The 70253-nt window shown below is 45.0% G+C and overlaps 4 protein-coding genes across 7 annotated transcripts in view; 3 read left to right on the forward strand and 1 right to left on the reverse strand.

Annotated features, from left to right (window-relative positions):
- Positions 1-2006, forward strand: part of ERF (ETS2 repressor factor) — a gene marked incomplete at its 5' end in the record, with an annotated part of 18476 nt that extends 16470 nt beyond the window's left edge. For both annotated transcript variants that reach the window (XM_083368961.1, XM_083368962.1), the window contains one exon: positions 613-2006. In XM_083368961.1, coding sequence (XP_083225087.1) covers positions 613-1823 — 1211 coding nt within the window. In that variant the 3' untranslated portion in view covers positions 1824-2006. The remainder of the gene's footprint in view (positions 1-612) is intronic.
- Positions 2007-15681: 13675 nt separating this feature from the next.
- GSK3A (glycogen synthase kinase 3 alpha) lies at positions 15682-34925 on the forward strand. 2 transcript variants are annotated; one of them, XR_014493287.1, is made up of 12 exons: positions 15682-15966; positions 17680-17867; positions 17956-18039; positions 21846-21956; positions 27137-27267; positions 29123-29229; positions 30223-30320; positions 30528-30623; positions 31024-31210; positions 32655-32756; positions 33384-33545; positions 34002-34925. XR_014493287.1 is itself a non-coding variant. In XM_083369234.1 (11 exons), the coding sequence occupies exons 1-11, from the start codon at positions 15762-15764 to the stop codon at positions 33458-33460; spliced, it is 1386 nt and encodes a 461-aa protein (XP_083225360.1). In that variant the 5' UTR covers positions 15682-15761; the 3' UTR covers positions 33461-33610. The 2 variants fall into 2 exon arrangements, 1 of the variants encoding a protein (XP_083225360.1); XM_083369234.1 differs by lacking the exon at positions 34002-34925 and having other exon boundaries at positions 33384-33610.
- Positions 34926-36723: 1798 nt separating this feature from the next.
- On the reverse strand, positions 36724-41150 carry LOC310644349 (zinc finger protein 574-like). The gene is made up of 2 exons (XM_083369233.1): positions 41063-41150; positions 36724-39726 (listed from the first exon to the last, which is right to left on the reverse strand). The coding sequence occupies exon 2, from the start codon at positions 39713-39715 to the stop codon at positions 37145-37147; it is 2571 nt and encodes an 856-aa protein (XP_083225359.1). The 5' UTR covers positions 39716-39726; positions 41063-41150; the 3' UTR covers positions 36724-37144.
- Positions 41151-41806: 656 nt separating this feature from the next.
- Positions 41807-52947, forward strand: DEDD2 (death effector domain containing 2). 2 transcript variants are annotated; one of them, XM_083369962.1, is made up of 6 exons: positions 41807-41952; positions 43102-43754; positions 44094-44204; positions 44641-44772; positions 50798-51193; positions 52128-52947. In XM_083369962.1, the coding sequence occupies exons 2-5, from the start codon at positions 43280-43282 to the stop codon at positions 51169-51171; spliced, it is 1092 nt and encodes a 363-aa protein (XP_083226088.1). In that variant the 5' UTR covers positions 41807-41952; positions 43102-43279; the 3' UTR covers positions 51172-51193; positions 52128-52947. The 2 variants fall into 2 exon arrangements, with proteins under 2 accessions (XP_083226088.1, XP_083226089.1); XM_083369963.1 differs by having other exon boundaries at positions 41900-42000.
- Positions 52948-70253: the final 17306 nt, after the last annotated feature.

Raw genomic sequence — 70253 nt, forward strand, 5'->3', positions numbered from 1 at the left:
GTGGACTTCAACTCCCAGAATTCCACAGCCAGCCATGGTTGTAGGTTGTAAAGACACCCTTGCCTTACCAGCCATGGTTGTAGGTTGTAAAGACACCCTTGCCTTAGATGGTCCTGAAGGTCTTAATGGTCTTTTAAAGTCTTGATGTTGCCTTGGTTGGACATCCCCGATCTACTATACTAGGAAAAGGGATGGCAGTATTTGGTGGGAGAGTGAAAAGGGCTATCGGCCTAGAATCCCTACATAGCTACACCCACACAAAGTCCAACCCCTTTTGAGTGGTGTTGACCCTTGTCTCACTCTAAGCAGGTGCCGAAAGTTAGCTGAGAAAATTTATGTGTGTAGGCAGGATTAGCAACTAAATCAGTTAGATTGGACTTTCACATGTGGACCTGAGCTTTGGTGCTTGAGAAGGGAGTCGGAAAAGGCCTTTGACAAATGGTGTAGATATTTAACAGGTCACTGGTCTTGCTTCCTTGAGCTGAATCTGTTTAACTGGACTTTGAGAAAGGAGTGGTTGGATGGAGAGCGCGGTTAGTTCTCCTCTTAGACATTTTCATCCTCGTTTCTTGTGACGGTTTTTTCCCTGGTTTGCTTTCCTCCTCCTCGTAGGCGGGGCCGTGCCCCAAAGTGCCCCACCTGTGCCCTCGGGTGGGTCACACTTCCGCTTTCCCCCTTCCACCCCATCCGATGTCTTGTCACCGGCCGAGGATCTGCGTTCGCCTGGGGTCTTCTCCGCCGTGGCTCGCCGCCTCGCTCGGGGCTCGGTCAGTGACTGCAGCGACGGCACCTCAGCCAATTCAGAAGTCGAGGAATCGTTGGCCGAAGAGCAGCGGCGTGGTGGTGGCGGAGAGGCAGGTGGATTCCGTGGTCCCCCCTTGCCCGGCCATCCACGTTTGACCCACGACACCCTCTTTAGGATCTATCCTCGCCCGCGGGTTCCTGAGCCTCTCAGCCCCTTCCCTGTGTCCCCCATGGCTGGGCCTGCCACTCTCCTGCCCCCCCAGATGTCCCCTGCCCTGCCCCTCACCCCCACACACATGAATTACACTCCCTCGCCCACCCTCAGCCCCATGTATCCCAGCGGCTCCCACTTCTCCTTCAACCCTGAGGACATGAAGCGCTACCTCCAAGCGCACACCCAGAGTGTGTACAACTACCATCTCAGCCCCAGGGCCTTCCTCCACTACCCCAACATTGTCATCCCGCAGCCCCAGCGCTTGGAGAAGCCCCCTCTTCCCCCTCCGCCCCCACACGCTGAGGAGACCCCCAGCCCTTTCAAATTCAAGCTGCAGCCGCCGCCGTTGGGGCGCCGCAACCGTGACAAACAGCCGCCGCCAGCTCCAGCTGTGCCCCCGGGAGACTCCAGCAGTGGTCTTGCTGCCTCCTCCTCTTCCTCCTCTTCCTCAGCTGCTCCGGAGCCCCTCGTCCCCCAGATCAAAGTGGAACCCATCTCGGAGGGAGAGTCCGAGGAAGACCTCACCGTGGAGGTCACCGATATCAGCGAGGATGACGAGGAGGTCTTTAAGGCCCCTTCGGTCCCCCTGGAGAAGGTCGAAAATGGGGAGACTTCAGCCTTGGCGCCCCCCGTTTCTCGGGCCGGGGAGAGCGGCAAATGCATTCCCCTCAAATTACGTTTCAAACGCCGCTGGAGCGAGGATCAGCGGCTGGAAGCCGGTGGGACAGGCGACGAAACGGACGACAAGAAAGTGAAGGGTGAGGAGGATGCTGCCGGTCATGGGGACGCAGTGGGAGGCCGGCGGATCAGTATGGAGCTGCAGCAGGCCACAGCAGAGCTGACCCTTGAGAATCGGGACTGCTAGACAGGGATGTACAGCCCTCCCTCCCTCCGGACAGATGGACTGATGACGGGGTGGGTGGGCTGACTTTGCTGCCTTAACTCAGAGATTTATCTTTCTACTTTCCTTTCTCTTTTCTTCCTTCCTTGGCCTGGAACTCTGTACATGCTCTTCTCCTCCTTTGGAAGCCAGAAAAAAAATGTAGGGGCGGGGAAGTTTTTACTTGTCTATATGCATTATATAAATCTAAATCTATAAACTTCCCCACCCCTACATTTTTTTAAATATATATATATATATATATATATGTAAAACCTCTTTGCAAGGGGGGGATTTCTAAAAATTAATATGCCAGGTTTGTTGTTAAGGGTTCTCTTCTCTCTTTCTCCTGCCCCATACACTATAAGCCTCAGGACGTTTTTAATTAAGATTGTCCCCCTCCCCTTCAAAAAAATATGGTGTAGTTTTAAAAAAAACATGGGAGCTTTGTAGGGGATAATAAGGGTAGTCTTATGGAAGCGACCACCCTGTTATTTGCCTCGTACACACACACACACACACACACACACACACACACACTTGCAATTAGCAATCTTAAGCACAATACACTTTTTAATCCCCCAGTGGATCAAAAAGAGAGTTAGCCATATGTGCTCTGTCCCTCTTAACCCCTTCCCGTGCGCCTTTGGCGTATAGCCCTGCTGGGCACATGACCACGGAAATTGTCTTCAGACAAACGCTTGGCTCCCTCAGCCAGGAAACGGAGAGTTGGACACGACTGGACTGGAAGACCTTTCCCTTTTATATCTTAACTATATTAAGTATTTTATATGATGCCCAAGACCATTCCTCTTCACTCAGTGCAGACCAGGCAAGCCAAAAGCTTGAACGTGCCCGCTGTAAATGGTGAGCGTGGCATCACTGAGGCATCCTTCCTGTTAAAACACATCGGTTGTGTTGCCGTGTCTTCTCACCTAGAAAAAGGGGATCGCGTACGTTTTCAGGGCTTGCTACCCCATGGATGGTTGACGGGTGTCTTTTCAAAATGTCATCCTCACCACCAGTGGCAAAAGACGATTTTTCTATCTCTCTTTGCCCACCCCACCAAAGACTTTCCCTTTATAACAATGCTTTAGGAAACTATTAAAAAACAACAACAGCAACCCAAGGATGGGCTTGGGCCTAGTTCAGGCTTGTCCAGCCTGCAGGCCTGGACAGCTAGCAATGCGGCCTCACAAGTCTGTAAACTTTTTAACATTATGTGATTTATACATATTAACTGTACTACAGGTAGTCCTCAATTTATGACCGCAACTGAGCCCCGAATTTCTGTCGCTAAGCAAGACCGTTGTTAAGTGAGTTTTGCTTAGGGACCAAATGATTCACTTGGTAATTGTAGCGATCGTTGTTTTGTTAAAAGGGTGGCAGTTTTACCCCAGTTTATAACCCTTCTTGCCCCGGCTGTTAAGCGAATCACTGCAGTTGTTAACTGAAATGTGCGGTTGTTAAGCAAATCGAATTGCTTGTTAGGAAGCCTGCTGGGAAGGTTACAAATATTGATCACACAACTGTCCTAAATACATGGCAGTTGCCAAGCGCCTGAATTTTGATCATGTGACCATTGTAACAAATGGTCATTAAGCAAATGGTTGTAAGTCGAGGACTACCTGTATGTATTTTATATGCCACCCAAGATAATTCCAGAACCAGTTTGGTCTAGTGCAGGGGTAGGCAACCTCGGCTCTTTTATGACTCGTGGACTTCAACTCCCAGAATTCCTGAGCCAGCTATACTGGCTCAGGAATTCTGGGAGTTGAAGTCCACGAGTCATAAAAGAGCCGAGGTTGCCGACCCCTGGTCTAGTGGTTAAGGAAACGGACTAGAAAGCAGTCCCTTTTTAGTCATGAAAGCCAGCTGGGTGACTTCGGGCCAGTCCTTGTCTCTCTCAGCCCAACCCACCTCACAGGGCTGTTGTGAGGAAGTAGGAGGAGGAAAGTGTGTTGAATATGTTCACCGCCTTGAGTTCTTTGTAAAAGTAATAAAGGCAGGATACAAATAAATAAAATTTAAAAAATCCTCTTCACTCAGTGCGGCCCAGGCAAGCCAAAAGGTTGGACCCCCATGGCCATTAAACCCCAATAGGTTTGGGAATTAAAGGGGTGGGTGGGATCTGAAGGGTTTTTTTAAAGTGCCTGTTGCTGTTTCCAAGGGAACCTAAGCAGGGAGGGGACATCCCTTTCCCCCCCAACCTCGGTCCACACAACTGTTGTCCCTTTCCTTGTGCCCGTTCCCGCCCAGCAACTTCAGAAATTAAGACGACTCTTTCCCCCATCTTGTTAAGTCATTCCACCTCCTTGCTTTTTGCAAGGGCAGGTTTCAGGATCCTCTGTGGAAGAGGATCAACAAAAGTGAAGCCTGCAGGATGACAGTGCCTTGGAGAAAACAAAAAATATTTGGGAATCTTGCAGCGCAGCCGTGTCTCCTCTCAGCTGTGCCCCAAATCTTCATGGATATATTTGCCTTGCTCTCCACTCTGTTAGGTTCCCCAAAGAGATAGATTTGCATGTAGACAACCTGCCCCCCCACCCCCAAAAAGCTGACATGGGATGCTGCCATGAACCCCAAAAGCGGGATTTGGAATTATAACCTCTTCCTTGTGAGGTCAATATAAAGCAGTAACGTGCTTGAGGGTTGTTTTATATATGTATATGTATGTATATATACATATATATATACACACACACATATACATACATATATATATATACATATATACACACACACACACGTGTGTGTGTGTATATACTTTTTCAGATTCTTGTACATATCAAAGAAAATGGGGTGTCGTTCATTTTAAGAATGTACAAAAAGAAAATGAAAACAATAAAGGGTTTTGAGATTTTATAACTTGGTGGTCCATTATGAATTTGGGAATATTGGTGCAATCAATATGTATATTTGGGGGAAGCAGAGGTATCTATCTTGGTGGATGGGGGAAGGAGGAGGAAGAGTATACAGGGGGTCCTCAACTTATGACCACTATTGAACACAAATTTTCCATTACTAAGCAAGATAATTGTTACCTGAGTTTTGCCTCAGTTTACGACCTTTCTTGCCACAGATGTTAAGTGAGTCATTTGGTTCCTAAGTGAATCTGGTTTCCTTCCATTGACTTTGCGTGTCAGAATCCAGCTGAGAAGGTCACAAAAGGGGATCACATGACCCTGGGACAGTGTAACCATCATAAATACAAATCAGTTGCTAAGCACCCAAATTTTGATCACATGACCCTGGGGATGCTGCAATGGTCGTAAGTGTGAGGACCGGTCATAGGTTCCTTTTTTCAGAGTAATTGTAACTTTGAACAGTCACTGAGTGGTTGTAAGTTGAGGACTACCTGTGTTTGGGTAATAGAGATAGTCCTCGACTTACGACCACATTTGAGCCCAACATTTCTGTTGCTAAGTGAAACAGTTGTTGAATGAATTCTGCCCCATTTTACGACCTTTCAAGCCACAGTTGTTAAGTGAATCCCTGCAGTTGTTACATGAGTATCCTGGGTTGTTAAGTGAAACTGGCTCCTCCATTGACTGCTTGTCAGAAGGTCGTGGAAGGGGACCCCGTGACCCCAGAACACAGCAAAGGTCTTAAATATGAAACAGTTGCCAAACATCTGGATTTTTGTCAAAAGTTTATAACAGAACTGGTCATAAGTCACTTTTGCCACTGCCATTCTAACTTTGAACGGTCACTAAACGAACAGTTGTAAGTCAAGGACTATCTGTTTGCTAAGGTAGGCATTGTGGGCTAAATTTACATTGTAGGTGAAGTCAAGTCAAGTAATGACCCTGAGCTGCTTCAGAAATTGGATGTTTGCCTATGTTCCTTCATCCTAGGCCGGCTCTCTTGTGCTTGGCAAAACCCAATTTGGCCCATGTGTGTTTGTGTGTGTGTGTGTGTGTGTGTGCCTATTTTAATCTAGCCCGCTTTTATTTATTTCCCTTCAATTTAAATCTAGAGGTGCCCTGTTTTTCCTTACTCTGATTTCTTAGCTTGCTTTAATTCTATATGGAAACGTATGTAAAGTTTCTGATTTGCCTGAGAAAACCCATGCGAGAATATAATCCTGATTCGGAAGCTTTGAAAAACACACACGCACCAGTAGGAACAAGTGTGTATGCTGTAAAGTTGTGGAACAGGGCATTGGCTGCAGAATTAGATTTTTGGAGAATCACTGGGGTTTTTTTTTTCTTTTAAAAAATACAAATCTTAAAGTTTATTAATAAATTTTATTAAACAAATTTTATTAATAAATTAAACAAATTTTAAATAAAAAAACAAGAACATTATCGCAAAGTACTGAAAAGTTTTTTTTTCTTTTAAAAAATACAAATCTAAACGTTTAGATTGGGCCAACGACTGCTTCCTGCAAGCTCGAAAACCACAAACTGTTGGGGGGGGAGAGAGAGAGGGCTGAAATAAAGAAGTACTTTCTTTTGCCACAAGTCATACACTATTAGAGTAAAACTGAAATTAAGCAAACTCAAAACACCCAGCTGTTAAAAAAAGTGGGTAGCTTGATGTGTGCACATTAAAAAATAAATGAACAAAAAGGGATGTGTTTGTTTAAAGGAAGTTCATGCTTTGGATTTTTTTTTAAAAAAAAGATTATTTTTTTCTTTTTAAAAGCCTGTATTAGGATACCGTGGAGTGACAACCAACGCCAGCCCTGCACACAATCACCCCTTAAAATTGTTGGTACCACAGTATTGTGTTGGCTTGCAGAAATATTGGTTTGTGCTGAAAGAACCTCTGCCCTGGAGAAAAATCCTGTCTCTTTTCCACAGGCTGCATTTCTTCTCTTTTTCCTCTCCTCTTCTCTTCATTTTTTTCCAGTGTGATTGTAACTTTGAATAGTCCCTAAATGAGCGATTGTAACCTACGGTATATACCGTAAGCTGCATCTGAAGTTTCTATAATTTCATGTAATTGAGCATTTGTTCTTACCCTGCTATGTTTTAAGAACGTAACCCCGCTTTGGGGCAAGGAACTGTTCATCTAGTTTCTTGGCAGAAGGCAGTTCTATGAAAAGTCCAATTTTGCGAAGCCCGTAATCCATGGCGATTGAAGAATTATTTCCGTGGCCAAAAGGCTGAGAATCTGGGCAGGGTATCTGGACACGACAGCTCGCTGTTCTACAATTATAGAAGTCTTTTAGAAATTCCCCAGGGACTTTTTCTGTTAGTCAGATGGTGGTGCCACAAGCTCTTCTCTTCCTTGTTCTTCTCTTTCCTACAAGATGATCTGCCAGCCCGGCTGAAATTCACGATTCCAGGAACTGCAGCCTTCTTACACGCATACTGGAAATGGGAGAAACGGCGTTTGCTTTAGAGCAGGAATTATTGTTTAGCTATCTGAAGCTTAAAAAAAACATCCCTAGAAAAGATCCCGGCCTCTTTTCGGAGAGATTGCAGGCTAGTTAATAGAGGATAACTCATCCCATCTCTGTTAGAAAAAAGCAAAATAGATACAGGCAGTCCTTGACTTATGACCGCAATTGAGCCCAACGTTTTAGTTGCTAAGCTAGACAGTTGCTAAGTGAGTTTGGCCCCTTTTTACGACCCTTCTTGTCACAGTTGTTAAGTAAATCACCACAGTTGACAAACGAATCTGCTCCCCCGCCCCCCCATCGGCTCTGCTTGGTCAGAAGGTCGCCAAAGGGTATCACATGACCCCGGGACACTGCGACCGTCATAAATACGAGTCAGTGGCCCAACGTCTGAATTTTGGTCATGTGACCATGGGGATGTGGCGACGGTCGTAAGGGTGAAAAGGGGTCATGAGTCTCTGTTTTTTTCCCCCGTGCCGTTGTAATTTTGAATGGTCACTAAATAAATGGCTGTAAGTCAAGGACAACCTGTAGGCTTCAAAACTCCCAACGCTACAGGGAGTCCTTGGCTTACGACCACAACAGGCAACGTCATTTCCATTGCTAAGCAAGGCGCTTGCTAAATGAATTCTGCCCAATTTTTAGAACTGCTTTTGCCAGGCTGGTTAGGCAAATCACTGCAGCTGTTAAATGAATCGTGCAGTCGCTAAGCAAATCCTGTTTCTCCCACCCCCACCCCATTGACTTGGCTTGACAGAGACTGGCTGGGAAGGCTGCGAATGGCGATCACGTGACACTGTCAATCATTGCAAATGGATTCTGGTTGCCAAGCGCCCAAAATTGTGTTCACATGACCATGGGGGACTGCTGTGACGGTTGCAAGTGGGAGGACCTATCACCAGTCCGTTTTTTCAGTGCCATTGTGACTTTGGACGCTAAACGAATGGCTGTAAATCAAGGACTTTGTCTACCTCCAAATGCCGGGAGGGTTTGGTTTGGTTTGGAATGTTGTTTTTGCTCCTCAAGTGCATGCTTGCAGCAATTAAAAAGCCAGAAATATTTTCCTGAGGGGGGGGGAGTGTGGGTTGAAGTTATGCTATGCGAGGCACAAGGATATCCTTGCCCTCTAACTGTGTTAAGCGGAACAATCCCCTTAGCCACAACATGCGGAATCAGCTGCACTTGTCCAGACAGGATGCTTGTGATATGATGCATTTCTTTCTCTTTTTAAAATATAGCAGTGTTCCAGTATTTGAGGGGTTGCCACAAAGAAGAGGGGGGGGGGTCACGTTATTCTCCAAAGCACCAGAGGGCAGGACGAGAAACAACGGTTGGAAATTGATCAAAGAGAGAAGCAACCTGGAATTAAGGAAAAACTTCCCGACTGAGGACAATTAACCAGTGGAACAGCTTGCCACCAGAAATCGTGGGCGCTCCATCACTGGAGGTTTTTAGGAAGAGGCTAGATAGTCACTTGTCTGAGATGGTATAGGTTCTCCTGCTTGAGCAGGGGGCTGGACTAGAAGACCTCCAAGGCCGTATTCTATTCTATTCTATTCTATTCTATTCTATTCTATTCTATTCTATTCTATTCTATTCTATTCTATTCTATTCTATTCTATTCTATTCTATTCTATTCTATTCTATTCGGCTCGACTCAACTCGACTTAATTTAAATAGTATATGCTATTCTAATACTATACTACAGCTAGTCCTCAGCTTACAACAGTTCATTTAGTCACTGTTCGAAGTTACAATGACATTGAAAAAAGTGACTTATGACGATTCTCACACAGTAGTGTTGCAGCATGTGATTTAAACTCGGATGCTTGACAGTTGACTCACATTTATGACGGTTGCAATTTCCTGGGGTCCTGTGATCCCCTTTTGTGACCTTCTGACAAGCAAAGTCAATGGGGAAACCAGATTCACTTAACAACGGTGTTATTAATTTAACAACTGCAGCAATTCACTTCACTACTGTGCCAAGAAAAGTCGTAAAATGGGGCAAAAGTCACTTAACAAATTTCTCACTTAGCGACATGAATTTTGAGCTCAATTCTGGTCGTAGGTCAAGGACTCCCTGTATGCTGTAACCATACCACACCATAAATTTCTGCAAAAGATAGAAAAAGGAATGAAAAAGGAAAAAATAAAATCACCAGCACCTTGGAGATATCTGAGCCGGACTTGTTCATTTTAAAGGAAGCAGGGATTGTTCAGGAAGGTTAATAAGATAGCCCAGGGTTTGTTTAATTTCCCCTAGAAAAAAATGTTTTTAAAAACACAAGGGGACTGAAAGCATTGAAGCAAGTACAGTGCAGGCCGCCTTAGTAGTATCAGAGCACATTTATGCTGTTTTGCTCTTCTAAACTCTTAATGTGACACAAACCCTCATCCCTCCCCAAGGCTGAATTGGTGCAACAGAGTAGCTGGGGTTAGAAAGAATCAGATTATAATAGTGGCAGATTTAAAAAAGTAAAGATGTCTTTGTTTTAAAGTTGCTGGCTGGGGAATTCTGGGAGTTGAAGTCCTGATGTCTTAAAGTGGCTGAAGTTGAGAAATTCTATTCCAGGAGATTGTCCACCAAGAGGGTAACTATATGCCAGAATTCAACTTTTTCCTGGTTTGATTGCCAGGTGCCTGACTAGCCTGCCTGGTTCATTTTTATGGGAAACATAGACTGGAGAACACCTGGAGGACTGGCTCCTAAATCCAGATGTGCTGGGAGAGGTTGTTCTTTCCTCATTCTTTGCACAGGGGGCTTATTTTGCACAGGCGCAGGAATATGCTGGGTTCCAAAATTCCAGAGATCAAAGACATTTTTTTAAAAAGTGGTTTTAGAGAGCCAAGCTCTGCTTCAGATACAGTCTTGTTCCAACGCAAAACTTGCTTGGGCAAGCACACAATTATTTTAGACTCCAGTAATTGAGGATCAGACACGTACACACCCAGTTTGCTAATTATACTAGATCCTAGTGCTCTATGCGGAGATCATCTCAGGAGGTTGATTAGCAAAGGAAATTTAAAGTCAGGAAATTGTGTTTTGCATAATGTCAGTACTGGTTTCATGGGGTGGTTTAAGGCATCAGGCTAGAAATTGGAAGGCTGTGAGTTCTAGTCCTGCCTTCACACACAAAGCCAGTGGGCGATCTTGGGCCGGTCACTTTCTCTCAGCCCTAGAAAGGACACAAAGGCAAGCCACTTTTGAAAACACCTTGCCAAGAAAACTGCAGGGATTTCTCCAGGCAGTTCTCTAAGAATTGGACATGATCAAACAGAAGAAATATATATCTATATATCTATATATATCTATATATCTATATATATCTATATATCTATATATATATCTATATCTATATCTATATCTATATATATATATATATATACACACACACACATACAGGTAGTCCTCAATTTACAACAGTTCGTTTAGTGACTGAGGTTACTAACAGCAGTGGAAAAAAAGTGACTTAGAGTCTGGTTTCACACTTATGACCGTTGGAGCATCCTTGTGGTCACGTGATCAAAACTCAGACGCTTGGCAACCGGCCTGTGTTTATGATGGTTGCAGCATCCCCTTTTGCCCCCTTCTGACAAGCAAAGCCAACGGGGAAGCCAGATTGACTGAACAACTGTGTTACCAACTTCACAACTGCAGTGGCTCATTTAACGACTGTGGCAAGAAAGACCATAAAATGAGGGCAAAGCTCACTTCACTGTCTTGCTTAGCAACAGGAAGGAAATTTTTGCTCAGTGTGGTCTGAGCCGTAAGTCAAGGACTATCTCTAGCATCAGAAAGCCTGACCAACCGTTCCTTATCCAGCACCCCAACGGGCTGGACTTGCAACTCTTAGCTGCAAGATCTGGAACTTTCCCCCGAAAAACCGATCTGTTGCATGCCAAATTAGGAAAAGGCTGACGTAGACGTATATACACCCAAAGGAGACCAAAATTTATTTATTTTATTTATTTTAATTCCATTTATATCCCGCCCTTCTCCGAAGACTCAGGGTGGCAAAATGCTACCTTTGTGTCCAAAAGTAATTAAGCTCTATAATTACTAGAACAAAGGCTAGAGGGGTGGAGGAATCAGCACTGTAGCTTAACTCATGAGCTTCTGATTGGCGGTAAGAACCGGGGTCACTAGGTCAGGGGTAGGCAACCTTGGCTCTTTTATGACTCGTGGACTTCAACTCCCAGAATTCTTGAGCCAGCATGGAAACCTCTCCCTTTCCCCTCAGCATGGCTGGCTCAGGAATTCTGGGAGTTGAAGTCCAGGAGTCATAAAAGAGCCAAGGTTGCCTACACCTGGGCTGGGGGTTAATGGTGTGTTCTTCACCAGTTTTCAAGAGCAGAAGTTAGAAGCCTCACACTCAACGTTAGACTTGATGGACTTTGGAGGGAATCAGAGAGTTCTTATGTGGCTTTGAGTCAAGTCTAGCACGAAATCCATCCTGCGGGGTCATTTTCAACACAGCACTAATCTTTGGCGGGGCTTATTCCAGTGATCCAGCTTTCAGCCCTTTGTGCTCAGGGGCAGGTTCTGCAAGTTGCCCAGAAGGTCCTTGATCTCGCCTTAAGAAAGAGCCTACATGCACACGTGTGTACTTGTATGTAGAAAGCATTGTTCTTGCAAGTGTTCCAAGTGCCCCCTAGTGGTATCCCACACGGGAGCATTGCCCCCCCCCTCCCCCGGGCTTTTGACCAATGTTTCTCAACCTCAGCCAGGTTAAAACGGGCGGACTTCAACTCCCAGAGTTCCCCAGATGTTCACATGGGAGTTGAAGTCCGCCCGTTTTAACCTGGCTGAGATTGGAAAAAACGCTGCTTTAAACAAACATGGATTTATGGTTAACTTGAGGGAGAGAAACTGATGTGCCGAGGTGGAAAGTTGGAAAAGATTGATTCTCCTTGTCCACCACAGTTGAGAGAGAGTTCATAGAGGTTGCCTTCAGCTCAACCTGCTAAGCCATGGTTTGCCAAATTAAAGTTAATAGCGAATTCGTGCACCGTGCTAAACCGCAAAGAGCTGAAACCACATTACAGCTTAGAAGATTGTGCAATGCCAGCTATTATTTTAAAAAAACAACAAACCACACCTCCACCATCACCTGGAATCTCACAATCCTTGGCTCTAAAAGAGGATTGATTCTTCCCGCCCCCCTGCCCCCCCCAAAAAAACCTGGGAAACTTTTAAAATGTATAGACTTCAACTCCTGTGGCTGAGGAATTCTAGGAGCTGAGGTCCATATATCTTAATGCTCTCATGTTTGAAAAACACAACTCCAAACCTTTGACTCTTCTGCCTCCAATAACGGTGGTCACATAAGGAATTTTCCTGACTCACACATATGTGTAGCTTTCCAGAGGTCAGAAGTGAGAAACTCATTCCCCACCCTTTAGATATTGCTAGTCAAGAACCAGCTCAAAGGTCAGTGCAACTAATTTCTCGAAATGCACCCTAGCAGAGTAGCCTAGTTTTGTTTTTTTTATTAGTCTCAGGAGGCAGTACACACAAGCGTTGACTGTACACCATGGGGTGGCTTTCGTAACATACCCAGCCTGGTTATTAATTGCCCCCCCTTTCTGAGTTTGCACAATACAGTTCCCTTGGTTTCTTAACTAACCATAGCCTCCCTTTCACCTCTGTGGCATGGCAACACAGGTGAGCTCTCCTTCCTTGAAAGAGCAGCTCAGGTACCTCTTTGTATGTCACTGTTTACCTGGAAAGGTGTGAACTGTGTTTCAGGAAAGGTTGTTTCAGGTAATCAAATATACTTTGCAAACAAATCTGGCAACCCAAACAAATCTAGTGAAATAGGAACCTAAGAAACCGGGAGCCTTTACAGTGTAGCATTTAGGATGCTGGGTTGTAAATCGGGAAAGGGTGCATTTTAGTCCTCCTTTGGGTGTGCCAGGGGACTTTTGGACTAGTAGTCCTTCTCTCAACCCAACCCACCTCACAGGTTTGTTGTACAGTAGTGCAGAAAAGATATGAGATTATAGCTAGAGATATACTTTGCTGGTTGGGGAATTCTGGGAATTGAAGTTCACTTATCTTGAAACTGAGATTGAGAAGCACCGAGTTAGGATGAAAACCAGGAACTGGAATATTCTTTATTGGCCAAGTGTGACTGGATACACAAGGAATTTGTCTCTGGTCCATAAGTTCTCAGTGTACATACAAACAACAGGAGAAATTTCCTGACAGTGAGAAAATGAATCAATCGAACAGACTGCCTTCAAATGTTGTCAGTGCTTCATCACTAGAGGCTTTCAAGAAGAGACTGGACTGCCATCTGTCAGAAATGGTGTAGGGACACCTGCTTGGGAAGGGGGTTGGACTAGATGACCTACAAGGTCCCTTCCAACTCTGTTATTCTATTCTATTCTATTCTATTCTATTCTATTCTATTCTATTCTATTCTATTCTATTCTATTCTATTCTATTCTATTCTATTCTATTCCAGACCATTATTCTATTCTATTCTAGTCCAGTCTATTATTCTATTCTACTCTGCTCTATTCTATTCTATTAACAAAGTGATACATTATTGATCATCTACTACTTCACTGGGTTCTTGCAAAATAAATCAAATAAAAACTACAGGTAGTCCTCAACTTACAACAGTTTGCTTAGTGATCGTTCAGTTATAACGGCACTGAAAAAAGTGACTTATGACCAATTTTCACACTTATGACCGTTGCAGCATTCCCATGGTCACATGATTTATCTTCACATGCTTGGCAACTGGTATGAATTTATGACAGTTGCAGTGTTCTGGAATCACGTGATCCTCTTTTGCGACCTTCTGACAAGCAAAGTCAGTGGGGAAACCAGATTCATTTAACAGCTGTGTTACTGATTTAACAACTGCAGTGATTCACTTGCCAAATGTGGCAAGAAAAGTTGTAAAATGGAGCAAAACTCACTTAACTGATTTCTCACTTAGCAACATAAATGTTGGGCTCAATTGTGGCCGTAAGTTGAGGACTACCTGTATACTGCTCCGCTTTCAGTTTGGCGGGACAAATATGTTAAAAATGTATATGCTTGCTATTGATCCTCTAATCTAAGCAAACAGTTTGGGGAGAAAATAGCAGCCCGTTTGTTTAGGAAACCTTGGTGCCTGAACAACCCAAGTTAATAAAAGAAGGCTGTGATTTCTGCCTCCAAAACTAAATCACCCAGGGGTAGGCAACCTTGGCTCTTTTATGACTTGTGGACTTCAACTCCCAGAATTCCTCAGCCAGCTACGCTGAGGGGGAAAGGGAGGGGTTTCCAAGCTGAGCCATGGTGGCTCAGGAATTCTGGGAGTTGAAGTCCACGACTCATAAAAGAGCCAAGGTTGCCTACCCCTGGCCTAAGCCGCTTTATGACTGGTGGACTTCAACTCCCAGAATTCCTGAGCCAGCCATGCTGAGGAGAAATGGAGAGGTTTCCATGCTGAGCCGTGCTGGCTCAGGAATTCTGGGAGTTGAAGTCCACGAGTCATAAAAGAGCCAAGGTTGCCTACCCCTGACCTACACGGTCCCTTCCAATTCTGTTATTCCGATTCTACAACTCCCAGAAGTCCACTCGAGGGCAGAGCGGTGCACGACGGGAAGCCTGTCGGGCCCGCACTGGTCGCCTGAAAGGCCGCCTGAGCTCCTCCGACTGCCCTCTGGGCCGGGGGTATCGGCCGCCTGGTTGGGTATCGCGCTTCTCGTCTGCCGTGGCAGCGGCGGGTTTCACGACTCCTCGGTGTTTCGGCGGCCCCCTCAACCTAACGACGCCTTTTCTGCTCGCAATGCACCCTGGGACCCGTAGTCCGCCCCTGGTAGCCCGAGCACAGGCCGAGTCACGGGGCCCGCGCAAAGCACTTCGGGAAAAGCAGTTGCCGAAGCCCCGCAAGTTTTCTCTCTCCGTGCGTCGCGCCACACAGCCTGTTAGCCCTGCAGGCGGATCCCTTTGAGCTTGGGGGGGATGGATAAGAAATCGCGATGGGCAAAAGGTTAAGTCTCTTGGCTTTTTTGTTCAGGCGGCCGAGCGCCCGCCTCGCGCCTCTATCGCGCCTCAGGATTCCTTTTCCTGCTCTGCTTGGGAGGAGCCAAACTCAAATCTTTCCCCCCCCCACACACACACCACCTCAAACGTCCCCTTGCCTCTTGTGCGATAGGCTGGCCGGGTTCAGCGCGAGGAATGCTGGGAAGCGGAGTGCCCTTGCGTCCAACCTGAATTACGCGCTGTGAAGATTAAGACTCCATTTCCCACCTTCCTTCGCTTCAGGTCTTTAGGCACGCCGGGGCTTGTAGTCCTGAGCCCGGCCGGCTGCCGAAGGCTGCGGAATGAGAGGACTTGATATCCCGTCACCCCTTTCGGCCGCCGCGCTTACGGCCGTCCCCTGCGCGGCGCCTTCTGGGAAATCGAGTCCTCTCATCCGTAACAGATAAGTAGGCGGGCCGCGCCCGAGACTCCATTTCCCGTCGGCTCTTGCAACAGGGCCGGGTAGGGCCGGCTCCCGAGCCGCCTCAGACGGAGCCAGCCAGCGCGGCCCCCCCCTCCCCTTTTCCCCGGTGTCGGCCTCACCATGAGCAGCGGCAGCGCCGGTTCTTCCCGGCCCCGAACCAGCTCCTTCGCAGACCCGTCCGGCGGGGCTCCCGCCACGGCCCCCACCGCGCCCGGCCCGACCTCGGGGGCAGCGCCGGGGGGCAAACCCGGGGGGGCTGCCGGGCCTGGGCCGGGGGGAGGCGGGACCAGCTCGACCGTCGCCTTCCCGGGGCTCAAGCTCGGGCGTAAGTCTGGGCCGGGCCGGGCGGGAATGAATGGGCAGGCGCGGCCGGGGGAGCCGCACAAAGGAGGAGCGCCCAGGGGGCCTGAAGGGAGGGGGGGCCGGGCACGAGGCGCCGGGAGGGGGCCGCTGCGCCAAGGGGAAAGCGGGCCGGGAGGGAAGAGCCCCGCCGGCCTCCTCGGGGGGCTCCGGAGGAGGAGGGGGGCAGGGGACGCCCCTGGAGGGGCCGGAAAGGCCGGCTGGGTTCGCCCAAGGCAGGGGTCGGCAACCTCGGCTCTTTTATGACTCGTGGACTTCAACTCCCAGAATTCCTGAGCCAGCTACGCTGGCTCAGGAATTCTGGGAGTTGAAGTCCACGAGTCATAAAAGAGCCGAGGTTGCCGACCCCTGGCCCAAGGTGAGCCCGCCCGGCTTCAGCTCCTGCCCTGGCAGCGGCGGGGCTCGGCAGGGAGAAGCTACCCCGAGGTCAGCAACCGGAGCGGGGCTCCAGGATTTCTCCGCTGACGTCAGGAGGCGATCGGGGCTGAGTGAGGCAGGGTGGGCCGGGGTGGGGGCTTCCGCGGGGCTGTCACCGGCTGCTGCCGCCTGCGGGCGCCCGTAGCCTTGGGATGGAGCGCCGGTTGGGCTCGGCTGCGGAGGAGGAGGAGGAGGGCTGCGGCGAAGGGGCCCCGTGCCTTGGGCTGCTAGCGGCTCTGCCCTCCGAGCCCCAGGGCTCCCGAGGGGAGACAGCAGCCTGGCCAGAGGTGGGCGCCGATGGGTGGGGCTGGGGGGGGGGGGTCAGGCGACGGGTGGAGGGCGTTGGAGTGGCCAGGCTGAATGCGAGAAACTCACCAGGGATGCAAGTTGTAGCAGGAAAAGCGGGTGAGGCGGGCGGGAGGATAAAGCCCATGGTAGCGAGTGGTTTGCCAGCTCCTCTGGGCAAAAACAAATGCCCGCCCCCAGCCTTTGGTGCTTCGGCTCTTCTCCCTGGTTATGGGCCCCAAATTTTGGCTTACCAGCTTACCCCGCTTTGGGAGCAGTGAGCCGGCCATCACACCTTCAAAGGTCAACCTTGCTACTACACGTAGCACGGAGTCATTGCCTTCCTGGCATTAAAGCACGTCAGGAGTTGGGATGTCATGGTGTGTTTTGTCTGGGTCCGTCTTAGGGTAGAATTTGAGTTTGGAAACCGTGGGGCCAAGGATGAACCAGCTTGGTTGTTGTTTATTATTATTATTATTATTATTATTATTATTATTATTATTATTATTATTATTATTATTATTATTACTATTACTATTACTATTGTTATTACTACCGATGTTCAGGCTGGGTTTGGTATTTTCGTCCACCTATCAAGTCCCTCCCAGGGACCTGGAATAGGCAGATGTGGATGTTTGAAGGTGTTGCAGATGTGTATCAGGATGTCAGCTGTTCCGAGTGAGGCCGCCTTTTGCAATTGACTGATGGGGATTTTCTCAATGCTGATGGTATTCAAGGAGTGTTAGGGTTGTTTCGGGGTTGCACCCAAGGCGCCTATTGCTATTAGTATTAACGTGGGTTTGGTGAAGATCATCTTTTTAATTGGAACGGGAGACGTTTTAAGGGTGTCGTTTGTGGAGATGGATTGGGAAAGACAGAGGAAGACATTTAAGGAGTTCAAATTAGGCCGCTGGGACTAAATCAGACTTTTGTCCCGTCTGAGCCATCTGGACTTCACCGTCATTCCTCTTTTCAGGAGATAATAGTAAAGTGACCACGGTGGTGGCTACACCCGGCCAGGGTCCCGACCGCCCTCAAGAAGTCTCATATTCCGATATCAAAGTGATCGGCAATGGGTCCTTCGGCGTTGTCTACCAAGCCCGATTAGCAGACTCTGGTGAACTGGTGGCTATCAAGAAGGTATTACAAGATAAACGTTTCAAGGTGAGACTGGAAGGGGATGGTCTGGTCTTTTGCTAATTTTACCACTGGATTCCCGTGTCTCATTTTGGTCTCTCTGTCCTTACTTCAGAACCGGGAGCTACAGATCATGCGGAAGCTGGATCACTGCAATATTGTCCGCCTGCGATATTTCTTCTACTCGAGTGGAGAAAAGGTGAGGGAAGAGAGAAAAGAGGGCACGCCATAGAAGAGTAACAGGGCTTATTCTTTCTTCGTCCTCCTGCTTTGGAGGGTCTGCCTCACATTTGTAATTTGCCCACTTTGTATTTTGGACTGGAACTCCCGTAATCCCCTTTCTTTGTCTATACTGTACTGTCTATGCTGTAAGGCAGGGGTCTCCAACCTTGGTAATCTTTTAAGATTCATGCTGGCTGAGGAATTCTGGGAATTGAAGTCCACAAGTCTTAAATTGGCCAAGGTTGGAGACCCCTGCTGTAAAGCATTGACGTGAATCCAAGACTGTGCAGAGACCATGTTTATGACCTGGCTTAAGAAATTCAGGTTAATACTTGATGCCCCTTCATGTTCACAATCAAAATGCATCCTTTGTTTTTCATATCCCATTCTTGAAACAGATGATAGATACAGATAGTCCTCGACTTATAACAGTTCATTTAGAATAGAATAGAGCTGGAAGGTACCTTGGAGGTCTTCTAGTCCAGCCCCCTGCTCAAGCAGGAGAACCTATACCATCTCAGACAGGTGATTGTCCAGTTTCTTCTTAAAAATCTCCAGTGAGCCCACGATTTCTGGAGGCAAGCTGTCCTCACTGTCAGGAGTGACCGTTCAGATTACAACAGCACTGCAAAAGAGCGTATCCCCATGGCCACACGATCAAAATTCCAAAGGCTTGGTAACTGACTCATATTTATAACGGTTGCAGTGTCCTGGGGTCATGTGATCACCTTTTGCGACTGTCTGACAAGCAAAGTCAATGGAGGAAGCCTGATTCGCCTAACAAATCATGTTACTAATTTAACAACCGCAAGAAAGGTCATAAAATGGGGCAGGTCTCGCTTAGCAACAGAAACTTTGGGCTCAACTGTCTCATGTAAGAGAAATGCTTGTAGTACACTAGACCTTGGGAAGGAAAAACCACCAATAATTTATTTCCTTCCCTCTCAGGATCTTCACTCTTGGTGGGCAAAGCCTCCAGTGAAGGAAAGGTCTCATAGCGTTTATTGCATAAGTTTATTGAATCAAGAGACTGAAAACCAGGGTCCATTTAGTAGAGTTCTCAGAGCCAGGATGAGTATTAAGAGATCCATACTGCTGATCAACAGCGTTTTCCCAAAGAATGTAAGCACAGAGGTTATCTGGATTAGTGATCAGATCGTTACTCAAAGTGGCTTTGTAGCTCTTTGATTCCAGAAAAATTTCTCAATGTGGAGAAAGGCGAGCAAGAGAAATAACTGGGAAAAATAATGGCAATTAAACAGGCTGTAGACTGGAGAAATGTTTATACCACTCACTTCCTACAGAGCTTTGTCATTTATCTTATAAGGTAAAAAGTATTGGACTGTGACCAGCTGATTTTTTTATCTACCTTGTCATGGAATATTGTTAATTTTTTTAGAAAACGGATCAGGGAGGAGTAGAAGTGGCTAATTCTTGATTAGAAGTTCCTGTCCTGAATTTTGATACTTTTATCTATCACTCACACTTTGATATTCTCCTGGTTTTTGACGCCATGAGGTTTTTTTTTAACATCAATAACCATTTTTGATAAGATTTTAAGTCCTCCTTACTGTAGGTTGTGCTTCTGTGCACCTGTTTACTGAGGTGGACTATATGTACTCCCCTAGATTGAATATTCACGTTTTTATTCATTAAGCTTATTAGGTGTCATGATCCCTGGGAAAGATCCTTTTTCTGGACACGTTCTGTTCAAACGTGGAGGATTCTCTCCGGTTGATCTGGCTTTTGGTGTCTGCACTGTTTCTCCATCGTATCCTCCCCATGCTTCTGGTCTGCTCTTTTCTCCAATTTTACCCACACATTAGCCTTGTGAGACAGATTAGGTTGATAGATATTGTCTGGTCTCCCGTAACACTCTGGTTTTTTGGATTCTGTCTTGAGGCATTGCATGAACCCAACTGCTGTGTGTGTCAAAAGTTCTCCAATGATTTTGAAAACTAAATAGGAGTTTAAACCTGCTTGCAGCTCAAGTGATCTCCCATAGTGATAGTCCCAAAGGGAACTTGAACATGGATTAATAGGATTTATGCAATGAATATAGAATAGAATAGAATAATAGAATAGAATAGAATAGAATAGAGAATAGAATAGAATAGGAATAGGAATAGGAATAGGAATAGGAATAGAATAGAGTAGAATAGAATAGAATAAAATAGAGAATAGAATAGAATAGAAGTAGGGTAGAAGTAGAGTAGAGTAGGAGTTTAGAATAGAATAGAATAGAGCTGGAAGGGACTTTGGAGGTCTTCTAGTCCAGCCCCCAGCTCAAGCAGGAGAGCCTATAACATCTCAGACTTCTTAAAAATCTCCAGTGATGGAGCGCCCACGATTTCTGGAAGCAAGCTGTTCCACACTCTAGGTTAATGGTTAAGTTAATTGTTAAGGCCACAACTGAGCCCAACGTTTCTGTTGTTAAGTGAGACACTCGTTAAGTGCGTTTTGTGCCCCATTTTACAACTTTTTCTTGCCAGCATTGTTAAATGAATCGCTGCAATCGGTAAGTTGGTTCCCCCCGGTCGTTAAGTGAATCTGTCTTCCCCGTTGACTTTGCTTGTCAGAAGGTTGCGAAAGGGGATCACGTGACCTTGGGACACAGCAGCGGTCGTAAATATGAGTCAGTCGCCAAACATCTGAATTTTGATCACGTGATCACGGGGATGCTGCAACGGTCGTAAGTGTGAGAAACTGCCGCGAGTCACTTTTTTCAGTGCCGTTGTAGCTTTGAACAGTCACTATTTATTTTATTTTATTTTAATTCCATTTATATCCCACCCTTCTCTGAAGACTCAGGGCGGCTTACAAGCTTAGCAGTAAATAAACTGCTAAATAAACTAAATAAATAAACCGTTGTAAGCCGAGGACTACCTGCATGTTGTATTCTCCCCCGTTCTATCCGGAAAGGCTTGCCAGATCTTGAGTAATTCTTATCGATCAGCTTAAAAGAGTAAAAGTTGGGAGGGCATATCTGCAGGGGTTACTTTAGTGACCTGGTTGGCAAACCTACACATGCGGGTTCTTAAATCTGGGCTATAGAGATGCTGGAATAATGAAGCTCAGCAAGGAGAGGTGTCTAATTTTCCCCTCTGGTTTCCCACCCTTTGTGTTTTAGTCGACGCGTAATCTGAGGCAAGAGAGTGTCCAGCTGCAAGTTGCATGTTTGTTGTTGGAGCTGAATCCAAAAATAATTGGAGATAGTATAATAGCAGGATGCCTCTGAGCACAAAACCTCAAGAATTATAGGGAGGGAAGCCACAACGGTGCCACAACGATTTCAGACACGGGTTTCTGAGAGGGTGACAAGAAAGAAGCTTTCTCCTTTTATAAATGAAGCATGTCTGTCTCTGCATTTTTAGACTGCAGCTTACCCAGGCAGGACTAGAATCTCTCTTTATTGAAGTGATATTGCTAACAAGACGGAGGCTTCTTATGTGTTTGTATGTTGATATTTAACTTGTGGGGGTTTTTTGGGTGGGATTTTTTTTTAACCTGTTGTCAGCAGCCCAGAGTCACTTAGATGAGATGGGCCGCCATACAAATCAAATAAGCAACAATAGTGTAGTCTATTGTCCTTTTAGAGCAGAGGTAGGGAGCTGTGGCCCTTTTATGACTGGTGGATTTCCCAGAATTCCCGAGGGCTCAGGAATTCTGGGAGTTGAAGTCCCCAAGTCATAAAAGGGCCATAGTTCCCCCACCCCTGTTTGATAAGACGCTGTTAGTTGGGGGAATCCCATTTGTTCTCTGACATTCTGCACTCTCTTGCAGAAGGATGAAGTTTACCTTAATTTAGTCCTGGACTATGTGCCCGAAACGGTCTATCGTGTGGCCCGCCACTTCACCAAAGCCAAACAGACCATCCCCGTCATCTACGTGAAGGTAAGCACGGCACCTCTCTTGAAACCTCTCACACCAGCGAAGGGAGGCTTTGATTAATTCCCACCCGCATACTAAGCTGTAAAGGAGATTGGAGTTTTAGGTTGCTGAAGGCAATTGAGGACAGAGAAGTGGGTGTCCCCCCCCCCCCTGCACTTTCCCTTTGAGCACACTTCCTGTTATTTCGTTTCGGTCTCTCTCCTCCAGGCCTTCTCTTCACCCACAACTTCACATCATGAGCAGGCCACTGTAGCTTTTGTTCAGCAAACCAGGGTTTTATTTTTTAAAAAAAATCACGGTTTCGGTTTCGGTGGAAATAAACAAACACCAAGCCGTTGTTTTGCGCACTTGAGGGCTGGAGGAAGTTGTGGGAATCGGTTACAGCTTGCTGGTTTGGCAGCATGGGGTGTCCGACGTGAGATTTCTTGTAGGTAACGCCTTTGGGAGCATTTGGTCCGATTATCATTAAAAAAAAGAAAAGAAACTTGTTTGAGATGGAATCCTTCACCCGTGATACTGTCTTACAAGAGAGGTTCTTCCTGTAAAATTTATTTTTGTCCGTCGAGCATTTTATGCCTTCCATCTTCTCTGGCTATTTAAATAACAATATTAATGTCATTTTTTTTAAAGCAGCCAGAGAGACTTTTTCTCTAGAATGAACCTTCTTATTTCTAAGGCATGAATTCGGTATGTCTGTTGTTGTCCTGCCCCACTGACTGTTTGGGTTTTATATTGTGCGTGGAAGAAGCTTGCTTGGGTCCAAATCAAAGTCCCTTGATTTTCAGTGAAGTTAAATTGTTGTAGGGCTCAGTCTGGGTACAGCTTGGTTGTCTTCTCCTACCTGCCCTCCCTCGCCTTTGCATTACTAAGGGAAGGAAAATGGTAATCAGACTGCAGTGCCAAGACTGGCATTGGGAAACTGTAGTTCTCCAGTTGTTGCCCGGAGCACAAAGCCAGCTGTCCCTCACCCTTAGCCTGGAAGTTGATCTCCAGCTACCTCTGAAGTGGGATCAGTGTCCTTGTTTAACACCTCTTTGCATGCCAGCAGCTTTTTGCCTTCTCTTCTACCTTTCGAGTGACTGGGTGGATTCCTACTTGATTTAAAGGTATCTTTATTCTTCCTGTCCTTATAAAATCCTGCATGAGAGCATGCCAAGAAAATGTCCCAATTCCCAAGAAAACCTTTGGTTCCACCAGCAGCTGGGCATTATCGAAATAAGAATATCAGCTTTCCAGGAGCTCCGATTGAAGTCTTTCCCACCACCTCTGACCTGAGCTCTTTTTTACCAGAAAAGCTGGGAGGAGACTTTCCTTATACAAAGCCTTTTTTTTTCTTTTCAAAAACCACCTCCCACTTTTTTTCCCCTCTCCCCTCTCCCCCCCCATCACTTAAATAGCTGTGGTCCCCATTGCATAACCTGTCCTGGGTGCCAACATGCCTTGCATTCTTCTTAAACACTTGAGTTTAAATACCTTCATTTTTAATAAATAAATAAATGCATACCTTGGTCTTTTTCAAACCACCTTTCCATTAAATGCAATACTTTTGGGGTGCTATGTTTTCGTTTCTTTTATCTTTTCTTTTTAATTCTTGATCATTTTATCCGAAAAGTGGGTGGAATTTGATTTGATTTGTCCTTCTCTTCAAGGGGCAGGGCGTAAAGATGGAATGGAATGGCATTTTGCAATGGCTTTAGCAGCTATTTATTATTATTATCATCATCATCAGGGTTTTTTTACTTGTAGGGAGTCCAAAGGCAAATATCTGTTTTGCCCTTATATCTGTCCGTCCCTCTCCCCCCCCTCTCTCTCTCTCTCTCTCTCTCTCTCTCTCTCTCCCTCTGTGTGTGTGTGTGTGTGTGTGTGTGTGTGAATCTGTCCATCCATCCATCCATTGCCTGCCTTTGTTACAAATAAGGCAGCTAACATACCTAATATTTCTTCCTCCTCCTATTTTCCCGACAACAACAATCCTGTGAGGTGATTTGGACTGAGAATGAATGACTGGCCCAAAGTCATCCAGCTGGCTTTCATGGATACGGTGGGAGTAGAACTTACCATCTCCCAGTTTTTAGCCTGGTGCCTTAACCACTAGATCAGGGGTAGGCAACCTTGGCTCTTTTATGACTCGTGGACTTCAACTCCCAGAATTCCTGAGCCAGCATGGCTCAGCATGGAAACCTTTCCCTTTAACCTTCAGCATGGCTGGCTCAGGAATTCTGGGAGTTGAAGTCCACGAGTCATAAAAGAGCCAAGGTTGCCTACCCCTGCACTAAATCAAACTGGCTCTATTTATTTATTTGCTTCATTAGTATCGTTATGTTTTTCAAGCCTTTGGGGAAGCCAGTCCTCTCAAAATGGGCTTTTAAGCAACCTGAAAGATTGCAGGCAAATATAAATTATTTTTTAAGGAGAACTTCTGGAATCGCTCCTTGTTGCAATTGGTGGTGACAACCATTTCTGGGACAGACTGTGCATATCTTCCTCCCTATCCAGGGATGCTTCCCTCGGGGCAAGTGGTAATGAACATGGGCAAAGGATGACTCATCATCACTTGGATGCCATCGTGATCCCCATCTGCCCTTTGGTGGCTGCTGTGGGTGGCAGCTGCAGATTGCCTCAGGCCAAGCAAAAAAAAAAAAAGTGGATCTTACCATTAAGAAAACTTACTTGCGTTATTTTGCACTTTAAAAAAAGCTCCTAATTTTCTCTTTCAATAATATATTTGAGAAGCACTAAAATCAAGCAGTATTCACATTCACGACCACACGAGGCAATAGTTAAGTTCGTAGCCCACGTTTGTCGTGTGAATACTGGAATGGGTTTATTTGCCTGCCCTCCTGTTCAGTTTATTTCTCTTCTCCCCACATTCTTCATTCTCTCTCATATTTCTCTTTCCCCTCATTCTCTAACTCCCGTTAGGTTCCCTGTCAGGAATTCTCAAACAGAATTCTACGGTTATTCTGGGCTGTGATTGTTTCTGCCTGCATCTTGCTTAAGGTTTTCTATCCATTTAACTAGCAGTGGTTTAGCAGAAACAGTGCTAAAAGAAAAAAAAATCCCCTTTTCTTTATCAATCCATGTCCATTACCCAATGGGCGTGGCATTTTCCCTGTATTTTCCATGGGGTAGTCTATGGCAAAAATGGACGGCAGTGAGCATTGATGCTTTCAGGAAGATTTGATGCCTCCATAATGATGGGATCTACCAACATTGATCGGCAAGCTGCCCAATTAGGACCCTCCTTTTTGCAGACGTATTATAAGCAGTCCCCGCTTAGCGACCGTTTGAAGTTGCAGCGGTCTTCAGAATAACTACTTATGACCTGTCCTTGAAATTACGTCTGCTGCATTCCCCTGCCCCCCACCCCTGTGATTATGTGATTGCATTTTGGGTACTTGGCAACCGGCTCATATTTATGACTGTCTACAGCAGGAGTAGGCAACCTTGGCTATGCTGGCTCAGGAATTCTGGGAGTTGAAGTCTACGAGTCATAAAAGAGCCAAGGTTGCCTACCCCTGGTCTACAGCATCCTGCAATCATGTGGCCATGATTTGTGTCTCCACACCCACCCCCTTTTTTTTCTGGCAGAAAACAGCAAAAAAAAAATCCATTGGCTATGTTTGATTTGCTTAATGCCCAGGTGGTTTGCTTACCAATCAAGTGATTCACCAGGCGACTCCCTTTACGGCCTTCCTGAAAACAGTCTTAAAATTAAATTGAAGGTCGTCAAGCGAATCGCACGGTGAATCACTTGGTGACTCAGCTTATGACTGCAATGATTTTCAACCCAAATTCCAGGCTTCATTGTGTTTGTAAGTTGAGGACTACAGACTACAGACAGTAGGGACAAATGATAATAGGGTTGTTTATCTCATTTAAATTCTCCAAAGATGCTTGCCCAGTATCTGCTGGAAGTATCTGCTCTGAGGCAACATGGCCCTTCAATTCTAGTAATCTTAAGATAGGTTGGGGAAAGCTAACACCTTCCAGATATGCTGATCTGAATCTCCTAGACCAGGGGTAGGCAACCTTGGCCCCTTCATGACTTGTGGACTTCAACTCCCAGAATTCCTGAGCCAGCATGGAAACCTCTCCCTTTCCCCTCAGCACAGCTGGCTCAGGAATTCTGGGAGTTGAAGTCCATGAGTCATAAAAGAGCCAAGGTTGCCTACCCCTGTCTAGACAGTAAGGACATTGGTATCATCGGACAGAGGAATCTGCTTTAAAAATCACGTGTCATTGCATTATCCATAATAAGAGTAGGTGGACGGATACCATGTTACTCTTTATGTTGTGCTATATTAAAATTAGAGGAGGATCTTTGTATTAAGGAAGTCGATATTTATAGCTAGCTTTTGCTTTAAGATATAGTATTATATTTTTATCCCACTTTAAAATATGCATTTTGGCCAACTCAAAGCAGCGAACATACCTACCACCCATTCCACCAGTTTTCACTACAACAGTTGAGGATTGTTGTATGGGGGAAAAGTAGAAGGATTAGGCGTGTTCACTCTGTACGGCAGACATGTCAAACACAAGGCCCGGGGGCCAGATCCGGCCCGCGAAGTGGTTTCATGCGGCCCGCGAAGCCATCCTGGAAACAGTGAGGGAACGGCCCCCATGGCCTTGACCCTGGCCCAGAGACCCTCCTCATGCCAGAGACCCTCAGATCTGTCCCACTCCTGCCCAGGCCCCCATAGGCACCCTTGATGCCAACGATGTAGAGCTGGCCACGCCCACCCAGTAGGCCATACGCACTCTAGCCACGCCCACCCAGTAGGCCATACGCACTTTAGCCACGCCCACCCAGTAGGCCATGCCCACCCAGGCCACACCCATCCGGCCCCCTGAGGGCAACCGCAATGCTGCTGCGGCCCTCAATGAAATTGAGTTTGACACCCCTGCTGTAAGGTAATAGATAAAAATTAAGTAATAAATAAACAACATCCCTGTGAGGCAGGCTGAGGGAGAGGAATTGGTTCAAAGTCACCCAACCGGCTTTCATGCCTAAGGAGGGACTAGAACTCACAATCTCCTGGTCATTGGCCTAAAGTCACTTAGCCCGCTTTCCTGTCTCAGGCAGGACTAAGAATTCACAGGCTCCTATTTTCTATGCTAATGATTTAAAGTATATCAAACTGACACTCGTTAATGGCCTCTGCCCTTCCTCCATTCAGGTATACATGTATCAGTTGTTCCGCAGCCTCGCTTACATCCATTCTCAAGGTGTGTGTCATCGAGACATCAAACCTCAGAACCTGTTGGTGGATCCCGATACAGCAGTACTGAAGCTTTGCGACTTCGGCAGGTGAGAGAAGCACGTGACACAACCCTCTAACCAGAGGAGTGGGTTTGCCTATAGGGCTTGTGGCACTACAGCCACAAATAGAATTGGAGTGGAGTGGAGTGGAGTGGAGTGGAGTGGAGTGGAGTGGAATGGAATGGAATGGAATGGAATGGAATGGAATGGAATGGAATAGAATAGAATAGAATAGAATAGAATAGAATAGAATAGAATAGAGAATAGGAAAGAATAAGAATAGAAAATAGAGTAGAATAGAATAGATAGAAATACAGAATAGAATAGAACAGAACAGAATAAATATACAGAATAGAATAAAATAGAATAGAAATATAGAACAGAATAAATATACATAATAGACTAGAATAGAATAGAATAATAATAGAATAGACTAGAATAGACTAGAATAGACTAGAATAGTGTAATGAATAGGAATAGGGTGGGGTGGGGTGGGATGGGATTCTTTATTGGCCAAGTGTGATTGGACACACACAAGGAATCTGCGGTGCATAAGCTCTCAGTGTACATACAAGCAACAGGTGTTAAATCATAATCATTAAACACAATAATAAAACTAAGCTTGTTCTTACAAAGTTGAAATCTTTCCCTAAAGGTTTCATGCGCTTCTTGCCTTATGTACAACGCTGCTTCTCTGCGTCCCGTACCCTTTCTGGCAACTTTTGCATTGCGCCTGGCCTGCCTCAAAAAGGCTTTCCTTTCGAGGAAAATTCTTTCAGAGCTGCTGCACATGGTTGGTCAGCGGTCTTGACTGACCCTTCCTTCCTTCCCTCCCTCCCACCCACCCCCAGTGTTCAAAGTGTTGCTCCTTCTATGACCTTGTTTCTGCGTAGCTGTTAGGGTTCGTTTTTTTGTGTGTGTTTTGTTCCTGGCACGGTTTCATCGGTCATCTTGCAAAGCTTCCCCAGAAGGAATTTATGAGCCACATCCTGTAAATAAATGTTACAGATCTTACCTTTCCTCCAAGAGGTTTGAGACAGCACAGTTGGATGTTTCCCCTTGCTGCTGTTTTCCCTTCCCACAGCCCTGTGAGGAGGTTGTGAGAGAGAGTCGTAGGCCACTTGTTTCAGCTTCAAGGTTAACCTGGATTTGGACCCACATCTTCCTGCTGGAAATCTAGGGCTGTGAGCCCTGATTTTAATGAAATGCTAATGAAAAGAAGGACATGGGATGATACGATAGCAGTGTTCCAATATCTAAAGGGCTGCCATAATGAAAAGGGGGTCATCCTGTTCTCCAAAGCCCCCGAAGGCGGGACAAGAAGCAAGGGATGGAAACTCATCAAGGAGAGAAACAACCTGGAACTAAGGAGAAATTTGCTGAGTGTGAGAACAATTAACCAGTGGGACAGCTTGCCTCCAGAAATCGTGGGTGCTCCATCACCGGAGGTTTTTAAAAAGAGACTTGGACAGCCACCTGTCTGGAATGGTGTAAGGTCTCCTGCTTGAGCAGGCGGCTGGACTAGAAGACCTCCAAGGTCCCTTCCAGCTCTGTTACACTCTTCTAAATGGGGGAGCAGGTATCCCCTTCTGGGCTGAGATCGCCCTGTGGCTTTTGAGTGATGGGCTGAGGGCAAACTGCAGTCCCCAAAACTCTCCTTGTATTTATTTTGTTTGCGTGGAATTGTACTCTAGATATATTGTAATTTGTATTGGCATTCTTAAATTGTGTGTTGAATATTTTTTCACTTTTTGTGAGATAACAAATGCAGCTCACAAATGCGGGGGGGTCTCGAAGGTGGGGCCATAGGGAGGCTTCAATTTATGCCTCTCTGCCCTTGTTTCAATAGCGTCCCAGTTCTCTCTGGACCCCCATCCCCCATTCCCTCTTTTTTTTTTCTCAGCGCGAAGCAGCTGGTGCGGGGCGAACCAAATGTTTCCTACATCTGTTCTCGCTATTATCGTGCGCCTGAGCTCATTTTCGGAGCCACCGACTACACTTCGAACATAGGTGAGAATGACCTGGCCGCCCATTGAGGCATCTTGCAAGTTTTTGCCCTTCAGACCAAGTGAATTTCCTTCCCTATCGATGTGGTTGCTTCTGGAAGCAAACTCCGAGCGTTGACCTTCTCCCAAAACCTCCAGGTGTGGAGTTACAACTTCCAGGAATGGCTTGGCTGGAGAACCCTGGGATTTGTAGTCCGCCTGGAAATGGGGTGCATTAGGGTATAGCTCAGGGGTAGGCAACCTTGGCTTTTTTATGACTCATGGACTTCAACTCCCAGCTGGCTCAGGAATTCTGGGAGTTGAAGGTCCACGAGTCACAAAAGAGCCAAGGTTGCCTACCCCTGGTATAGCTCTATCTGTGTTGCATCATAGGAAGACAGACCTATACAGGTAGTCCACGACTTACGACCATTCCTTTAGCAACTGTTCGAAGTTACGGCGGTGCAGTGTCCCCGTGGCCACATTGTCCGAATTCGGACATTCCGCCACTGGCATGTATTTAAGATGGTTGCAGCCTTCTGGGCCCTCCGATTGGCATCTGTGAGCTTCCCAAGGGTTTGCAACAAAGTTAAATTCACTTAACTGTGGGAAAAGTTACAACATAGGGTGTGACTCGTTTATCGACCACGTCACTTAGCAATGGACGTCCCGGTCACCATTTGTAGTCGTACCTGGAAGACTGTTTGTAATTGTCCGGTGAGCATGGGCCACTAGGCCACTCAGCTCCCCCTCCCCCAATCTTTTTAAGCAAGCATCTTGATTTCTGTCCCTTGCTTAGTACCGTATTTTTGTCTTGATTGAGGAGCCTTTTCGCTGGCCCGCGTCTTGCAATCTGCTTGGGGCTGCTCGGTTTTGAACTCGAGACCTTTTGTCTGGCCAGAAAACCAGTGGGCTGGCAGGGTGGTTTCAGGAACCAAGTGGAAGCACCGCAGATCTTCACAGTAAGCAGTGGGGCACCGTGGGACTGACCGTCCCCCTTTTTGGCTTCCCTCGTTAGATATCTGGTCTGCCGGCTGTGTGCTGGCAGAGCTGCTTCTGGGGCAGCCGATCTTTCCTGGCGACAGCGGAGTGGATCAGCTCGTGGAGATCATTAAGGTAACTTTTTAACTCCCCCCACACACACACACCCCTGCCCTTTAGCGAGAGCGCTACAGCCTATTTTCAGTCTTGCAAATTAGGCTCTAAAGTGGAACTGGAGAGTCAGCCTAATGGGCTGATGAGTGACTGGGCTTTTGTCTTGTTGTCGAAGTACAACCAAGACCTGCTGTGCTTTGATTGTTCTCCTTCCCTTCCCTTCGGTAGGTGTTGGGAACACCGACGCGAGAGCAGATACGAGAGATGAACCCCAACTACACAGAGTTCAAGTTCCCCCAGATCAAAGCACATCCATGGATAAAGGTAAAGAGCGGGGCAGGGAGAGGGTGGGAAAGACGAAGCTTGGAGTGCTGACTTCATGCTGTTTCCCAAGAGAGTTACGTTTCTAGAGTATCCCTGGGGAAAAGGAAACGTTTGAGGGGTCCTGGCAGAGTTGGGTTCTACGCACCTGGCTTTAAAATCAATCTGCAACCAGGCCACCCCAAGAAACCCTGCCAGCTGCCCATGGGCAAATTAAACACAGCAACTATATGCGTCATACAGGTATTCTTCAACTGATGACCACACCGGGGCCCAGAATTTTCATTGCTAAGAAAGGCAGCTGTACCTGATTTTACAGCCTTTTTTGCCAGGGTTGGTAAGTGAAGTGATGCTGTCGTTAAGCGAATCCCGCTTTCTCCGTTGGCTTTGCTTGCCGCTGCAGGTGTTTAAGCCTCGCACGCCGCTGGAGGCCATCTCGCTGTGCAGCCGTCTGCTTGAGTACACCCCGGCCACTCGCCTCTCTCCCCTGGAGGCCTGTGCCAACAGCTTCTTTGACGAGCTGCGTGAGCCCAACGCCCGGTTGCCCAACGGCCGTGACCTGCCCCCGCTCTTCAACTTCAGCCCTGTGGGTAAGTGTTTGGGATCTAATTAGCCGGACACAGAAGCGTTTTTGGTTTTTTAAAAAAAAATATCCAAGGGAAAACAGGCACAACGGTCCCCCAAATGCTTGGGGGAAAAAATAATAATCGGGAACAGTGCTGAAAAATTCAAGGAAGAATTTCCATTTGCTATGGAAAACATACTGTGAATAATTTTAGAATATGCCTTGGTTGAGCCAGGCATCAAATCAACTGCTGCTGAATGCTGCATTGGGAACTGCCTTCTCCTACTCCCAATGCTTTATTTATTTAATTTATATTCCGCTTGTTTTGCAAATAACTCAAGGTGGTGAACAATACTTCCTCCTCCTGTTTTCCCCACAACAAAAACCCTCTTGAGGTGAATTGGGCTGAGAAAGAACGATTGCCCCCAAATCACCTAGCCCAGGGGTAGGCAACCTCAGCTCTTTTATGACTCATGGACTTCAACTCCCAGAATTCCTGAGCCAGCTTGGCTGGCTCAGGAATTCTGGGAGTTGAAGTCCATGAGTCATAAAAGAGCCAAGGTTGCCTTCCCCTGACCTAGCCAGTTGTCATGACTAGAACTCCCACTTTCTAGCCTGGTGCCTTACCCGCTAGGGCAGGGGTAGGCAACCGTGGCTCTTTTATGACTCGTGGACTTCAACTCCCAGAATTTCACCAGTCATAAAAGAGCCAAGGTTGCCTTCCTCTGCACTAGACCAAACTGACTCTCAGTTATATTGTGAGATCTATATTTTTTGCTAGCCCTTTTCACCACCCCATTCCACCTTCTGCTGCTTCCTGTTCCCTGTGTTTGAATGAATAAATGACAGAGAGGATTAATTTGGTTTGGTTTCCCTCTGTACAAAAGGTCAGGGGAGGTGTTCCAGGAAGGGTTTCAGCCTCCGTGAAGTAGAACCGGCAACAGGAATAAAATAGCACCCCTAGAAACGTAATTGGCTGCAGCCTGAAATGCTCTTTTTTTTTTTTAACGGCGTAGCTCCTTTCAGTTCAGCAAAGTTGATGCTGTCCGTGTAACAGTTTAACAGGAGGAATGGTTATCGTGTGGCCTGCAGCCTTTCAGATCAGGCTGGTCCCGTGCTCCAGATAACCATCTCTGAACGGTTACGTTGCCGTGTGAATGATCTTAAAACAATGTTCTGTTTTGCATTGTTGTTGAGCGATTAATTGGGAACTGAGGCGCTTTGCAAGTGTTGGGAGATTAAAAGGCGCCTTTAAAAACACCGCTGGCGAAGAGCTCGAGTTTCCAATTGGTTTTTCCTTTGCAAAAGTGGTGTCTTTTTACGCTTTATATCAAAAATAAACACCTGGTGGAGCTCTCAACTTTTGTTGGTTAACAGCTCCTCGGGCAGGTTGAGGAGCCTGTGGAAATGAACGGATACTCCCCAGATGAGTTTATGGGGTGCCTCACCCTCTCTCTTTTTCTTTGCAGAGCTGTCCATTCAGCCAGGGTTGAATTCCAACCTCATTCCACCACACATCCGGTCCCAGGCGAGCTCAGTCGGGCCTGTGTCTGGCTCTGGAACCTCGCACAGTGAGTGCTATCTCATTTGTGGTGCTTCACTTGAATTTTGAGCAGGAACTGTTAACGCGAGGGGGTTATTTGTGTATGGTTTACAACAGCAATAATTGCGCTTAGAGCCCTGGTGGCGCAGTGGTTAGAGTGCAGTATTGCAGGCTAACTCTGCATTCCACTGCCAGGAGTTCGATCCTGACTGGCTCAAGGTGGACTCAGCCTTCCATCCTTCTTGCAAGGTCAGTAAAATGAGGACCCAGATTATTAGGGCAATATGCTGACTCTGTGAACCCCTTAGAGAAGGCTGTAAAGCAGTGTGCAGCGGTATACAAGTCTTAAATGCTATTGCTACACGTATACACTGCTCAGCAGTGCTTTATAGCAGTTTCTGGGCGGTTTTCAACGTCAGCCTATTGCCCCTACCAATCTGGGTCCTCATTTTACCCACCGGGAGGCTAAGTCAACCTTGAACTCCAGGATGTGGGCAGTGTTTTGCCTGCAGGATTGCAGTTTAACCACTGCACTGCCAAGGCACCTTAACAACAACAAAATGAGACTTAACAACTTGGCTTATTTTGAAAAGGAAGGTCCAACATAGCTTCAGACTGTTTCTCTCTCTCTCTCCCCCCCCCCCTCTCTCTCTAGGTGAGGGAAGAATGAACACTGACAGGAGCCAGGTCACACCAGGAGACGGTGCAGGACCCATTGCCAATACATCCTGAGGGGTCGCTGGGCCCGGGGGGCAGGTCCCCTCCACTACCCCCCTACCCCCAGGCCACCCACATGGACTTCTCTGAACTGTGAATGGTGGGGGAAAGCAACCTTGGGCCTGGGGACCAGGTGGAGGGGGAGGCCAATTGGGGATAGGTGGCCCCTTGGATGGGGGGGGAGGGAGGGGAGGGGAGGGGGGATTCCCTCACAGGTTGTCCTCTAATGCTTTGGCTTGGGGCGGGGGGGGGGAGAGAGACAGAAAAATCCCACGGCTTGAGGGCTCCCCTTCTCTGTCAAAAGCGGTCCAGGTTGGTGCCTCCGGAGAGCGGGGGGGGGGGGGGAAGGACCAGAGAGTTGCTGCCATCTTCCTTTCTTCCTCCCCCTCTGGGTAGTCCCAAGTCTGTCCTAAGTGAGTTTTAAGTTGCTCTTGTTTTTAACATCCCCTGGGGAGGAAAAAAAAATATGGTTTTATTTCCAGTCTCATGTCATTCGTGCTTTCCGAACCCCACCCTTCTGTATATCCCTTCACACTGTTGATGGTTCCTTCCCCAGATGGCCCTCCATCCCAAAGCCTGTCTGCCTATGAAACCCGGATGCTGTATTTTTAAGCAGGTCGGTTTTATAGCCCAATAACATTCACTTTTGTCCCATTCCAGCGGGGAATCGCCCTTCCTCCCCCCTGGCAACACCCCCCCCACCCCGACCTGGCCCTTTGCTTGCCATGCCTCTACCGCAATCTCTTTTACCGGGAACAAGAAACCCCTCTCCCCCTTGCCTTGGATTGTGGGGGGGGGGCATGGCCAACCATTCCTCGCTCCTCCTGCCATCCCATCAGAGGTAGCACTGGGATTTCTTGCGGGAGGGGGGGAAACCCTGTGAAGTGTGTGCGTTGTGTGTATGTGTGCGCGGACGCGCGTGTGTGTGTCTGGAACAAGCTGGTATTAGAGCAGGCAGGAAACTAGCAGAAGCTTGCTCTGAATTCCGTTGCATCTGCTCCCTATCGCAGTTTCCCTCCCCGGTGCTGCAGATCCATTTTGTGGACCTCGGGGGGGGGGGGGGGCGGGGGGCGGCGGGGGGTTCTCAAAAAGGGAATTGGAGGAGGCAAGTTTTAATTTAATGCCTGTTCCCTTCCTGCTGTAAATACGTATTTTCCTCATCTAAATCCCTTCAAGTGGCTTCCTTTTTCCATTTTCCCTGTAAATAGATTAATTTTTTTTCTTAATGAAATGTTGCAATGATTGACAACCCCCCTGGCCCCCCCAATCCTGTTTCCTTCCATTTTCAAATCATCTAGGATTGACGGTTCCCCGTAGGGAGCCAGGGTGCAGCCTGTGGATAATTTCCCTCACCCTCATATTTATCCTCATCACTGCCTTCCTCCTTCCTTCCTTCCTTCCTACATTGTGTGTTAGTTTCTTTCTTAGGTTTTTTTTTGGCTGTGTACAGACATCCGGTTCAATAAATTATTGGCATGAACGGAAGGACTGTCATGAAGCTCCTTATTAATGGGGAGAGAATTGAATGAGATAAAACAATAATAATAGCAAGAAGGCCCCAGAAAATGAAAGAAAAGTCACTGTTGAGCTGTTTGTTGCCAAATACAGGTAGTCCTCGACTTAACAATGTTCACTTAGTGACTGTTAGAAGTTTCAGCAGCACTGGGGAAAAAAAGTGACTTATGACCATTTTTCACACTTATGACCGTTGCAGCACCCTCGTGGTCACATCGATTTACATTTGGATGCTTGATAACCGACTCACACTTAATGACGGTTGCAGCATCCCAGGGTCACGTGATCCCCTTTTGCGACCTTCTGACAAGCAAAGTCAATGGGGAAGCCAGATTCACTTAACAACCGCGTTGCTAATTTAACAACTGTAGTGGTTCACTTTAACAAATGTGGCAAGAAATGTCATAAAATGGGGGCAAAGCCCACTTCACAAATTTCTCACTTGCCAACGTAAGATTTTGGGCCCAATTGTGGTCCTAGGTTGAGGACTACCTGTACAGATCTCAGTGAGAGTGGAATTGTGGTTCAGTTTTGTACCATCCTGTTTTCATTGTTTACATTTGAACGTGCAGGGTTTTAGGCTTTCTTAACGTTCCTTAATGTTGGGATCAAGGTTTTGCTGCCCTAGGCATTTGTGGCTGAGTGTTTGGGGGCAGACAGGGCAAATTAGAGCTATGTATCAGCCTTAGGCTCCAGCCACACGTTCCCTGTGTCAGTACTGGCTACTTGAAATGCCCTAAATTCTCCTATACAATTCAAGGTCATAAAAGAACGCTTAGACCGCGTAACCCAGCTCTACTTGGTTCAACGTGTGTGAGTGGAGACACCAGTCTGAGCAGTGTCAGCTTGCTATTGAACTACACACGATTAAAAAAATAACCTTTAGCGTTAGCTGAGAATTTGTCAACTGGGCTGTAGCTTAAGTGCGTTCAATTAATATATCTGTTATGGCCCCAACCAGGTGGCATAAATTGCTTGGTTAGTTGTTACAGTGGGATCGTTCCACTGAATGGTGTTAGCTTTAATCCCTGCAGTTTCCATCTGCTTCGGTAAACTCTCTAGAGTTTTATATTCTAAAAAGGTAGTATCCTTACATGTTACTGACATGCCTGTTTGCTAGCAATTCCAGATTCTGCAAATGGCTCAGTGTTTTTAGTGAAGTCAGCCAGCATAGTTAAAAAGTTTAGTACACTGGATGAACTCAAGATTGGGTGACATCGGTGATGTTAGTATGTTGTTCAAATGCTGCAAATACAACACTGTAAGACAAACTACCCAGGGAGATGAGATGCTCACTGCCATTGAAATCATCATTTCCTTTTCCTGTCACGCTAAAATGTTTTGGGCTGGAAAGTCATCATAAAAGTTCTTGAGTTTTAAAATGTGCACGTTCGTCAGTCATCATGCACCAACCACCTAAAGATGGTAGTTTTTTTCCAATTTTAAAAAAAATGGAATTGGCCTTCAACTAGGAGTTACATATTAAAAGCAGAAATCCTGTACTTTTACTTGTTGCTCAGATGGAACAGTTTTAATAGCGCGGCTTGTTCTGCTAGGACTGCAGGCATAATAAAAACTGTGTCAAACTATCGAAGCCCAAAAGTATCCCCTTTCTTTTGCCTTAAGATGTAGCAATATTGTCATAAAATTGCAACTTTGACATAATAGTGGGTAACATTGTTTTCCTAAAAGCAAGGAAATAATTGTCAAACTATAGGACTGACTGTCCTAGATACTGTATCAAGCCATTCCTTAGAATCTCGATAATGAAACTGGGAGACCTTATGGAATATAACACATCTCTTTTAATTTACAATAAACACCTGGTTGTGGTCAAGATGAGTGGCCCAACTTCAATCCCTGCACACACACCCAAGACAAAAAAGGAACTGCCCAGAGAAAATCACAAAATGAGGTCCATAAGTTGCAGCTTAGGCCTCCGTACGAAACTAAACGGGCTGACTAGCAACTTTTGGTGCTCTGAGAAGCTTGCTGATGCACCCTTGGAGCTCTGCTCCCTGCTGGCGTGTTCGGCCTTTGTTACACAGAAGAGTTAAAGATGATTCAAACCTCTGCACCAAGGCAAAAATGCGGACACCGCCCTCGGGCGCCCCTTGTAATTCTAAATACGGGAAAAGATGGGAAATTCTCCTCCCTCGCGCAGCTTCTGTATTTCTGGGAAATTTACATCTCTAGATAGATCTCTATGGTCTCCATCATGGGGAGCGGCTCTGCACTCTCAATTATAGCAATTGTCTCCCCAAACTTGGTGCACATGATGGTCTGGGTGGACTGGCTGGAAGCTACAAGGGATTCAGAAGACTGCAGAGCATCTTGGCCGGCCGCCAGCGCTGTGTGCGTCTTGCGGTGGCTCCGCAAGTTCGAGACGGTCTTGAAAGTCTTGGAGCAGAGGGGACAAGGGTGCGGGCGCTCCCCAGTGTGGATCCGTCTGTGCTCAGCCAGGTGCATGGACTGCACAAAGGCCTTGCCACATTCTGGACAGCGATAGGGCCGCTCCCCGGTGTGCAGGCGTCTGTGTTCACGGAGGTGGGTGGCCTGTCGGAAAGCTTTGCCACAATCTGGGCAGAGGAACGGGCGTTCGCCTGTGTGCGTGCGCTGGTGCAGCTGCAGCCCGGAGGCCGCCACAAATGTCTTGCTGCAGGTAGGGCACTTGTGAGGGCGCAGGCCAGCATGGCGCTGCTGATGTCGGCTCAGCCCGCTAGGGGTGGTGAAGGCTTTCCCACAGAGTGGGCAGTTGTACGGACGCTGCCCCGAATGAACCAATTGGTGCAAGGTCAGCTTGGCCAACGATCCCATGTACTTGCCACAAGATGTGCAGAGGTACGACTGCTGGGGGCTCCCCGGCTCGCGTTGCCTGGCACAGCGGTGTTGCTGCAGCTTGGAGGCCACCACAAAAAGAGCGCCGCAGTCTGGGCAGCTGTGAGGTTCATGCCCTGAGTGGCTAAGCCGGTGCAGTTCGAGGAGACGGTGGCGTGAAAAGGATTTGTCGCAGTCTGGACAAGGGAAAGGCAAGCACCCTTTGTGTACCATTCGATGCAAGGCCAATTGACGGGCTCGGAGAAACGCAGCCCCGCAGTCGTCACACGAGTGGGACCCGTCTCCGTTAGGGGCCGTATGCAAAAGGCGATGCTGGCGAAGGTTAGAGGACTGAGTGAAGCGCTTGTCGCAGACCTGGCACTGGTAAGGCCGTTCTCCGGTGTGGGTTACGTGGTGCCGGGCCAGGTTAGCCTGGGAAACAAATGTCTTGCCACATTCGGAACACTGAAAGGGCCTCTCCCCCGTATGCGTCCGCAGGTGATTACGCACATGCACCAGCTTCTTGAACTTCTTGCCACACGTGGGACATTTGTGCTTGCGCTCCAGCACGTGCACGACTCGCTTATGCCGTACCATCCGGATATGCGTGGAGAACGCCTTTCCACACTGAGGGCACAGGAACCCACCACTGGAGGCCTCGGCCGAGTTCCCTGGGGGAAGCAAGGAAGGGGCCGAGCCAAGTGCTTCCCCCTCGCTGGGCATTGGCTCAGGAGGCTGGCTGGATGCAGGGTCTCCTCCGGCCCGTGTGGCTGGGACCCCACTCTTGCCCGCGTGTGTGCGTCGATGGTAAAGAAACTTGGTCATATTGCTGAAAGTCTTGCCGCAGTGACAACGGTGCAAGGGGTTGGCAGTGTGATTTTTGCGGTGCATAATTAAGGTCATCTCGGTGGAGAAGCCAAGTCCACAGTCCACACAGAGGTAGAGCGCTTCGCCTTTATGGATGCGCATGTGCTGTTCAAGAGATGCTGCCTTTTTGAAGATCTTGTTGCAATTTGGACACTCGTAGGTGCCATCCACGTGCACCCGCTGGTGAGCCAATAACCGCTTGGCTGTTGTGAAGCCACGCTGGCATTCTCCACATAGGAATTCCTCACTGCTCCCCACATGTTCTTGTTGGTGCTTTTGCAGCGCCTCCATTGTACCCAAAGCCTGCTTGCACTCAGGACAACAGAAAACCTGAGCAGGGGGAGGCACCGCTGTTGTTTCTTCAGAGCTTGGCATCGGGGACATGTAGGGGCTGGACGCTTCCTGTGTTGCCACCTCAGCTGGCTCCCCACTCTCTTTCTCGATTTCAGTAAAATGTTCACCCTGATGCTCCAGCAGCTCTTCTGGTGTTAAGAAAAGACAGGCACACTCTGAGCATTCATAAGGATGCATGGGGGGGACTGACTGTGGTGATGGTGGATGTAGTTCCTGCAAGGTTGGGGGGCAAGAGATCTGGGGAGGCTGAGGATTGGATATTTGGGAGGCAGAGGGAGGGGAGGGAGGCAGTTGAGAAGGTAAAATTGATGGAGAAGAGTTGGCTGAAGCCTCCTGTTTCTGGTGTGTCCGGCGGTGAGCTAGCCAGAGGCTCGTAGAAGGAAAAAGTTCATTACATTCATTGCATTGGTAGCGGATCTGCCCAGTGGTAGCTGGGAGAGATGAAGGGCGGGTTGGTACTTCCCTGGGATGCACTTCTTGGTGCGCTAACAGCTCATCAGGTGACCACAAGACACACCCACACTCCAGGCACTGATAGCGGCTGTCTTGTTGGGATTCTGCATCAGCAACAGTGGCAGTGGCTGCCATCTCACAGGACTCCCCTAAATGGCTCTGGTGGTGCAGCAGCACCCCCTCCAAAGTGTTGTAGAGAACCCCACACTCCGAACACATGTACTGATGCTGGAAAAACAAAGATGGAGCCGAGTCCTCTGCCATTATGATTACACCTGTGGGAAAGGGGGAGGGAGGGAGGACAGAGATTGTAGAGAGGAAGAAACAAACCTTAAGGCAAGCAACACTGCAAAAATGTTGAAAAAAAAACCAATCACAGGAAGAACACATTAACCCACAAAGGAATGGCATTTCCAACCTAAAAAACAGGAACGGGACGGGATTTGCTAGAAAATGGTATCACTGTGTAAAAGGAAGCTACTGGAGATACTTTAGGTTTTTTTTTTTAAAAAAAAACAAGCACACTGAAAACCCCGCTGCTGAGGGGGGCGGGCAAGGATGATGATGATGTTGATGATGAAGGACACATATGCCACCCTGAGCTCTTTGCCGAGGTGGAACCTCCATGGAAACTAACTAGTTACAGGGGTAGGCAACCTTGGCTCTTTTATGACTTGTGGACTTCAACTCCCAGAATTCCTGAGCCAGCCACGCTGAGAGGAAAGGGAGAGGTTTCCAAGCTGAGCCAGGCTGGCTCAGGAATTCTGGGAGTTGAAGTCCACGAGTCATAAAAGAGCCAAGGTTGCCTACCCCTGAAAGATGAACTCCCTGCTAGCTGGAGAACTGTTCAAAGTTACAGCTGACCTCCCAAAAGCTACTTATAACCCAGATTTGAAGTTTGGATGGCCATCACCCCCACTCCATGGTCACATGACCATATGTGGGACACTCGGCAACCAGCCCGCATTTACGACCGCTTGCAGCACCCTGTGGTCACCTGCGTGTGATTTACAACACTTTAATGCACTATTTTCTCTTCCCCGTTGTCTGTCCGAGCTATAGCGTCCCCTTAGGGCAGGGGTAGGCAACCTGGGCTCTTTTATGATTTGTGGACTTCAACTCCCAGAATTCCTCAGCCAGCCACGCTGAGGGAAAAGGGAGGTTTCCAAGCTGAGCCAGGCTGGCTCAGGAAGTCTGGGAGTTGAAGTCCACGAGTCATTAAAGAGCCGGGCTTACCTACCGCTGAACTAGTAGGAAACGCTCTGCAAGCAGCATCTGAGGGGCAGAGAAGGGCGTCCCTGAGGAGGCCATTTCCAGCGCTTCCACGGCCCAAGGAGCTTCCCTCGACAGCCTCCTTCGCCCCCCACATGACAGACCGGCGCTACCAAAGCCATACTTCGGGGTTGGCTGGCGGGAGGGCCTGCAGCGCCACACGCCTTCGCGTGCAGTTCAAAGGCGAACTCGAGCCGAGGGGGGAGAGCCTGACAGGGGCGCAGGCTGGCGAGACGGGCTCGCTGGTGCCGCCGGTCGGAGGGCGCGTGGCTCGGCTCTAAGGGAAGGAAGCCACCGGCGAGGGAATGGCTCCGGCGGTGGTAGGGGCGCCGCACTCACCCGGCCCGCTGGGCCGAACCCGCCGCCGCGGCCGCCACCAGCCGGCGTCCGCCCGGCCTCTCTCTGGCCGCTCCCTCGTCACGCAGGCCCCGCTCGGCCTAGGGTGCACCGCGCCCTCTCATTGCCTCCCCCACAACCCGAAGGGAGCCAATCGGAGACCTCGATACTGGAGAGGCGGGTCGGCGCGTAGGGTTTTTTTGTGACGTTCCAGCCCTTCCTTCAGGAGAGAAGGGAGAACGAGGCTCCAGAGGCCCGGCCAATGAGCAACGCGGCCTGAGGGGAGATGGGCGGGCCCGGCCGCTCATTAGCCCCGCCCCGTCACGAGGATGAAGACCTGGGCTTCGCTCCCCCTCCCCCTCCGTCTTTTGTGTATCTGGGCGTAGCGCCCGCCTCCGCATATTCTGGAAGCGGCTTACGCAACCAGCGCCGTTTCCTTGACGCCACTTTACGTAAACAGTGCTTCGCCGTTAGAGCATAAAGGCGGCAGTGTTGCCTTTTTCGCCTCGGGTCAGAGACTCGCTGTTTATTCACCCAAATTACGGCGCGGTAAGGCCGACTCCGATCAGGGGGCGGCGACGGTGCGGCAGCCGCTGTTGTTGAATGACTAACCCCGCCCCGCACGCGGGTCACGGGGACAGTAGCGAGCTGCCACGTGAACGGGGAAACAAGACGCAGCGAGCGACAACCGCCTAGTAGTCTGCCAAGGGACGGCCAGGCGCATGCGCGGGAGAGGCCACCTCTACGCCTAGTCGGGACGAGGGAAGAGACAAACAGCCGTGGAGCGCGTGCGCGGTCAGGTGCCTCCCTGTGGCGAGCGCAGGCGCAGATGAGTCGAAGGTGCCAGAAAGAGCGAAACGGCGACGGTGACGGCTGCGGCGACGGGAGATCCGGTGAGGGGCCAATTTAATTCGTGCCAAAGTAGGGACGGTCAGGAAAAGGTGGGAAATGGCACCGGGATTTCGAGAGGGAGGGAGGTGCGGGCGCCGATAAAGAAGGAAGGCGGGGGAGGAGGCGGTAGTTATGAGGCATTTGAGGGAGAGGCGATTGAGGGGGTGGCCTCCGGCCAGAAAAAAAGCCCCGGGGGTGGCTGCGCGGGGATTAAAAGGAAGAAATGGAGAGGAGCGAAACGTCAAAACCTGCCGTGGAAGGGGAAAAGGCTCCCTGCGACACGAGGGGGGGGGAGGGCTTGTCTGGGTCGAGGAAGTGGGGGAGGGATGCCAAAACAGGTGAAATGAGCCATGGGGGCGGGGCCTCCGACGGAAAGACGGCCGCCGCCCCTCCCCTTCGGCGGGCGGGGCTCCCTGTCCCTGCAGGGGCGGGGTTTTCGGCCGGGGGGGGGGCTGTTCGGCCTGTACCGCTGGGGAGCGGGAGGCGGCGCTGCGCCAAGCGGGGTCGTCCACGCCTCGGATGCTTGTGCTGGTCCTTGTGACGAGCGGCGGGGGCGGGAGGAGAGGGGGGGGAGGAGGAGGGGCAGGGAAGGCCCGCGGCCGCCCTCGTGTGGTGTACCCGTGTCTCGCAAGGCTGTCGGAAAGGCGCCTGGTCGGCCATGAAACAGCATTTTGCTGGTCCATAGGACAATTCGAGAAAAGGTTCGTCGCTGGCTTTTGCTGGGGAATCGGAAGCAGATTTATCCTCTCTGGACTGTTTCTCTCTCCCCCCCCCCCTTTTAGCCTTGTTAGAAGCCAGTTTGTAGTGGTTGAAGGCGCCAGGATAGAAGCCGCGAGACTATTTGAGTTCTTGCCTTGCCTGAGGCAGCAAGACAGCTGGGTGTCTTTTATGTTAGTCACTCTCTCTGTCCTAGGAAAGAGTTAATGGCAAACTGCTTCTGGGGGGAAAATGGTTACCAAGAAAACGGAAAGGGCTTGCCCAAGTAGTCACCAGGAGTCAACACTTGACTCACAGGCACCTGCATGCAAGTGTACGTAACACATACAGGCTTGTAGTATTAATGATGTCGATCTGTATGGCTGTTGTTCTCTTAATTGGGGTAACAATGGAAGATTTGATCTGATCCAGTAACTCCCATTTCTCTTTTACAGATACTTGCGTGGTGAAACTGGAATCTGAAAGGATCTTCCTTCAAGGCTCCAGATCAGTTTCTGTATTTTCTTAATTTAACTTGACAAGAGACTTCTCTTTCCATCTGTTTTCAGAGTACAGCATATCCATTCAGTCCTAGCTTATAGTCTTTAAACTTCCTAGGATTAGTGTTTTTACATGGCTGACATGAGAAGGCAACTTTTTGCCCACATTTGGGAAGAGGAAGAATGCCTTGAATACTATGGGATGATTTCCCTTCATCAGATGTTTGAAGTGATTGGTTCTCAGCTCACAGAGAATGATGTGGAAGTGCTCTCATTCCTTCTGGATGAGACACAGCCCTGGACTCATCCATTGGATCCTGCCCTTTGGACTGTGGTGGCAGCAGAAGAAGGTGGTTCTGAGCGTACCTCACCAGCATTAGAAAATTGGAAGAGGAGAAATCAGTGTCAGTGTAATTTGGGCAGGAACGATGGCAACCTTGAGGCAGTTGCAGAGAAATGGCATCCAAAGAATGGTGTCCAACTTCTCCTGGAGCTGGAGAGGAGAGGCAAATGTGATGAAACCAACTTTGTGCGGCTTTTACAGCTCCTGAGGGTGCTAACAAGGCATGATCTATTACCATATGTTACCCTGAAAAGGCAGCGTACAGGTACTGGATTGGAACAATAGAAAAATGTAACATTTCATTGTTGACTGAATCTCACAAAGTAACAGTTTCTTTTCTTAGTGGATATTTAGCCCTAGGTCATTTCCACCTATCCTCTAGCAGTTTTACTTAATAGTAGGATAAATGTTAAAGAGGGTGAATAGTTATGACAATTTTAGATACTGAATAATTTTTTGCATATGTTATTTTGAATATAAGAACATTAGCAGAACTGATAATTCAAGCTGATTTGACCAACTGGTGGTGTTTCCTTGCAGACTCTTCCAGTTGAAGTACTGCCTAATTACGGTAGTATAACTTTCAAAGCTCTTTTAATTCTAGTTTCTCCTGAGAGATACACCTATGGACCATCTGTTCTGTCAGCAGACCAACAAATGGACAACTGTCTGAATTCAGCCTCTTCAGAGCCTAGACATGATCAGTGGGAGACAGGTGTGTGAACTGTACAATCTGAAAAGAGAATAATATTCTGTGTTCTGATTCATCTTAACTGTATTGATTACAGATGCTGAGCTTTTATAAGAGTCAGGATATTAATACTAAGCAATATATAGTCCTGTGCCTAATAAAAGATCCATTTTAAATTAACATTTTTTCAAATTATCAGCAATTGCTACCCAGTATTTGACATCCTTGGAATTCTGGATGTAGAATGGCAGATTTATGTAACATGAGATTTACTTCTAGCAAGCCCCACACCCGCTAGCACTGACATTACCTAGTTTGGGTAACGAAAGATCTGCAAGCAAACAACCAAGCTCGGAGAGCGCCACAATTCAATCCTGAGCTGCAGAGATTCTCTTCTATTTATTACTAGGCTAATGGGGAGCACCAGTAATAGCTTGTATCATCCCCCTTCTTTCTCTAGGCTCCAATTCAAGCAAAAGGAAGCGAGTAAGCAGAGGTCGATCTAAGGCGGCTACTCTTTGTAGACGGCGGGGAGCTAAAGCGGCTTCTGCCCCAAAGCAGGAGATTCCAGCTCCCACCAAAGTGACTTGTGGTAGGTGTCTGCCTAGCATGTGCTGTGTTCTTGGGATGCACTTGATCTGGATTTATTTTATTTTTTTTTGAAAACCCATGAAACCACTCTAAAACACATTAGCAACTTTGGTTTCTATTAAGGGTCATTCATTCTATTTCTCTCTTTGATTAGAATCACAAGGGAGTAGAGTTGGTTGGGGGAAAGGAAAAAAAAGATGCAGCTGCTGAATTACAGAGGCTGTCTTGTGTAGGTAGCCTGACGTTTGGCTTACAACATTAAGCGCATTTAAACCTGATGTTAAGACTTGGTTCCACTAAGCGAGAATGGGAGTTCCCCCCTCCCCCCCCCTTTGACAGAGGGTGGGAATTCTCCAACCTTCACAGAATTTGTCTTCAGTTCCCTGTGTAATTTGGTAATGGACAACTATTTTTTCATTACTATCAAAGCAATCAAATTTATACTCAATAAAATATACACCCCAGCTTCATAACAAAATTTTCTTGGGCATCTTGTGTAACAACAAATTTGATGAATGCCTTCCATAACATCAGCTTTGGGGAGATTTATTTCAGTACACTGAAGTGTTTTATATGCTGGTCTTGAAGAGAGTATCTTAATGAAACTGATGATGATCTGTGTGTTGAGCTGGAGTAGTACAAAATAACCTGGCTCCACTTTTGTTTAATAATTTTAGATGACAAAGCGCATCAAATTCTGGTGAAAGCATTAATTCCAACTGAAAGACTTCTGGGCTCAGAATGGAAAGATTTAAAGGGCCTTTTTTACATTTAGATAACCATTAAAAACTTGAGGATAAACCGAGTTTCTTTTGAAGCTAATTTTTTCCCTACTAAGTCATCAGGAAAATAATCATTCTTGCAAGGAGTTCATACATACCACAGGATCACTGTGAGATGGTAGTAATAAAACTCACGAGTGATTTAAGCTGTTATTGAATAGCTCTATTGATGCTGCCTAGTTTCTTCTGATTTTTTTTAAGAAGTTTATCCTCCTGCCTTGGTTGGTAGTAGTCATCTGTTCAATTACACTTTGCTGAAATCAGCAGTACGTATCTCAATCATAAACTAAAGCCGCACAGAAAGATGCCCTTCAGATTTTTGGCTTGGTTTCCACCTCTGCGTAAGTGCCTGTCTCTTAAGACCAGCATATTTTACTCCTTTGAATCATTTGAGGCTATTTCAGATACTATATGTCTTTCTTATTAGCCGAGGACTCTGCATAAGAAAACTGTGAAATATGCCGGTGGACCATTGTCTATGACAAACCACATAATGTGTTTACAGTTTCCTTATCTGGAAGTGCGTTCCACCTGCATAGTTTGTAGCACCCTCACTCAGCCAAGGCGCTGGCAGATGATCCCTGCAGAAATCTCTTGTGCTATTGTCAGTGCAGTACAAATGAAAGAAAAGTGAATGCACAAAAAACACTTTTGTCTTACCATCTGACCAATTTACAGGCCATGGGTTCTAATGAAGAATGTTCACAAATAATACAATGAGTGTCAAAACTGCAACTTCAAGGTGCAGCTAAGGCTCCTGCCGGGTAGGTGCAAGGATCAAACTGTAAGCTCCATTCAACACCTAGACTGTTGCCTGTATTCTTTGTAACTTTACCTTGCTTCACGGGGGCAGAATTTTAAGATTCATGTTATCCAGGCAGCTGCTTCTGAAATGAGCTCTGCTATTCCCTTTCTGAGTTGCAAATCTAAACCTGGGAGTCTTAATACCCATTTTCCTTTCTAGTGCGCTATAGTACTGTAGGCTATCTCAGCTTCTAAGAGCAATACCGTAATGAAGAAAAATCCATGCAAACTCCCGAATGAACTTTTTTTTGTTGCTGCTTGATTTCTGCCAATTCTTTCTCAATCCACCATTTAAATTCCAGGTTACTAAGCAAAAGTTGATGATAAAGAGACTCTGTCTCACTTGTGCACTCTCCTCACAGAATGGTCTCGCAAAGGTAAATGAATCCATGCACCCGAATTTCCACCAGTACTTTGTGAAAAGCAAATTTGTATTTTATGATGTCTGCTGAGTTACTATTTCTAGGGGAAAAAAACATAGGTTGCCCAGCCTGCATGCCAGCCTCTCAAACAGCCACTTCATAAAGGCATGTTGACTGTTTTGAATGCCCAAAGGGGACAGGGCTGCGCTGTCAGCTCCGGGGCTTATGATACTGGGTAGAGCTGCTCCAGACGGGCACTGTGGGGACCTTGTGCCCCAAACCTCCAGCAGGGCCTGATGCAAAGGTGAGCAACTATGGTAACTGGGCAACTCTGGACTTCAGTCCCCAGAATTCCTGAGTCAGCCATGCTGGCTCAGGAATTCTGGAAGTTGAAGTCCGTAGAGCATATAGTTGCCATAGTTGCTTACCCTTGATCTGGGATAGTACAGTTGTGAGGGATTTGCCCTTTGGGAGTTGCCATTTGATATGTCAGTCCATTGAAAGCCTCCCTATCAATTGATCTTAATTTTGCATATAATTATTGCTGCAGATATCAGACCATTATAAATGGTGTGGGGTTCTTGGGGGCTCCTTTTTTAAAATCTCTTCGTTTGGGGTGGAAATATGCCCTTAAATTCTTCACATCAGTGTGCTTGGGCAGTTCCTTTTGGTTAGCCAACATTTATTACTGGTATATGCATTTATAATTGTTAATATTCCTGAAATCATTCACCATTGTCACTAGTTAGCATTTCCCAGTTCCAGTAAATATAATAATAACGGGTGGTGTGTCACTTGGTCCTCAGTAATAAACCCACAGGTAATCCTCAACTTACAATCATTTGCTTAGTGACTGAGGTTACAACAACACTGAAAAAGTATTTTAAAATCAGTCCCTGCATTTAACAACTGTCAAGCAGTTGCAGCAGCTGGAGCTTGACAGCGAGACATTGCCATGGTCACATGATCAAAATTCAGGCACTTGGCAACTAGCACAGATTTAGGACAGTTGCAGCATCCAAGGATCATGTGATCACCCTTTGCAACCTTCCCAGCTGGCTTCCAATAAGCAAGGTCAATGGGGGAAGCTGGATTTGCTTAACAGTTGCATGATTCTTTTAACAAGTTTAGTGATTGACTTAACAAATACGGCAAAGAGGTCGTAAAACTGGGCACAACTCACTTAACCACCTTGCTTAACAACAGAAATTCTGGCCCCCACTTGTGGTTGCAAGTTGAGGACTACCTGTTAATGACCTTGTAGAGAAACATCTGTATTCAGTCTGGTATATGCAGCAGACGTTAGCTGACGTTCTTTACGCCGTTTGTTGTGTTCTTTTACAATTTTGAATCTCAGAATGATTTCTTGATGTTACCATGTGCTAAAAGTCTTGAACCATGTTTCTCTCGGTCCACAGTTGAAATCCATCCCTGGAAAAGCATAAGTATTGGCCCAGGCAAGCGGGCCAAGTACCAGACACTGGTAAAAATACCCAAACAAGTTTTAAAGCAAAAACTAAGCGTGTCCCACTTGATTATTTCACCTGCCTCTTCAGCGCTTCTTCTATGTTAGAAGCGAACCTGCAACTGGACCCTGCAGCACTCTTACACAAGCTGTGAGGGACACAGCCTTGGACTTTGGGACTTGTGGCCTTCTGCGCAGTGGAGGCCTTTGTCTGTGGTTTCATTGTCTGTAATGGTTTTTTGTTGGCCTGTAAATATTTAATTTTTGTTTTGGGGAAGGGGCAGCATAATATATACATTATTATTAATTTATTATAAATAAATCAAATAAAAGATATCTGATTCAGGATCTGTAGGTCCCAACATGTCTAGGAAACTGAGAATTTTAAAGGTCTCTGGTTCTTGTTGGGTCATCTGATCTTGGTTTGTAATCTTTTTAATAGTGTTGAACACACGCTAATGGGGTTGCATGGATACTGAGGTGACAGGCCTCCTTCTCTGAAACCATCCTACTTGAGTGATAATGGACCTGGAGGCTTTTCCTTCATTCTTGCTACTGTGACTCAAACTTGGGAAAAGACATTGGCAGAAGCCTGTGCAGTATCTGGCTCAGAGACAAGTTTTTCAAGTTTGTCTTTACTTCTACATAATAACCACAGTGGGATTATTTCACTGGGACTGAGGACTGGAAATGATGGGGCGGGTGGATGTGGTAGTGTTTGCGCTGCCTCAGCTGGTGGTTTTGCCCATGAGTTTAGTGTTTTAATTCAGTGCAGCTGTTCAGAGCTTGCATTACTGCTGGCTGTGGAAAATGGTTGAACTAACTCCCACAGTCTAGGAGTCATTTATGCAGAAGACTTTCCCCACATAGCCAGAGCCTGTAATTTGATATGCTTCCTGCCTGTTTGGAAATAAAAGCTGGGATTCTTTCATACGGTCTAATTCTCATGGTATCCTGGGGGGGGGGGGAAGAGGCTAAAACCATTCAAGTGCATTGTAACTGTGATTCAAGGATTGCCAGTATGTTAACGCCAACTCTGACAGCTGCCTCATGAAGTACTCCAGAACGTTGTTGATATTAGAAACTGGGTGAACTGTTCAGATGAAATCATGTGCCGAATCATGGATGCAAAAAAGTCTGTATTTTAAGCTGTACAGTGCAAAGGGAGATTTCAGCTTACATGTATTTAGTCAGCAATTTTTATTTAAATTTTTTTAATTGGGTGGGAAGCTGTATACAGAACCCTCAAGTGGTTTCCAGTGGCCCAGCAGCTAAAGTCCTTTAAGGTGCTGCCTTATCAAGGCAACTGGGTGTGGAGTGTATGGACTAGCAGTCTTTTGGTACAATGATCGTAAATGTGGGTAGAAAGAAGCCGATTCCAGTAGAAACTCATGCAGGGCTTACATGTGTTTAAATTTTGCTGCTTGCTGACTGTCTGCCATTGGATTAAAAAAAAAACAATTAATGCTGTGGGCCACTGTTGAATGCAGTTTGTTGCACAGCTTTGCTGTTGCCCATCTGGGGAAGAAAAGGATTCTGAAGGTCCCACTGCTTGAGGGCTCCCAGCTACTGAAAAGCTTCTTGTAGCTTGACGGTGTGGGTGGGTGTGGGCTCCAGGCCGTCGTGCAAAATTACTGGAAAAGGGCTGTGACTGCACTTTGAGTTAATGCTTCTACAGGTGATGACCACAAGACACAGAGAAATTAAAGCTGACGGCCTTGTTGAGCGTATGTAATGCACCACCTGCCTCATTTTTCTTAAACGTATCTTACTCTGTATTCGTTCCATTTATCCCTCCCTTTTGAACCTTTTTAACACGTTCAGCTACAATGCTGATAATAATATTGGGGGTGACTGGACAAAACCGACCTGTTCTTTTGCTTCCACAGTCCATAGTTAGAGCTGAACTTTGCTAATTATTGAGGCCTCTGCACCTGAGTAGTAAACCTGTCTAGCAGCATGTCAGTGTGTTCAGAATATAAATAGCAAGGCTCTATGCAGAACAGTTACTTCGTTTGAGTTCAGACTCTTCAAATCAGCCAATAGATTAGGTTGACCTTGCCTTACATCCCATTAATTCAAGTGGTTTTAGACGTATAAGTTAACTTAAAAGTGATGACTTCCATTGACTGAAAACGTATGTACATCATATTAGGACACATGCTGATGGCCGATAGCAGGCATAGATGGTAATGGCGGAGGATATGCTACACTAAGGGATCTGTTCTTTTGCTCCTCTGGGTAGGAATTGAGGCTGAATGTGTGTTCATATTGGAGAGTAGGGAGGTATTACAGGTCGAAAATGGAGCCTAACAGATAAAGTATAAATGAAGTTCAGCTCTAACTTTGTGCCAAAAGAACACCTAAAAATTAGTGAAAATGCCCCTTGCTGAAGCTGACTCCTTCAGGTCCCTGAATTTTGGGGGAACCCTGAATGGGCTTGTGCTTCAGCTTGGTTGGTCGTTATGCTCAGGACTATTGAAAGCCTGACCCTAGAATACCGCTGCATGACTGTGTGTTTGTCTTCTTGCTCTGTTTGTGACCGACAGCTCTAATGGCCCTCTTTTTCTTTCTTCCCCCTCCTTCTCTTTCTCTTTCGTGTGTTCTTCTCAGACATCCGGCTTCGTGTTCGGGCAGAATATTGTGAGCACGAGCCTGTCTTGCGTCAGAATGTGATGTCCAATAAGCAGAACCATTTGGAGCGTCAGTTTGATGTGTTTGGGCAGTCGAATACTATCCTGAAATCCCGCGACCTGGGCTCCATCATCTGTGACATCAAGTTCTCAGAGCTGTCCTACCTGGATGCCTTTTGGAGTGACTATATGAACGGCTCGCTGCTCGAGGCATTGAAGGGCGTTTTCATCACAGACTCTCTCAAAGAAGCTGTGGGCCAGGAAGCTATTCGTCTGCTGGTCAACGTGGATGAGGATGATTACGAGGAGGGCCGGCGTTTGTTACTGGAAAATGTTAGTCCCCAGGTGTGGTAACAACAACAGCTAGGTAACATAGGTATGTTCCTTCCAAACTAATTGGTGGCGGTATGTTGGGAGCTCTCATTTTTCAGACCTTGACTTACTCCATTGAATCAGCTCTACAGATAAGGAGAGCAACAGAGACACTCAGCGCTTCAGAAAATTTGGGCTGGCCTTTATCTGCAAAGAGCCTAACTAATAAATGAAGCTGTTTTTTTTTTAAAAAAATATATATATATATATACAGAACCATAATCTCATGTCGTTTTTGTCTTGATGTTACGGCCTTCGGTTTCCCAGAACAAGGTAGTCTCATGACATACTGCTGAATATGTAGACAATGCACACTTTCCTGACTAGTGGAAATACCCAATAGATAATTTATTGAAGTGTTTCTGTTTAGAATATATACAGGTAGTCCTCGACTTACAACTATTCATTTAGCAACTGTTCAAAGTAACAATGGCACTGGAAAAAAAGTGACTTTACAACTGATCTTTCCACTTAACCACAGCATCACCGTGGTCACATGATCAGAATTTGAGCGCTTGGCAACTAGTATGTGTTTATGAGTTGAATCATTTGAGGTCATGTGGTCGCTATTTGTGACCCACCCAGGGGGGCTTCTTGCAAGCAAAGTCAATGGGGAAAGTTGGATTTGCTTAACGACTGCATGATTTGCTTAACAAAAAAGGTCATAAAATTGGGCACAACTCACTTAACGACCACCTTAGCAACTGCTTAGCAACAAAAATTCTGCTCCCAATTGTATTCATACGTCAAGGGCTACCTGTAGTACAAGATAAAAATAATTGGCACTAGAAAAATAGACGAGCATAACTAGATCCCAGAGATGTCATGAGATAATCTGAGGCTTAAAGACTGTCTTCTAAAGAAATACAGTGAGCACTGCTTGAGAATAAGCTAAATATCAAGTTAGACCTCTGCTTTAACCATCTCTTTTTTCACAGGGTACTTCCTTTTTACTACTTGATTATTGTTGGATATAGACTTCAGGGGAAAAAAAAGACATTAGAAAATCATCATTCCATCATGCGACAGGGCTGGATCTTGGCAGCGACGGGATTCCCAGGAATCAATTGTGCCACAGAAGCATTGAAAGAACAAGCCAAGAATGATTTTGATGGACATTAGATGTAGCAGAATACGAACAAAGGCAATAATTCAGCCTGGATTCCTCTCATTTGGAGCATATGGAAAATCTTTGTGAGGGATAATTTATCTGCTAATGAAGCATTGAAGGGCCTTGACACTCTTTCAGCCTGACTTGTGTATGTCATGCTTGCTACCTGTACTTGTCATTTTTGTGTGTGCTCTTGCAACACCAGAGAGTAATTTTGCAAAGTAGCAGGTACACTTTGTCAAAAGATGGCAGAAGAGCAGGCTGCTTTAACTACTTTTTCTTGGAAGAAAAACCTTCCACACTGTCAAAGGTGGTGCTGGGGTGGATTTCTTCCCTTTTATGAAAAAATACAACCTAGCCCCATGTTGCGAGGGTTGATCATAAGGGTGGAAGCTTGAGTCACTTTTCTAAGGACACTTTTCAATTCTGTGGTTGTTTGTATATACTATAAATAATAGACTTTAAAAATATAAAAAGGTTTGGATTGTATTTCTGGTTAAGGAAGCTGCTAAATTGCAGCTGGAAGAGCCAGAAATATGTAATTTAAAAAAAATGTATTTTTTTTTACCAAAAACAAACATTTTTGGAAAAAATTCTTAATGTATTGTATTTGAAAGTGACAATATTAATAAAGAAGATAATTTGCAGCTGCCTTTAATTCCTAACAAGAGCTGGCCTACTGGCATAGAGTCCAGCCTTTCAAACCTACATTCCTGTAATTTTTCAGGTGTTCTAAAATGGATTAGTCTTTAGGGTACATTTGGTGGTCAGAGAAGATAGGCCTAAACCGTTCCTGTGAGAACTGGAGTAAAAAAAGTCTTTTAATAGGAACATGAGTAATGGAAAGGCATGATCCAAACTATTAGGTGCGCCATGTCTTTCCCCGTGATTTTAGGTTGTACCTTCAATAAATGAAATACATCAATGCAGAGATGGCGAGGATTGGAAATGAGGTGGGTATCTGGAAGCATCTTGACGCATACACTACATCCTCTTCCCAATCCCACTTCAAACCACACAAAGTTGTTGGCGAATACAGTTTTAGTGCCAAACCTTTACAGATGTATTTATCTGCTTTCTCTAGCTGTCGTCTGAACAAATGACTGGGTGGTGTACATCATAAAAACAAAACCCTTAAAACAACACAAAATAAATAGATAAATAGTCACTGAGTGAAACTATTGCTGTAGATGTTAATATAGCCCAGAAACGGGGCTTTAACACACACGAATCCAGGCCTGGGCACATAACCAGGTCTTCACAGCTTTATGGAAAGCCAACAGGATTGTCTGACGTCTGAAGGCAGAATGTTTCTGAACCAAGAGTAGAGAAGGTGGATATTTACAGGATAATCAAAGCCATACCTGTGGCCAAAAGTTCAGATTATGCAACTCTAGTTTGTGGCACATGTGATTTCCCCTAATTTAGTAATGAACCCAGCCCAAAGCGGCTTGCTTAAAGCAGGATTAAGCAAAGCAAACTATGGATTAAGTGTGATGACTAAGCCAAGGTACTGAATTTGTTTTCCACCTTTGTGAACACATTCAGAGCCAGTGTAATGTGTGAAAGTGCTGGCCTAGAAACCAGAAGGCTGTGAGTTCTAGTCCTTCCTTGGACATGAATGACTGCTGGGTGACCTTGGACCAATCACCAAGAGACTGTGAGTTCTAGTTTCACCTTAGGTGTGAAAGGTGGCTGGGTGACTGGGCCAATCATTCCCCCAGCACAACCCACCTCACGAGGCTGTTTTGGAGAAAATGGGAGGAGGAAGGAGTATTGTTATGTTCCCCATCTTGAGTCATTTATAAAAATAATAAAGGCAGAATAAAAATAAAATTCAAAGGGAGATTGGCTACCCTTGGCATTATCCATGCTGAACAATAATGCCTCTTTTAGCCCACCCTGCACAAACAGGCCAGCTTTGCCATTGGACAACTCCCATGATGGCCACCCACGAGGAAGGTTTGGAGGCAGCATTGAGAAGTAAAGAAATACAGAGATGGCCTTTGGGGAAAAAAATTCAATAGCCATTATGCAAATAATCCCCTTCACCTGAGGAAAAGACTCAATATTGCCCTGCCTTGAGTCTCTTTAATACCATGTATTCATTCTTATTTTATTTGTTGACTTTATTTTGCTGCCTATCTTGACGTGGGGCTACTCTAGGTGGTTGTTTGGGTTCAGCTTGTTTTTCCCCTCAGGCAACCATTTTGTGATGGTCGTGGAGGCATCAATGGCTGTTAACATTTCCAGAGGGTTCCATTGCCCTCAAAAAAAAAAAAAAGAAAAGAAAAAGCCAATTTGATGCAGCTAGTAAGGTGCTGCCCTAGAAACCAGGTGACTGTGAGTTCTAGTCCTGCATTTAGGCATGAAAAACTGGCTGGGGGAGTTTGGGCTGGTCTCTCTTAGCCCCCAACCCACCTCACAAGGTAGTTGTTGTGGGGGGAAAAGCAGAAGGAAGGATTAGGAGGTATGTTCGCTGCCTTGAGTTGTGTATGGAAAAAAGGTGGGAAAAATCTTGAAGGAGGAGCAAAAGGAGGAGAATATAATATCCATGTGGTTTTTCTTTCAGGTATTTTATTTTATTTTATTTTTTAATGACATATCCAACACACCTTCCTCCTGTTTCCTCACAACAACAACCCTGTGAGGTGGGTTGGACTGAAGAGCGACTGGCCCAAAGTCACCCAGTGGCTTTCATGCCTAAGACGGGACTTGAACCCACTGTCTTCCACTTTTATTCTAGACCAAACTGGCTTTTACTATTTAAACTACTGCTGCAAATTTAAGGGGTCAGGCTGGAGTTTGTGTCCCCCACTGCTTTCTTCCTTTTTAATGGAGGCATCTTTTAAAAGTGCAAGCCCAGCACGAAGGACTCGTATTTTAATAATAATAAACAGGTAGTCCTGAACCTATGACCACATAAGCACCAGAACTTCCTTTGTCAAATGAGTTGTGCCCGATTTTACAACTTCTTTTGCCACAGCTGTTAAGTGAATCACTGTAGTTGTTGAATAATGCTATCGTTAAGCAAATCCAGGTTCCCCACTGACTTTGCTTGTCAGAAGCCAGTTGGAAATTGACCCTGGGATGCTGCAACTGTCGTAGATACATAGCAGTTGCCAAGGGCCTGAATTTTGATTGTGTAAATGTGGGGATGCTACAGTGGTTGTAACTGTGAGGACCGGTTGTAAAGTCATTTGTTTCCGTACCATTGTATGTTTGAATGGTCACTAAATAATATAGAATAATAGAGTTGGAAGGGGTCTTGGAGGTTTTCTAGTTCAACCCCGATTGAGCAAGAGACCCTATACCATTCTGGCTAGGGCTGTCCAATCTCTTCTTAAAAACCTTCAGTGAATGGTTTATAAGTCAAGGATACCTGTAATAATAATGATGTAACCATTTTGGTTGAAAAGCAAGATTAAAAAAAATAATACTGCTGCCTCATGCAAGATTCTAGCCATTACAAACCTTAGGCCATTTCCATTGCAATTCCTACATTCATTCGTTTTCTTAAATTCTGCAGAACTACAAGTGAAAGAATGTGAAGAAATATAGTGCTAGGACAATTTTTCCCCAGATCATCAGTGTTTTTGTTAGCTCCTGGATGTAAAATTATGGGGGGCATCCGCTTTGCTTTGGTAAGTAATTGAGAATAAGGCTTTCACGTTTTACTATTGTGTGGTTAGAAAAAAAAGGGGGGGATGGATTTGCACAACATACTTAGTTCAAACATAATTCACTCTTGTTTGCTCTCGTGGTTGTGTGGGAAAAAATGATCTTGTTATGTGCATATTAAATACAAACACTGTGCCATATTGTGCTATATCGCACGTGGCTTCATTCCTCTATGATGTTTCAGTTAAGTCTGTCATATTAGCTAGACTTAGCCAAAGTTAGGGGGAAAAAAGAGCAGAGGCTGAATACATCCTTCTGTTTGATGGAATTTCTATTTCAGCCTAGCAATTTTAATTGCCTCGCTTCTTTGTTTCTCTAATGAAAAGCTTTGGAAAGTAAATTTTAGTTTAAGAAAGCCTTTCTTTCTCTCTTTTTTTCTTTCTTTTTCTTTCTTTCTTTCTTTTCTTTCTGACTTGGGTAGAAACAAAAGCAGCTGAAATATAATAACACTTCGTCAAGCCCTTAATACCAAGTAAGACACATTTCCGCACACATACAAATGCAGACATCAAAAATATAAAAGAAGAAATAGGGGCAGCCCAATTGCCATTGAACTATAAAAGTTTGCCTAAATATTATTATTCTTGCAAAAAGTTCAGTAACAAAGGGGCTGGGTGTACATTGGGGAAGGTGGCATGAGGGGAGTTACAAAACATTGGGGTGACCACAGGGTGCGGAGCCCTGTGATCCCTCAGCTGCTGCGCTACTGCACAAAACCGGAAGCCCAGATGTGTCTGGTTTTAATTCTACTCCAAGTTAGGGCAATAATGGCGGTAATATTTAATTTTTAAAAAAATGTATACCATCAAAACAGACTTTCCTGCAGCAGTTTACAAAGCATTTTAAACATGCTTTTAAATGAAAGTTCTGTAGAACCTCAACCTAAAAATACAGTCTACAAATGAACAGTTAGGCAGTGCAAATAAAAACAAACAAACAGAAAACAGACTATTGCAATTTAATTTAAAAATAACAGCACAATTGTTCACGTTAAACCAAATAAGCAATAAAAGACCTGGGAGATTAAATATATAGTTGTTATTGAAAATATCATGAACTAGGTGTGCTTCACTGGGACAGAAAGAATTTTTCCTGCATTTCCTTCCTTAACTACCATATCCCCTTGACGTTGAGCTAATTGTCAAAGTGACCACTAGATGGCTCCACTAACCTGTGACTGACTTGTACCCAACCTCTGTCTATATTCAGTTTCTTTCCTTTTGAAAAGTCCTGCATATTGAGTGCATTTCCTAGGCTGATTACAGTATCACTGATAAATATTGTGTATTTCTTTGAATGCACCTGCCATTCTGTTGCAATCTCATCATTGCATCCTATATTCTGTTGGAAAGTCACTATTCAGTTGTTCCCAACTTGATCAAGGAAGAATGTAAATTAAATTAATAATTCATATTCCAAGGTCCCAGGGTCACGTGATCACCATTTGTGATCTTCCGAGGTAGCCTCTGATAACTAAAGTTAATGATGGGGGCAGGGGAGGGGAGCCAGATTTGCTTATCAAGTCCCTGAGTCATTTAACAATTGCAGTGATTCCGGTAACAATCATGGCGGAAAAGGTCATAAAATCAGGCACAGCTCACTTAACAACTGCTTTGCTTAGCAACAGAAATTTTAGTTCTCAATTGTGCTTGCAAATAAAGGACTACTTATAGGTGTTTTGTGACTGGTGTCGCCCATTTGGGCTAGTTTCCCATGTCAGCCATTTTGTGAATGTGCCTACACCACACTGTCCAAATTCTAAATCTACCCATCCCAGGTGTTTATCTCTGGATTATTTACCTATAAGCCCCAACCAGTTTGTCCGCCTGAAGTTTTCCAAGCTGGGGAAAGCTATTTTAGAGCATAATAATAAATTTAGAAGCAAAGACCATCAATTATTATACTAATATAACTCAGTGTGTGAGGTCCTAGTACATTCCTACAGTACTGCATCCAGTTTTGGTCACCACACTATAAAAAGATATTGACACTCTAGAAAGAGTGCAGAGAAGAGCAACAAAGATGATTAGGAGACTGGAGGCTAAAACATATGAAGAACAGTTGCAAGAATTGGGCATGGCTAGTTTAGTGAAGAGAAGGATCAGGGGTGACATGATATTTGAGGGGCTGTCCAATATTCCAATATTTGAGGGTCTGTCACAGAGAGGAGGGGGGTCAACCTATTTTCCAAAACACCTGAAGGCCAGACAAGGAACGATGGATGAAAACTGATCAAGGAGAGATTCAACCTAGAAATAAGGAGAAATTTTCTGACAGTGAGAACAATCAACCAATGGAACAGATTGCCTTCGGAAGTTGTGGGAGCTTCATCACTAGAGGCTTTCAAGAAGAGACTGGACAGCCACTTGTCCAAAATGGTATAGTGTCTCCTGCTTGGGCAGGGGAGGGGTTAGACTAGATGACCTACAAGGTCCTTTCCAACTCTATTAAGAATACAGCATTGCCTGTTTAATGCTTTTCGCTCCATGGAGCTCCTACTCCTTGTGTCTACTGACTGCATAAAGGAATCCTTGTGAAAGAACCTAGTAGCTCTGGCAATGGTGAAGTGTGCCTGGTTTACAGAAAAGCCGAAATTTTACAAAGCACTTCATTTCCTCCTGTTTAATGGCTTGGAGGTGAGAAAGCTTGCAAGATCAACCCCCATGCTCGGCCTTTTGCATGTAATTTGCAAATAAGTCATCTGGGGCTTGTTCTGCAGCAAGAGCGCACAGAACGGTCTCCTCTTTCATTGATTTTGAAGAGGGAATTATTGGTTCCTTCCTAGGAAACCCTTTTTTCCCTAAGCTTATCTTTAGATGCTGTTAATCTACAGGCTACCACATTTACAGCTTACCCATGGCAAAAGAAGAATCTTCCTCTGTCGTTTTTCTTTTTCTGTTAAACCCGAGTGCTTTAACATTTAACCTGGTTAACAGTTTGGATTACTTCAAAGGCTTGTTCACATATGAAATCTTTTCTGAGCTAATGCGAGAGGCATGGCTGATGCTTAGTCTGTGCTTAAAGGCATTTATTTTCCCTCTCCTCCAATTTGGATCAGAGCCATAGTACTATAGAGGTGTGTCTTTCCTTCCCTTGCTTGTTCTTCTTTTGACTATGCCTTCCATAACAGTACAGATAGTCCTCAACTTACGACCACAACTGAGCTCAAAATTTCAGTTGCTAAGCAAGACAGTTCTTAAGTACATCATGCCTGATTTTATGACCTTCTTTGTCACAGTTTCTAAGTGAAACACTACATTTGTAAAGTTAATAACATATTTAATTTATGACTATTACTTGTTGGTTGTTATATTTTGATTGTATCTTATGATTTATGTTTTTATCACTTGGTTGCTTGTATGTATACTGAGAGTTTATGCACCAGAAACAAATTTCTTGTGTGTCCAATCACATTTGGCCAGTGAAGAATATTCTATTCTCTTCTTTTCTCGTCTCGTCTCGTCTTCAATCCATTATTCTATTCTATTCTATTCTATTCTATTCTATTCTATTCTATTCTATTCTATTCTATTCTAGTCTAGTCTAGTCTAGTCTAGTCTAGTCTAGTCTAGTCTAGTCTAGTCTAGTCTAGTCTAGTCCAGTCCAGTCCAGTCCAGTCTTATTTTCTATTCTATTCTATTCTATTCTATTTTAGTCTAGTCTAATCTAGTCTCTTAAGTGAATCTGGCTTCCCCATTGACTTTGCTTGTCAGAAGGTTGCAAAAGGCGATCACATGACCCCGGGACACTGCAACCATCATAAATACAGGCCAGTTCCCAAGCATCCAAGTTTTCATAACATGACCATGGGGATGCTGCAACAGTCTTAAGTGTGAAAAATAGCCATAAGGTTGACTCAGTCTTCCATCCTTCCGAGGTAGGTAAAATGAGGACCCAGATTGTTGGGGGCAATAAGCTGACTTTGTAATAATGCCGCTTGGGGTGTGTGTGAAAGCCCTAACAAGCAGGCATATACATAGAATGAAGGCTACTGCTAAGCTTGTAAGCCGCCCTGAGTCTTCGGAGAAGGGCAGGATATAAATGGATTTTTTTTTAAAAAAGTTGCTTTTCCAGTGCCATTGTAACTTCAAATAGTCACAAATCTGAATTTTGATCACATGACCACGGAGATACTGCAACAGTCGTAAGTGAGAAACGGTTATAAGTCATTTTTTTCCAGTGCCAGGTTCAAAATTAAATTGTAACTTTGAACGACCACTAAACAAAGTATTGTAAGTTTGTTCTGACTTGCTTATTCCATAGAGCTCAGTTCCTAGCAAGCAGCCGATGAAAAACGAAATATACTTTATATACATGTATACCTCTTGCCTTTCATATATTCTTATACCTTGCAAGGCCTTTTGTGGTTTTGCAAACTTACCTGTTCTGTGCCTTCCTCACCTTTCATTTTCCTCTTCCCCTCTATTCAAATATTTTGCATTGAGCTTCAGTCCTTTACATTTTGGGCTGGACCAGAAAGACCCAGGACACTTCCATGTATGGCCAAGCGTGAAACATCTGCACGTTTTCAAGGAATTAATTTTGAACCTGGCATTCCCAAATCTTTTGGCAAGAGGGCGCCACTGGCCTTGATAGAAATTGCTTGCCCGTTTCAACAGCAAGCTTATCTTGATCTTAATTCATGCGTTCCTGTCCTGCATCCTTGTGAAATGGTGGTAGAGCAGGAGAAGGAAACCACGCTGAGGTTTGCAGCAACTGGTAGTGCTGAAGGCCAGTTTATCTCCTTAAAAGGTACCTCAAGTTCTCCAGAGGGAGAGCAAGCAGAGAGATAGATTTGGCTTTCTTAGAAAGCCATTTTGATGGTTGAATTTGGGCCTACCACAGGCCGAATGTTCTGGAAGGGACTATCCAGTCAGTTATTGAGCAAGGAAAGGCTATGGAAATTAGGAGGGAAAAAAATCAGCCTATCCAAATCTATCTATTTCTGGGCTATCAAAAGGCCATTCAGGTTGGAGAGCAAAAGTTGTAGAATGCTAATTAGCAACAAAAATCTACTTATTTTTCCCCCCAGAAAATATTTAAACAAATAAACAGCAAATCTCTAAACCAGTTATGGGTTAACTACATTTTTATGATTATACCTATGTATATGCACACACAATGGCAATTAGTATTTTAATGCTTGTAATATTATTTTTCCACGTTATTTGGTGCAACCATCCTGGAATGATGTGGGATTTCCAGTGATCTTATCTGCTGTCCAAGCCTCCAACTTTTGCAGCTTCCCCTTGTAAGTCCCTGTGGCTGGTGGTTCACCCAAAGCTCAGCTCTAAGTTCAAGGAAACTATGAATTTAATCAAAAGGAAGTAATTATCTTTTGCTAGGAGGATGTACACCATTCTTTTTTGCATTCAGACTTCTACCTTGTAGCCTGCCTATTGCTGGTTTTTCATTAAGTTTTTCTCTTGTTTGGTGCAATTGGTCCACGAAAAGACATAATTTTCTGTTATTTCCTACCTACCTCCTCCCTTTTAACGTTTGTTCATGAGATACGTGAGCCTGTCAGCACAGCAATAACTAGGCTTTGGGTGAAATATATAAATTAGAGAATGGAGGGGTTGTTAGATTTTCCTAGAGCTTTTAAAGAATCGCTGGATGTGTTTGTGATGTGGCCAGCTAGAAAATGCAATGTTCCTGCAAAAAGTTAATTAAAAAAAGTATACACATCAAGTGTGATGTTCCAAATGACATTCTTTTAAGATGTGATAAGTGTGCAGAATACAGAATAAGTGTACATGCTCTGCATGATCCGGCCTTCTATGGTAACATATACTGAATCTTTATGGTCAAACACATGAATGACATGCAAAGCACCAAACATGTCAGCTGTGGGTTGGGTGTGCCAGCCAGACTGAGGGATTGGGATATGCCTGTGTCTGTCTATGTTGTAACCATGGAGCTTTGGATCTCAAAATAATCAAATTAATCCAGTTTGATTTCCAAGTTAAAAGGTTTGGAGGGGAGATTTGTGATTGTTGATGCTTATTGTACAATAAAATTGGGTGCCTCTTTCTTGATGTTGCTTCTACGATTGTGATTCTGAGTTGTGGTACATGATCTGCTTCCTTCCTCACTTGGAAACTAATAAAATCAGTATTTTTTTTCCACCGAGCAACAATAAGGAAAAAAATCCCCATGTTGTCCTTTGCTCCCTGGCATTCAACCTAACAGTAAAACACATTTGATACAGTGTCTGCAATCCTCAATTCTTAGCATTCACAGACCTTATAATCACCAATTACAGCACTGTAAGCTAAAGAAAAAAGTCAAACATTTAAAGAAATAATTACCTTGGCGCTAAATGCAACAGTTCGTGTTTTTTTTCCTGCTTCTAAAATGCTTCATTGTAACCACCTTCATTTTCCATATTGCAGAAATTGATATCTGGGGTTCTTTTGACCCTGAATGTGAATTTTAGACAAGTTTAATAATTGCACATCACATTTCAATATTCTTTCGGCATGTATGATATACTGAAATGATGTATGAAAATAAGGACTGCATAAAGTAACAAAAAATTCAAGTTACTGAAAAATGTATGAGTCAAATGTGTGTATTTAAAACTCAGGCAATGCAGCATTAATTCTGTAGGCAAGATTTTGAGACTCTTACACATAGCTAATGACCAATATGTACTGTAATAATTCAAGAATTTTTCTTGTATTTTTTTGTTAAGTTAGAATATGATCTGAGTAATTTCAAAAGCTAGGCAGTTATATGTTCTATAAAAATGTTACGGCAAACAACGGAATACCCCACTGAATCCATCCAAATGCATCTACAAATATTGTTTGTAGTTATTTACTTTAACTATTTAAGGAGAATTAAATGCCACTTCAATAGCATTAAATAGCAACACTGTAGCATACACTGTTCATAGAAAATTAAGAAATTAGTTACCTGAAATTCTAAAAATTCAGCATTCAGAGAAATGTGGCATGACTGTGTCATTTATATGATGTTCTACAAGATTAATTCTTAATTCTGAACCAAATGTTTGAGGATTTTCAGTGTTTTTATGTAGCATACATTTGTAATCAAGCTACTATCTGCTATTTTTAAGAATGCTTTTACAATAATTTTACATTATAAATATATAACATCAAACAAGGAAATTGTATAGTTCTGTTTCTGAAAATTAGTAAAATCCCTATATCACATTTCAACTATAATATTCAGCTACCTAAATGTATTTGGAAATTAAAAAATGGGTAAGCTGCTTTGCCAAATTTGTATTTCATTGATATTTAGAGCATTAAATGAAGGCTAATTTCCATTTAACACAATAATTTAAAATACTGGATACATTTCTTCTATTTTTCTGCTTTCTTAGTATGTAGAACCTAAAATTCTAATGGGCTGAATATTATTTTGCATAGATTCATAGATTTCTTATATATTTTTAAAAAATCCATATTACGAATCAAGTCTGTTTAAGCAGTACTAGAATGAACATTTCTATCTGATTAGATCAAAGAAATTAAAACATTGCAATGCATCTAATGAAAATTATTTAAACATGAGTTTTTGTTTATTGCAAGTTGCTTGCAAAAGTTACATTTCTCATGTTTAATTTATACACAATCAATGGTTTGGTTATTAATTTTCTATATTCACTCTATATAAAAATATAATTGGTTTTATACATGATTTTAATATCTAAAGAGATATTCATCAACCCAGATAATACTTATTTTAATAACTCGTAGAAACTTACAGCATTTGGTTCTCTTATATATCAACAATTTACCTTTTATAAATTTTAAATGAAATAATTTTGGATATTAATCCTTGACATGAAAACACATTATTTGAAAAAGAAATCTAACTTTATTTGCCATTTATATTTATTTTATTTACTATTTTTTCTGAATATTTACTATTTACATTTTATTTTTATGTGGTTAATCTCTCCCTTTAATTGGTAGTAAGTAATGCTACTGAATGCTTTATTTAACAAGACAGACTTTTATTTTATTTAGATACTGTATTAAAAATATTCAGCATTCTTCATCAGAACACACATTATTTTGTATATGATTTTAGTTCTAGGTGATATGCAGAATTTCATCATTTTGGTGCATTACAAGAACAGTTCATATGCAGTACTGTATATTTTTCTGGTATATAAAATAATTCTAATGATCTCCAAATAATATGATTCTTGAATATGCATTAAATATAATTAATTATTTTTCATATTTAAATTATGTTTTTACATAAGATTTCCTTGATGTTCATAAAAAGACGATAAATATAGCTTTTTGGCTAAGAAAATTGTAGCACTGTTGTTTAACATACCTTGCATACTTTGCTCTTTAATTATTTTAGTGTAGGATATGTGAATAATATTCTGAATAAAATACAAAAATATTATTAATATTTTGCTTTGTACCTAGCAATCCCAGATAGAACATTATTTTGTAAATTAGTATTAAATCTGAATATGCACACAATCTTTTAGAATTTACATAATACTTATAATATCTGCGACCTATTTAGGATAATGGAATAGCCTAGCTTTCTCACCAGTTTTTACTAAAAATTCTAATCATGTGTATATTTTTGCATATAATAACAATGCAATAATACTAAATAGATTTTTAAAAAGTGTTTGTTTTAATGTGCTTAGTTTCCATATAAGTATTGCTTCAACTCCTTTGAATAGTAATTATGTTAAAATCACCAATATGCACAGTATAGGACATTTAGATTTTGATTTAATCTTTTCAGTATGTTGCAGTGTTACGTTCATACCGGTAACTGGCATATTTTTTTCCGTGGTCCCTTGGATAAGGAAGCATACTGTAGCATACTTTTCACTTCCAAGAGATGGGCTTAAATAAGTGAAAGCCAATTATGGAAGGAAAACAATTGGTTATTAATAGGACCTTTAAAATCTTATGCATAATCAATGAAAGTACAACATTGCAAAAAAAGGGGTAAGGTATAATGTATCAGCCAATGAATATTTTTAAAGGTTTAGTTATACACGTTGTATATTATTTGCATATTCATACATTTTGCAATTCCAGGATCCTGAATTATGCAAGCATAAATTTAATTAAATCTAATCATTAATTGGTCACCCTAGAAACATCTCTCCACAAACTTCTATTTCATGCACCCAATTTTAAATTCTGGGTGAACTTTTCCCTACAGCTCCCCAAATTTACAGAACTTTCATATCCAGTCAAATCCTGGAACCTTTTTCATATTCTCTTATTATACCATATCTTAGGATATCACCGTATCCTAATTTGGGAAGTGCTGATCTCCTATGCCAAATTTGGCCATTTCCCTTCATTCCCTATTTCTAAAGACCTGAAACCTTAAACCGCCCCCCACTTCCTGAACTGACCCTTCCCCCGCATTTTTCCTACCCACACCCCCAGATTGGAACCGTGTGGGTAATTTCTTCTATTCCATCCTCTCCTCAAACCATTCTTTCCTTTCCTTTCCCTTTTTTCCTGTTCTGGAACTCTTTCCCCCCCCCCCTCCTCCCGTGGAATTTTTAAAATACGGAGGATCCCTTCTTTCTCCCCTCCCTATCCCTCATTTCCAACTCAACCCCCCCCCAACCCCACCCCCAACCCCGGCTTCCATAAGGGCTCTTTTTCAGGCGCGCCCCCTCTCCATCCCCATCTGCTGTTGCTGCCCTGACCATCTTTTATCCTGGTGCTGATGCTGCTGCATCTTTCTCGTTGCCCGGGCAACCGTCGCCGGGAATGGGGAGGGGAGGGGGGGAATTGATGGAGAGAGAATCCGGCGCGCGCCTGGGCTCGCGCTTTGAGTGCTGCCGCCGCCGCCGCCGCCGCTTCTGCTATTGCTGCTGCTTCCCCCCTTCAGTCCCCGTGTATCTGGGCTGCCCCCATGCGCGCATGGAGGAGTCAGCTTGCGCCCACCGATGGAAGCAGAGGTAGGTGCAGTCTCTATGCAATCCTCCCCCCCCCACCCCGCCTCCTCCTTCCCGTCTCCTTCCCTCTCTCTCTCTCTCTCCCATTTAAAAATCTTTAAAACTTTGCATATTAATATCTGCACTTTGCATAAATCTCACCCGCTCTTTATTGATTGCAAAATGCTTAATGCAGCAGCTGGTCTGTTGCACACAGACACACGCACGCAGAGAGAGAGAGAGACGGCAGTCTTATTCCTTTCTCTTCGTCTCTCAAACCGGCAGCTGCAATTGTTCCTTCCAAGAGCTTTCTTTTTTTTCCTCTCTCTCTCTCTCTCTCTCTCTGGCATTTTTATTATTATTATTATTATTTTTTAGATGGTGGGCTCAACCTTTAAGAAAAGGCACCCCAAAAATGCAAACGGGGAAAATAATAACGGACGATACATATATATATTTAAATAGATATAAAACAATGCATTTTTTTAAAAAAAAAAAGCAAGTAAAAAGGCAGAGAGGATGCTGGCGTGGTTTTAAAAGACATTTTTATTCCTTGCAAAAGGGGAGGTGGTTTTTTTTTTTTTTGCAACGGTTACCAAAAAAAAAAAAGGCAATGCGTTTTGCTTTCTGTTATTTCCTTTTACAAATGGCTTTGTGCAATTTAGCCAGAGGTCGTTGCTCTTTTTCAAGCTTTTGCAAAAGAAGCGTTGCGTGGATAAAAATGAAATAAAATCGGAAGACGGAGGAAGAGCTTTAGCGGATTTTCTGTAAATTGTCTCTCCGCTCTCGGCAGCGGTAGCTCGGCTTTCTGATACTCTGGCGATGGAAGAAAGAAGGGAGGGGAATTGGAAGGGGACGCGACCCAAGGAGACAGGGCGTTCGCATCTCCGGCGTTTGCGATTTTGAAAAGCGGGCAATTAATGCTCGGTAAATAGGTGCTGTGGCAATATTAGGATACACCCCCCCCCTTCCCGTGTGCCCTGTGAATGGTGGGTGCTGGCTGGGGCTTTAATACAAGGGGCGACGATTGAACGGGACTGAGGCTGTATGATTTTCGTCTCTTAATAAAACTCAAGTTGCGTAAGAGGGGAAAAAAGGAAGCTGGAAAGCTTTGGGCTATCCGGAGATCTGAAGTGTGTGTGTTTTTGTGTGTGTGTGTGTGTGTGCGAGGGGGGGGGGTGCGGGTAAGAAAAATAAGGGGGGGGAGGTGCAATGGCCGAAGAAGGGAGGGGAAGCAGATAAATACAAGGAGAAGTGGACTCCTCTTTTGTCCGCGGAAGGGGGGGGGTGAGTGAAGAAGAGGAGAGGGGAGGAAAGGATGAATGTTATTAATAATTATTAGTAGCCTATGGCAGCTATTGTTAGGAGCAGGAGGTATTGTCAGGAGGGGAGGATAGGAGAGATGGAGGGGTATAAGGATGGGTGAAGAGGTCAGATCCTGACCGGGCTTGGAAGTGGTGGGGCAGTGGGGTGTAGAGAAGGGAACCCATATTTAAGGAGAAGGTGGATAGAGGTGATCCTGGGAGCAAATGATGTGGCAAAGGAAAATAACCAGGGAAGAAGGTTAAAGAGGGTTGGTAGCTATCAGAAGCTCCAGGACGAAAGAGATTGGGGGTGGGGGAGAGAGAATTACGCTGGGGCTGAAATATCAGGCAGATTAGAGGCGAGTGAATGGAGAAAACCAGAATATATGATAGTGATAATAGGGGAAGAGGATTTAACCTCTCTTCCACCCAAAAGGGAGGAAGAGGCTGCCTCTTATGATGGATTGTTAGTTTCAGCTTTCCTGGCCCCCCTGATCCAGATTCTACCCCCCACCCCCCACCCCTGTTCCTGCAAGTCAAGAGCTGCAGTTTTGCAATCCTTGAAATATTACTTCTTGCATGCCGGAGAGAGAGTTTTTTTCTGGGGAAACCTGTCAGCCCCGTGTTTGGCTGCTGCTTCCTCTGCCTCAAACTCTCAGAACGGCCAAGGCGGATTTGCATTTCTAAAGTTCTCCTTAGTTACTTGGAGTTCATAGCAATGATTTTCCAGCCTTGAGACGGAGGGGTGCTTATACCTGGTGGCGGTGGTGGTGTCACGTGTGGGCACTTACAGGAGGTTGCCATGGGGAAATTGAATCCCTGTGCCTGTGCTACGAAGACCCCTGCTGAAGAAACCCTCAAGAGGGGGGTCTTGACACATGGCCCCTTCTGATGGGGAGCGTGCAAGACTTCTTGACACTGACTTGCGCTCCCTTCTCGCTTGGGGAATGTACTAATTTCAGACATTACAGTTTTTACTCCTGGCTGCTAAATTGCAGTGTTACTGCTGCATTGTTGGTTAAGGGAGTTGCAAGACTCTTTGTATGCAGTGCTTGGGAAATAAATGCATGAAGGAGAGTTAGGATTGGGTGTATTTCTAAGCCAGGGGAACAAGAGGAAATTACTGAGCCTGAATTGTGTGCAGTTCTGGGTGTGCGGTGTGTAGGAGGAGGAGGAATGGGCATGTACAGGTAGTCCTCGGCTTATGACTACAATTGAGCCCAAAATTTCTGTTGTTAAGTGAGACATTTGTTAAGTGAGTTTTGCCCCATTCTATGATCTTTCTTGCCACAGTTGTTAAGTGAATCACTGCAGTTGATAAGTTAGTAACCCGGTTGTTAAATGAATCTGGCTTCCCTATTGACTTGCCTGTCAGAAGGTCGCAAAAGGGGATCACATGACCTTGGGGCACAGCAATGGTTCATAAGTACAAACCAGTTGCCAAGCATCTGAATTTTGATCACACAATCATGGGGATGTTACAAAAGTTGTAACTGTGAAAAATGGTCATAAGTCACTTTTTTCCAGTGCCGTTGTAACTTTGAACAGTCTCTAAATGAACTGTTGTAAGACGAGGACTACCTGTGGTGAAGAGTTTCTATGAATTCGTAGACCCCTGTAAAATTGATCCTGCTATGTTAAATAGCCTGATCGAGATCATTTGAGGCTCTCCCTTCAGGAATGCAAACAGCCCCTGAGAGTACAGGTTACTATGACCGGCTATCTTTCCTGGTATGGTATGGATTAAATTCCCGTTAATGTCTTTGCTTCCCTTCAAAGTTAAGTGAACCAGTATGAATACATCAGAAGACTGCACACCTTTTATTCCATAGTAATTTTTAAATATTTCTGTTTCTGGTTTGGTGTCCCTACAGAGGTAGGAATGGCCATTGTGTAACAGCTGGATTCAGATACTATTTCTAAGCCTTAATGAATTTGGTTTTGGCTAGTATAAACCCAGCATTGTGACTAGCAAACTATGGTTGATGGTTTAGCATTGAGTGTAAACAAAAGTATTACAGCTTATTCAGCAAACTGCGGTTAAGGCAAACCATCGCTTTTTGTGATAAGTGAACCCACTTCTCTGGTACTCTTTCATTGCCTGAATGTTCAACCCAAATACTCTGGGTTAATTAATTTGGAAGAGCTAACATCCCCTGACATGAAACAGAATCCTCATTTCTTGTACAAACATTGACAAAAGGGTAAAAAACAAAACCTGCACTTTATCACTTTGACTCGGCCTATAGTAACCTGAGTAAGAGGCAGTGGTTTGCATTACATTCTCTTGCATATGCACACTGAGTATATATTAAAGGATGATTAAAGCATATTAAGGGGTAAACAGCCTGTGGCCTTGAGTTAAGTGTTAATGTAATTGAGCAGGTCCTTTTCTTCGCAAGCACTCACAAATTCTCCTCCAGAATGGTTGTCCTTTTTTCCTGTCGCCTTCTCTGTGGGATGGATCTTTGTAACTGAAAAAGGTTGCAGGTTGCGCTGAAGTTCTGGTGCTGAAGGCAATTTCACATTTGGGTCTCCTACAACAGATTTCTTGCTAGAAGAGGCCCACTCTTGAAACATTTCCTCTGTATATGCATCTTGTGGAAAAATTACTGTGGAGCGATTATCATATATTGTCAGTGGCGGTCCTTTTGATGGCAGTGGTGTATTTGTGTAAAAATTGTTAGGATTTCTCATTTTGGAAGGGTTGGAACTAGTCCTTGGGAACCATACTGTTACAGGTAGTCCTCGACTTACAATTCATTTAGTGACTGTTTGAAGTTAAAAAGTGACTTGTGGCCATTTTCCACACTTACGACCTTTGTAGCAGCCCCCACAATCATGTGATCAAAATCCAGACGCTTGGCAACTGGTTCATACTTACGACCGTTTCTGTGTCCCAAGGTCATGCAACGATCGCCTTTTGCGACCTTTTGACAAGCAAAATCCATCGGGAAGCCAGATACACTTAACAACCGCATTACTTATTGATTGCAATGATTCACTTAACAACTGTGGCAGGAAAGGTGGTAAAATGGGGCAAAACTCACTT

This window comes from Vipera ursinii (assembly GCF_947247035.1).
Source record: "Vipera ursinii genome assembly, chromosome: 9".
In the NCBI taxonomy this organism is placed as follows: Eukaryota; Metazoa; Chordata; class Lepidosauria; order Squamata; family Viperidae; genus Vipera; species Vipera ursinii.

Excerpts from the sequence above, each read along its gene's own strand:
- LOC310644349 (XM_083369233.1), bottom strand. The coding sequence starts at position 39,715 with ATGGCAGAGGACTCGGCTCCATCTTTGTTTTTCCAGCATCAGTACATG.
- GSK3A (XM_083369234.1), top strand. The coding sequence starts at position 15,762 with ATGAGCAGCGGCAGCGCCGGTTCTTCCCGGCCCCGAACCAGCTCCTTC. Across the intron at positions 17,868-17,955 it reads TACAAGATAAACGTTTCAAG|AACCGGGAGCTACAGATCAT; the intron begins GTGAGACTGGAA and ends TCCTTACTTCAG. Across the intron at positions 31,211-32,654 it reads CTTCAACTTCAGCCCTGTGG|AGCTGTCCATTCAGCCAGGG; the intron begins GTAAGTGTTTGG and ends TTTTCTTTGCAG.
- DEDD2 (XM_083369962.1), top strand. The coding sequence starts at position 43,280 with ATGGCTGACATGAGAAGGCAACTTTTTGCCCACATTTGGGAAGAGGAA. Across the intron at positions 43,755-44,093 it reads CCTGAAAAGGCAGCGTACAG|TTTCTCCTGAGAGATACACC; the intron begins GTACTGGATTGG and ends TTTTAATTCTAG. Across the intron at positions 44,773-50,797 it reads TCCCACCAAAGTGACTTGTG|ACATCCGGCTTCGTGTTCGG; the intron begins GTAGGTGTCTGC and ends TGTTCTTCTCAG.